Source organism: Nicotiana tabacum, chromosome 14, assembly GCF_000715075.1.
Source record: "Nicotiana tabacum cultivar K326 chromosome 14, ASM71507v2, whole genome shotgun sequence".
Classification (NCBI taxonomy): domain Eukaryota; kingdom Viridiplantae; phylum Streptophyta; class Magnoliopsida; order Solanales; family Solanaceae; genus Nicotiana; species Nicotiana tabacum.
In genome coordinates this window covers 85409268-85481356 of record NC_134093.1, presented here as the reverse complement: position 1 = coordinate 85481356, position 72089 = coordinate 85409268, and the positions used below count along the sequence as shown (strand labels likewise).

Sequence of the window (72089 nt, the reverse complement as noted above, 5' to 3'; positions counted from 1 at the left end):
AGCTCCCAATTGCTGTCATAATCACACCTGCGCTTGGTCAGCCGCAAGTGCGAGGTATGAGCCGCAGAAGCGAATGCGTGAGGGCACCCCAGCCACCGCAGGTGCGGAAATTTTGGCGCTTCTGCGTGACCGCAGGTGCGAGAGCAGTAGTCGCAGGAGAGGATGGGCTTGCAGAAGCGGCCACTTTTTGTCCGCAGATGCGGAGCTTGGCCAGGTAAGAGAAATGCGCAAGGCACCGCAACTTAAGGATAATGATGCGGCCAAGGCACCGCAGGTGCGAAAAATCGCTGGGCAGAATCGTTTTAAGAGCGGGATTTGGCTTTTCTTCTCTCATTTTTCACTTGGTTGGGGCGATTTTGGAGATCTACAAGGAGGGATTTTCATCATCTATGTCAAGGTAAGTGATTCCCGCATATTGTGAGTTAAATACAAGATTTATACATGGAATGAAGCATGAAAATTTGTAGAAATTTGGGGTTTCGAAGAAAAACCTAGAAATTTGTATTCTTGGATTTTGATCACGAATTTTGGCATGAAATTGAGAATAAATTATATATTTGAGTTCGTGGGATTATGGGTAATGCTTATTTTTGAAAATCTTTAGAATCCGGGCACATGGGTCCGAGGGTTGCTTTATCAGCTTTTCGAGCGGAGTTAGAAATTGTTGTAAATTGAATTATAATGAGTATTAGAGTATATATTTATGGATTTGCACATTTATTGAATAGTTTCGGAGCGTTGGGCATCGAATTGAGTCGTTTGAAAGGCTTGGGAGCCGGCTATGGAACTTTAGAGCCAGGTAAGTCCCCTTTCTAACCTTGTAAGAGGAAATTAACCCCATAGGTAAATCAAATCATTATGTGCTTCTATTTGTGGGGGCTACGTATGCACGAGGTGACGAGAGTCCGTGCGTAGCTACTATTAGCACTTGCATAAGCAAAAGGATCTAAATTCGAGGCAGCGGAGGTGGTTAGATCTATTAAAAGACTATAATATTATCATTTTGTACCATCTCGGGAAGGCCAATATGGTGGTTGATGCCTTGAGTAGCTGTGAGTATGGGTAGCCTTGCGTATATTCCAGTTGGTGAGAGATCGCTAGCATCAGATGTTCAGGCCTTGGCCAATCAGTTCACGAGGGTAGATATTTCGGAGCCTAGTCGGGTTCTTGCTTGCACGGTATCTCGGTCTTCTTTGTATGAGAGCATCAGTATGACGACCCCCATGGCTTGTCCTTATGGAAACGGTACAACACATTGATTCCAAAGAGTTTTCAATTGGAGACGATGGGGTGTTGCGGATGTAGGGTCAGATTTGTGTGCCCAATGTGGATGGGCTGCGTGAGTTGAGTCTTGAGGAGGCCTACAGTTCATGGTACTCCATTCATCCGGGTGCCGGCAAGATGTATCAGGATTTGAGTCAACATTATTAGTGGAGAAGAATGAAGAAAGAGATAGTAGAGTATGTGGCTTGGTGTTTGAACTGTCAGCAGAAGAAGTATTGTAGGTAAACCACAATATCGGCAGAAAATAAGGCAGATTCATACATAACAGGGTGAATAATGACGAAATAATTCTAAAAATCAAACCTTGAACCATTTTTGGTTCGAATCAAAAGAGAATCTAAAACCCTAACCTTAGGGAATCAGCAAGATACGAGCGAATAGGGCTCATACGGTACAAAATAACACGTTTGGACTTAAGGTCGTCCAGATTCAAGAGGTAAAAATCATTTAGGACAGAATCAAAGCGGGGTACTTGCCATGTTTAGGCAAGTACTTAAGTTACTCCGTAACATAGCACCAAATAAGGGGAAAACATCGAAATAGTAAGTGAATGGGGAAAGAATCCCATTAGGAACGGGATAGGGGGATTTTAGTGAGGCGGCGAGATTAGGGTTCATCAGAGGAGGGAAATAGAGGCGGCGGGTTTTGAAAAATGGGGTTTAGGGTTTGGGGGGTAGAGATATAAGAAAAGGGAGGGGTTGTATGTGAGCCGTTGATCATTTGTGATCAACGGCTTGGATCTAGGCAGGGGTTGGGTCGATTTATTAAGTGGGTAAGGGTATGGGCTTAGGTATTGGGCTTGGGTGAATTGGGTTGGTTTGGGTAGTATTGGGTCCGAAATCAATTAAAATTGGGGCCAGATTTTAAATACCCAAATTTAACCAATCAAATAATTTGTAAAAATAATAGATAAATAATAAAAATATCATTTGTGCATAAAAATGATTGAAAAAAAATATTCAACATTATAAAAATATAAAAAGGTTATGTTTGCATAAATAAAGTAATTATAAGTACATATAAGCTATTATTGCAAAAATATGCAATTTTAGCCTTTAAAATGCAAATGTAATTATACAAAATGTACTAAAAATATTTAAAACCTAATATGGGTGTAAATGATGAGTTTAGATGATAAAAGCATCATAACAATTATTTGTAAGGTAATTAATGGGTATTTATATAATAAAAACACGGAAATAAATTGATTTGAAACCTTTAAAAATTATAAAAAATTATGAAAATGCTTGTATATGCTTGTAAATCAAATGATGATGCATATGCACTATTTTGAAAGTATATATATATATATATATATATATATATATGTATACGTATTTAAAAATATATGAGGGAAACATTGGGTATCAACAGCTGCCCCTCTTTATCCGGAAAGGATGAAAGAGTTGTCGGGTAAAGAAATGATAACCAATTTTGACCAAATGAGGTGTTTTGAAAACTATAGGTTGCACCCTGGTCTCTGAGCTGCCTACACATCCCTGGTTATACAGGAATCAGGCCATGTGTAGTTCTGGATCCGACGGTGGAATAAACCGATGGAATTGTTGTAAGAACGGACTGAATATTATGGATATGACATGTTGAGAATGGTTATGAATATTTGAGTGGGCATCAGGTGAGAATAAGTAACTGACGGTGGTCGGTTGCATTTGAAATAATTGAAGGATATGAACGTTGAATGGAAACTGTAGCGAAGATTGCTCCCGTTATGAGAACGGTTACTTCCCGGATTACTTGCAAACTCAAAATACAATGCATGCATACAGATTATCGCATAAATTTAAACATAATGCAAATTTCCTTTGGACCATGGAGATCATCCTTGGACTGTGAGGATGACGTCCTTAGACCATGATGTCCCAGGCCATGGATTGTGCGGTAAAGGATTTACAAGCTATGAAATGATATTCTCGGACAATGAAGATTGTGCCTCTGAACCATGATGCCTTTGAATAATGATGTGCAAGATTAAGAGATCCTCAGGCCATGGCATGGTGTCTCCCGGCTATGAGGATGATGCCTTCGGACTATGACGCCTTCGGACAAATTGGCTATGTATCAGCCCATGAGATGCAGAGATACGATGCTTGAGATAAAACAAGACAATCTTAGTCTTGTGTAGAATCGGGAGCAGAGCTTAGTCCCGAGAGAAGATAATAATGCAAGGTTTGGAGTAGAGCAACATTTGTCGTTATGCAAGGAGAGACCATGCTTAGTCTCATGCAATGAGAAGGCAATGCTTAGCCTTGTGCAGTTGAGGAGGCAAGGCTTAGCCTCATGCAAGATGGAGACAGTGCTTGGTTTCATGCAAGGGGAAGGCAATGCTTAGCCTTATGCAGTTGAGGAGGCAGGGCTTAGCCTTATGTAAGATGTGAGACAATGCTTAGTCTCATGCAATGGGAAAGCAGAGCTTAGCCTTGTGCAATTGAGGAGGCAGGGCTTAGCCTTATGCAAGATTTGAGACAATGCTTAATCTTATGCAAGGAAAGGCAGAGCTTAGCCTTATGCAACTAAGGAGGCAGGGCTTAGCCTCATGCAAGATTTGAGACAATGCTTAGTCTCATGCAATGGGAAGGCAGAGCTTAGCCTTATGCAATTGAGGAGGAAGGGTTTAGCCTCATGCAAGATTTGAGACAATACTTAGTCTCATGAAATGGGAAGGCAGAGCTTAGCCTTATGCAATTGAGGAGGCAGGGCTTAGCCTCATACAAGATTTGAGACAATGCTTAGTCTCGTGCAATGGGAAGGCAGAGCTTAGACTTATGCAATTGAGGAGGCATGGCTTAGCCTCATGCAAGATTTGAGACACTGCTTAGTCTCATGCAATGGGAAGGCAGAGCTTAGCCTTATGCAATTGAGGAGGCAGGGCTTAGCCTCATGCAAGATTTGAGACAACGCTTAGTCTCATGAAGTGAATAAATAATAAGTGATAGCGGAGTATTTCTTAGTTTTGGATGAGTTCGGTAGCTTTGTTGTTGTGAAGACAGTGATTCTAAGGTGCGCACGTACTGGCGACTATCTCTTGTTCCTGCATTCAAAGAAAAAACTTGAGTTTTGCGAGGGAGGTTGGTTCATGCCTTTGTCTGCTCCGCTCTGCGTTGGAATCCTGTTCGAGTTACCATGGGTAGCATCTGGCTAAAAATAAAGTTTTCGAAAAATATGCATACATAGTTATTCAAAACACAGTAATGTGCAATTTAAAAATTGATTAGATGGACCAGTAACTATGACACTATCAGAGACATTGCAACCTTCTTGCCATAGAATTTTGAGGGTCCTCCTCAAAATTCTGCCCCAGTTATCTAGACGAATTTTTGGTTATTCCGCATACGGTGTCGTTGGCTGAGCTTGCCCCAGAATTTTGAGGGTCCACCTCAAAATTCTTCCCCAGTTTCTGATTGTGGGGAAAATGAGAATTTTATTGAATTGTGATCGAACCCACAGGGCTGCCTACGTATCCTCTCTTAAACGGGAATTAGGTCAAGCGTAGTTCAGTTACATCATAAGAAGAAATGCTAACAGTTTAAACATAGTATCTTTTGACTACATCTAAGTTGATAGGCTTTGGCCAAATTTCTCCATCCATTTCTGCGAGTATGAGTGCTCCTCCTGTTAGTACCCTGTGAACCATATAAGGCCCTTCCCAGTTGGGTAAGAATTTTCCTTTGGCTTCATCCTGATGTAGAAAGATCCGTTTCAGCACCAGCTGCCCCGGTGCGAACTGTCTAGGTTTGACCCTTTTGTTCAAAGCTCTGGACATTCTGTTCTGATAAAGCTGACCATGACACACTGCATTCATTCTTTTCCCATCTATGAGGGCTAATTTCTCATAGCGGCTCCTTATCCATTCTGCGTCACTGAGTTCAGCTTCTTGTATAATTCTCAAAGAAGGAATTTCTACCTCGACGGGGATGACGGCTTCAGTACCGTAGACCAATAGGTAAGGAGTTACCCCGGTTGACGTGCGGATTGTGGTCCGGTACCCTAATAAGGCAAATGGTAACCTCTCATGCCATTGCTTATGGTTGTCTACCATCTTCCTCAGTATTTTCTTGATATTCTTGTTTGCGGCCTCCATGGCTCCATTCATTTGAGGCCTGTATGCTGTGGAATTCTTGTGCTTGATTTTGAAGGTCTCACATATAGCTTTCATTAGGTCACTGTTGATATTGGCGGCGTTGTCAGTGACGATGGATCTGGAACCCAAAATTAGCAAACAATACGATCTCTGATAAAATTTGCGATGACTTTCTTGGTTACAGCTTTGTAAGATGCAGCTTTGACCCACTTTGTGAAGTAGTCTATGGCCACTAAAATGAACATGTTCCCGTTTGAAGCGGCGGGCTCGATTGGTCCAATGACGTCCATTCCCCAAGCAGAAAAAGGCCAAGGTGCACTCGTTGCATTGAGTTCATTTGGAGGTACCCGTATCATATCTGCGTGTATCTAGCACTGATGACATTTCTGGACATACCTGATGCAGTCTGTTTCCATAGTCATCCAAAAATAACCTGCCCTCAGTATCTTCTTGGCTAAAACGAAACTATTCATGTGTGGTCCGCAAATTCCAGAGTGTATCTCTTCGAGCAGTTTGGAAGCTTCCTTGGCATCAACACACCGTAATAATCCTAAGTCTGAAGTCCTTATGTACATAATTCCTCCACTTTGGAAGAAATGGTTGGACAATCTTCGGAGCGTGCATTGTTTAGTATGATTTACATGCTCCGGGTACTCTCCTTTTGCCAAGTATTCCTTGATATCATGGAACCATGGATTCCCACCTGCTTCTTCTTCAACATGAGCGCAGTAAGCCGGCTTATTATGAATCATTACCGGAATGTGGTCGATAAAATTCTTGTTCGGATGCTGTATCAATGAGGACAAAGTGGCCAATGCGTCTGCGAACTCATTCTGGATTCTCGGGACATGTCTAAACTCTATCTTCGTGAACCTCTTCATCATCTCTTGCACATGATATAGATATGGTAATATCTTGGTATTCTTTGTAGCCCATTCTCCCTACACATGATGTACCAGCAGATTTGAATCGCCAATTACCAGTAATTCCTGGATATTCATGTCAACGGCCAAATTGAGCCCCAATATGCAAACCTCATATTCTGCCATATTATTGGTGCACAGAAATCTGAGTTTCATGGATACCGGATAATTTTGACTGTTTCTGACACCAAGACGGCTCCAATACCCACTCCTTTGAAGTTTGCAACTCCATCGAAAAACATTCTCCACTCGTCGTAGGCTTCGGCGATATCTTCTCCTACGAATGATACTTCTTCATCAGGAAAATATATTTTTAGTGGTTCGTATTCTCCTCCTACAGGATTTCCGCAAGATGATCCGCTAATGCTTTTCCTTTAACCGCCTTCTAAGTCACATAGACAATGTCGAATTCACTCGACAATATCTGCCATTTTGCCAGCTTCCCTATAGGCATGGGTTTCTGGAAGATGTAATTCAGAGGGTCCATCCTTGATATGAGATATGTGGTATAGGCACAGAAGTAGTGCCTCATTTTCTGGGCTATCCAGGTCAAAGCACAGCAGGTGCATTCCAGCAAAGAATACCGTGCTTCATAGGGTGTGAACTTCTTACTCAAATAGTATATGGCATGTTCTTTCCTTCCCTTCTGGTTGTGTTGTCCCAAGACACAACCGAAAGCCCCATCTAAAATGGAGAGATAGAGTAGCAGTGGTCTACCAGGTTCTGGCGGGACCAGGACTAGCGGTGAGGACAAATATTCTTTGATTCTGTCAAAAGCTTTCTGGCAGTCTTCAGTCCAATTGGTTGTGGCATCCTTCTTTAACATTTTGAAAATCGGCTCACAGATCACGGTTGATTGTGCTATGACGCGGCTGATGTAATGAAGACGTCCCAAGAAGCTCATCATGTCTTTCTTGTTCTTTGGAGGCGGCAAATCTTGGATAGTCTTGACCTTTGATGGGTCTAGCTCAATTCTTCAGCGGCTGATGATGAACCCTAATAACTTTCCTGCGGGGACCCCGAAGGCACATTTTGCAAGATTCAATTTCAAATTGTACCTCCGAAGCCGATCAAAACATTTCCTCAAGTCTGCTATATGATCTGTACTCTTCTAGAATTTGATGATGACATCATCCACATATACCTCTATCTCCTTGTGTATCATGTCGTGGAAAATAGTTATCATGGCCATCATATAAGTGGCCCCAATAATTCTTCAAACCGAACGACATCATTTTATAGCAGTACACCCCCCATAGTGTGATAAAAGTCATCTTTTTGGTAACCTCTTCATCCATCCAGATATGATGATATCCCGTGAAGCAATCAACAAAGGATTGGAGTTCATGCTCGGCGCAATTGTCGGTCAGTATGTGTATGTTGGGTAACGGGAAATCATCTTTGGGACTTGCTCTGTTTAGGTCCCGATAATCGACGCATACTCTGACTTTCCCATCCTTCTTTGGAACTAGCATGATGTTAGCCAACCAAGTCGGATATTCAACTACTCTGAGAACCTTAGCTTTGATCTGTTTGGTGACTTCTTCTTTGATTTTCAAGCTCATATCTGACTTGAACTTTCTAAGCTTCTGCTTTACTGGCAGACACATTAGGTTGGTAGTTTGTATATGAGCCACTATGGACGTGCTCAAACCGATCATATCATCATAGGATCATGCAAATATATCCTCATATTCCTTCAGGAAATGAGTGTATTCTTCTCTTCTCTGATGGTGACAGGTGAATGCTCACACGTGTTTCCTTGACTGTTTCGGAGTCTCCTAGATTAACTATTTCAGTCTCATCCAAATTGAACTTAGGCTTGTTTTCAAATTTTTTCACTTCTCTGACAATTTCCTCGGGCATTATATCCCCTTCCAAATCCTCCGAATCATTATCCTTAAGTTGTATTGTCTCATTACACGTCACAGTCGTAAGTTCATCGGGGCAGGTAATAATAATGCTGTAGAAAAATGTAAAGAATAATAATGAATACTAAAAACATCAATGCATTTAGATAAATCTTGAAAACCTCAAACAGGTGCGGCTCGATGACCCGAGCAATTATTTCAAAACAAAACATGCTTAAAACAAAATGCTAAAAACGTATTAAATGCTCATAAAAATTGCTTTTAAAAATAAATGATGCTAATTGCCAGGCTACCCAAGAACTCGATGGGCCCTTGATGGTGAAGCAGTCCAGTTCTTGAGAACAGCTCCTTTCTCCACGGTCTGAATAATGAGGCCTTCCTCCTCTTCCTCCTCAACTATCGCACTGCAATCCATGTCTCCATCATCCAGAAACAGATTCCTTATACCGGCTAGAACTTCATCTTCTTCGGACTCCCATATCATGTCATCTTGGTGAAATGACTAGCTCAAATATGGTACTGGTTTCTCTAGAGGGTAATAAGGACCACGCCATGGTGGCGACCAATGCTAATACTCGTGACAAGTGTATTCATACCCAAGCCCAAAGGTCGTGCCGTGACACTTTAGCTGTATTGGTTTGGTGATCCCCTGGAGATTATTGCCGAGACCTTTTCTACGCTCATACCCTATCCATGCCAATATGCCTTCTATCTTACTGCTCCACTATTTGTCCTTTTCAATTACGTTGACGCGCTCGATGCGATGGTATGTTTCTCCACCCAATTTCCTTATATTCTCGATGACCGTAACAGTTTGAATGGTGTAAATGGGATTACTTCTGTCCCCATGGATGATCACTTCCTGATGGTTCCACTCAAACTTCACGACCTGATGTAGAGTAGAAGCTACGGCCCCAGCGGCATGTATCCAAGGTCGTTCCAACAATAAGTTGTAGGTAGCAGATATGTCCAACACTTGAAACTCAACATCAAACCAGGTTGGGCCCATTTGTAGGCTGACTTTGGTTTCCCTAATTTTGGCCCTTTGAGACCCATCAAATGCTTTCATATTCATACTTCCTACTCGTATCTCGTGCAGGCCTTTACCCAGTCTTTTCAGAGTAGTTAGTGGACATATGTTAAGACTCGAACCCCCAGCTATCAGGACTCTGGCAATGAACTTATCCTCAAATTGCACTATGATATGTAGTGCCCTGTTGTGACTTAGTCCTTCTGGTGGTAGCTCGTCTTTATGAAAAGTGATCTTGTGGATTTCCAACACTTGTCCTACCATATTGGACATCTCTCCACTGGTAATGTTGTTGGGTACACAAGCCTCATTCAACACTTTCATCAACGCGTTCATGTGTGCCTCAGAATTCTGCAGTAGTGATAGAATGGATATTTGAGCAGGGGTTTTGTTCAAATGATCAACCACAGAATACTCCCTTGCTTGCACCTTTCTCCAAAGATCATCCGGTCCAGTTTCAATGATGGGCTGCTTGGAAGCGGCTTTTTTACTTGTTCCCCCCAAATGCTCGGGCGTGTAAACCCTACTAGTTTTGGTCATAACGTATGCTGCACCAGTTTCTTCCATTTTCCCCTTTCCTTTCCTTCTTGATTCTGCAACATAATACCATGATATAGCTTTAGACTTATAAGACGGTGTAGGTGCTACCATCACGGTGAAAGGTGTTGTTACTTCAACCTTAAACGGAGTTGGTGCAGCTATCTTAACTTCAATTGGTGCCTGGGTTTGTACCATGATAGGTGTGAGAGTGACTGAACATGTTTCAGGATTATCCCCTTCTCGAATGAGTCCAATTGACCCCTATGAGTCCCATTCTTCATCGGTCTCTATCATGTTTACCCTTCCGCCCCTGTGATCCGGGAGAGGATTGTTACGGACATTGGGTGCAGCCTCCTTTGCCTGTATGACTCTGGTGTCAATTAATATCTCAATCTTATCCTTCAAAGTACGACACTCATTAATAGTATGACCTTTCATGCCTGAGTGATAGGCACATGTCTTATTTGGATTGACCTATTGAGAGGAATTTTCCATGGCGACAGCAGGAATGGGAGTGATATAACCGGCAACCTTCAGTCTCTCGTACAATTGGTCTACAGGTTCAGCAATTGGGGTGTATTATCTGGGTGGTCTACGGTCAAAATTTAGTCTAGGTTTTTGGTAGTTTTGGCGGGCTGGTGGTGAGTGGTAGTATGCGGGTTGGGTGTTATAGGTATGGTAAGTGGTGGCAGGTTGTTGGTATCTAGGAGGTGAAGGCTGATATGTGGGTGGAGGCGTTTGTTATGTGAGAGGAGACTTCGGACCTTGGGCTACCATTACTGCACCTACTTCTTTCTTCTTAGAGATACCTCCTGACTGCAGGGCCTTATTTGTGGCTTGGAGTGCTTCAAAATTTGTCACCATTACGCTTTTGATCCCTTCTTCTATTCTCTCTCCCAACTTGATGATATCAGAAAATTTATGGTTTTCAATAACCATCAATCTTTCGTAGTATTGCGGATCCTGAGCTCTGACAAAGAACTTATTCATCTGTTCTTCTTCCAGCGCTGGCCTTACTTTTGCAGCTTCAGACCTCCACCGAGTAGCATACTCGCGGAAAGTTTCCGTTGGCTTCTTGTTGAGATTTTGAATATAGAAAATGTCTCGTGCGTTTTTTGTGTTAAACCTGAACCGATCCATAAAATCTAATGCCATGCCTACCCAATTAACCCATTTCTTTGGGTTCTGACTGATGTACCAAGATAGGGCATCTCCAGTGAGGCTTCTCATGAACAGCTTCATGCGGATTCTTTCATCCTTGCCAACTCCTACAAGCTTGTCACAATAAGTTCTCAAATGCACCTTTGGATCACCTGTTCCATCAAATATCTCGAACTTGGGAGGTTTGTAACCCTCCGGCAGTTCTATGTCTGACTGAATACACAGATCTTCATAGTTTAAATCCTCAATTCCTTTACTCCCTTCGACAACCTAGACTCGGCTTGTGAGCTTCTTAAGTTCCTCTGCCATATTCTTGATGAGCAGGTCCTTCTCGGCGGATTTTGGTGTGTATGGGGTTTGTTGAGTGGGGTGAGGTAGAGTTTCTACGTATATGGGGTTACTTTGGTGGATGCCGGGGATTTGGGTGTAGTGATGATCATTGGTTGAGTTCTGCGGATCGGGGGTAGGTTGTGATGTATTTTGAGGAGCATGGTCGGTAGTAGTTTGTGGATACTGAGTCGAAAGATGTTGGTGTTGAGGAGGAGTTGGCACTGGTGGAGGGTTAGGATTTTGAGGAGGTGTGGCGTATTGATGAGGTGCGGGAGGGTTTTGTGGATGTTGGTTTGGTGTGTTTTGAGGAGGTGCTGGGTTTTGGCCATTCTGTTGGTTAATATTCGGGACTTTTAAGGTGAGGAAGAGATTTGCCAAGTTGCGGACTTGCTCAAGTTCCCCTTGCAATTCCAGTATTTTCTGCTCCAACCGTAGAACCAAACCATTTTGTGCCAGAGTACTCCGATCATCTGAAGTTTCAACATTTTCCGCATGCGCAGCGTTATCTTTCCTGATACCACTCATGTCATCCATCTTAGCCATTCCCTTACTTTTAGGATCACTTGGAGGAAGAGGAGGTGGAGGGCCTCTGGATCTGGTATGATATGCTGATGATGCCAGTATGCAAGAATCAACCTTAGGGGATGGGAATAATCAATACAAAGAAAAGCAAAAAGGTAAACAAGCCAGTAGGGGATTTTGGAAGGATATATGCAGTATTTAAACATGTATTGCGGAATTATAAATTCGCGTCCTAATTTTGGGGACCTCATTGTGCCTGAGGTAGGCCTAGCGACACATAGATTTGGAGAAACTTGATGCCGAGTTCCATCAGACCCTGCTCTAAGTACTCCAACCTCTCTGTTGATTTTATAGCAACTTCCCTCCATTCATTGATTGATTCCATGTCTATCTTGTATTGTTCCAAATGTCTGACTTCAGACTCAAGGATTCTCTTGCGCAACCTCTTGTATTTTACTTGTGCTTTCAGCATCGTCTCTAACCCTGTTTCCTCGATCGATCCCTGACTCGACTTCTCCTGCTATGTCATCATCCAACCATGATAGGTAGAAATACACATGACCGGCGTGGTACCGATCTTGTTCGATGGTATCCTTTTCCACAATAATCTTCAGATGCCACATGTGTTGGGCCTCACACTTGAATGGAATGGTACCACCCTGAAAGTTTGCTTTTAGTGAACCATCTTAGAAACTCGCGGTATGACTTGTTTTCTCCCAGCCTGTCTCATGACCCTGATAGGAGCATAAGGATAGATACCCCTCAACCCGATCAGCACTAAGTGAGGAACATCCCTGGACCTGATAGTCAACTCGCTAGTAGGGAACCACTCGAACATCTAATGGACCTTATCATCAGTCAAATTGCTAAAGAAGTGTACCCAATCCACGGCGTTTTCCGATTGTGCAAACCTGTCTGGGATGAAAGTCATTCTTTTTGGATAGTGAAAGGATATATGGTCATTCCATGGTCGCCGCGGAAATTCCTGATGGTACTGTCTGCTTTGAAGATGCTCCAACAACCATATTTGCAGTAACAAATTACAACCCTCAAAATGTCTGAATCCCTTCTTACAATGGTCCAAAGCTCGGTATATCTCTGCCACGATCATTGGGACAATAGTGTAAGTCTGTCCCTCAATCCGTTCCATTAAGGTCTTGGTAACCATAGCCAAACGAGTGTGAATCCTGTCTCCTTGAATTGGAAATACTATCATACCCAGAAAACAGACGATGAATACAAAAACTCGATGATGAGTCCAGCCCAGGGAAGTGATGGCAAACTCATCATGATAGATATGGTAGGATGTGATGTGCCCATAATACTCGTAGAGGAAGTCGAAAGGTATGTAGGACTTCTTCAGGCAGACTAACTCGTCATTCTTTCTAAGACCCATCATTTTCAGAAATCCCCTAGAAGTACTATTTTTCGGTACCAGCAGACCAGGGCTATCCCAGGGTAGCCCGGTAAAACCTCTTATTTCCTCAAGAAGGGGAGTCATCTCTATGTTACCAGAATGGAAAACAACCCTCTTTTCATCCCAGAACATAGTAGCGGCCTCGATCAGTACATTGTTTGGCTGAATGTCCAGCAAAGAAGGTAAATTTCCAAGAATTATTTTCACCTGGTTCTTATCGCTTGGCGAGAGATTTTCTCACCAAAGCTTGAACCAGTTTTGGTTCGAATCAAAAGAGAATCTGAAACCCTAACTTTAGGGAATCAGCAAGATACGAGCGAATAGGGCTCATACGGTACAAAATAACATGATTGGACTTAAGGTCATCCAGATTCAAGAGGTAAAAATCGATTAGGACAGAATCTAAGTGGGGTACTTGCCATGTTTAGGCAAGTACTTAAGTTACTCTGTAACATAGCACCAAATAAGGGGAAAATATTGAAATGGTAAGTAAATGGGGAAAGAATCCCATTAGGAACGGGATTGGGGGGGATTTTAGCGAGGCGACGGGATTAGGGTTCATCAGAGGAGGGAAATAGAGTCGGAGGGTTTTGGAAAATGGGGTTTAGGGTTTGGGGGTGGAGATATAAGGAAAGTGAGCGGTTGTCTGTGAGTCGTTGATCATTTGTGATCAACGGCTGGGATCTAGGCAGGGGTTGGGTCGGTTTATTAAGTGGGTAAGGGTATTGGGCTTAGATATTGGGCTTGGGTGAATTGGGTTGCTTTGGGTAGTATTGGGTCCGAAATAAATTAAAATTGGGGCCAGATTTTAAATACCCAAATTTAACCAATCAAATAATTTTTAAAAATAATAGATAAATAATAAAAATATAATTTGTGCATAAAAATGATTAAAAACAAATATTCAACATTATAAAAATATAAAAAGGTTATTTTTGCATAAATAAAGTAATTATAAGTACATATAGGCTATTATTGCAAAAATATGCAATTTTAGCCTTTAAAATACAAATGTAATTATAAAAAATATACTAAATATATTTAAAACCTAATATGGGTGTAAATGATGAGTTTAGATGATAAAAGCATCATAAAAATTATTTTTAAGGTAATTAATGGGTATTTATATAATAAAAATACGGAAATAAATTGATTTAAAGTCTTTAAAAATTATGAAAAATTATGAAAATACTTGTATATGCTTGTAAATCAAATGATGATGCGTATGTACTATTTTGAAAGTATATATATATTTGAAAAATATGGAAGAAAAATTGGGTATCAACAGGCGCCAAATTATTTTCCCTCAAAATTGGATAACAATTAAACTTATAATGTGGATTTAAGGACACGTGATTTCACTTAATACCGATTGATAAATATGAAGATTAAAGATAGAATTATACAATAAAATAAATCAAACCAGTATTTGAGTAGCACTCAACCCTTGAGTTAAAGTATCCTCGAACTGATTGATGCAAGGACAATAAAAACACAATAAGCTGAAGAACAAGAGTGTGAGCGAGGAAGAAAATTATATTGCTTTGTTATCAGTCGTGGCTACAAATGGTTAGAACTCCCCTTTATATAGTAGAAGAATTCTATATATGTTATAATTCTAATAACATAAGTAAATCCCATGATTAACTAAACAACCGTTCTTGATTCGATCCATTCCGAGATTTTTGCCATGATCTTCGACCGGTCGCGGATATCTCGCTTTTCCGTTATTACGCAATCTTCGGTATTGCTCGATACATGTCTTGTTCGGTCTCGATTGTTGTCGGCCTCGATCTTGGCAGGTGCCTCGAATTCCGATCTCAGTACCTTGTCTTCGTGCCTCGATCCGATCTACTTCAGAGTCGTCCTTCGATGCAAACTCCCCTTTGTCGTGAAACTGTAGAACTATTTTCAGAAAGTGATCAATAAAGTCGTTAATCTCAAGATCAATGAACTGTCTTTTGGTGTGGCATTTTGCTTTTATTTTGATTTTATATATATATATATATATATATATATATATATATATATATATATATATATATATATATATATATATATATCAACCCAAGAGATATAATTTAATTTTCTATTCCAAATAGAAAACTTCAATTTGTTCACAATATTAATTATATCCTCTGTGCTAGTAAAGAATATAATAATATTTCATTTGGACTAAAACTTTATTTATTTATTTGATTAATTAAATTTCCCAATTTAATTATCAAATGATAAAATAATTAATCTTGTAGAAAAGATCAGAACACTCGTTAGTGTGCGACCCCATAGGTTCATTACTAAGCCGGTAGTAAATTGATCAAATCAATATACTAATCAAGGGTGGCGTCTAGCAACACTCCTTAACGGCTGGATAGCATGAAGTATACAATTTACTCTCAAGAACCTGTAGAAGAATAATGTAGTAATTTCTTCTGTCCTTATAGCTCTGGATCACCCTAGGATATGGTTCAACTGTCAAATCCTAATAGGCGACCAACTATGTGTTCATGTCAAATATAATCGACCATTGAATGACCTAAGAAACTCTTTTCTTCTTTCATTCAATTGCCCTGGCCAAGGTCTTAATTTGGTCGTTTATAATTCATGACAACATGGAGCTTAAACTCATTACCAAGAGTTGACAGATTCCATCTTGATCAATCACTAATTCTACAAGTATTTAATCGTACCCAATATCCTTTCAACTATCGCCCTAGGGCCATAGGTGTCTAGTATCAAAGCACAATAAATAACTTGTCAATTACTATGACGATCTCAGGTCAAAGGAAACTCTTACATCACATTCTTCAAGAGAATATCCTATTGATAGTTTATGGTAATTCTAACCATTAGGAATTATCTAAAGAGTCGGTTCATTGATCATATCTCTATATGCATCATTTATCTATGTGTTTTAGTTAATGAGATCAACTAATCTTTATCCAATAAAGACGATCACATAAATATTGATCTAACCGGATTACTAATGTCCAAATTAATAATCCTATGATCAAGAACAAATTTTGATTAAATTATAAGAAACTTCACTCTCATTATCATGATCTCCATCATAATGTCAAGTCTCAAAATTTAATCAAGGACCTTATTAAATTAATCAAGCAATTAATAATAATATTATAAAAGAATATCAAATGCCATATATATTTTATATCAAATAACGTTCACAAAAATATGTTCAAATCATCAAATATGAGACTGGACCTAGGACATATCTACTATATCCCTAACACTAGTTTCATCCAGAAGACTTTTATGGGAAATACATCTAATATGGTTACATCTTGCTGCCAATTGCTCTTGGCTAATCCCACAGATTTTCTTTTTTTCCAATATCTGGTCCACCAAATCTTCTAAAAACATGTTGTCCTACAATGTTGGTTAAATGGTCTTGTCATTAACCTATGTGACTCGGATCGGATCGTCCAAAAGGATTTGACACGGGTGTAGTGGCATTTTGGGGATCCGAGCAAGCCGTTCACTTGGTGAATTTGATTCCCTTTTCTTCTAAAAACTGAATCTTAATATGCTTGTTTGCTATGTCTTTCATCTTTGGCTTATCATCTGTAACATCTTTATTATATGCAGAGATCATGGTGCTGCAGAGCAAATTTGAGCTGGACAAGAAAGTACACGAATACAGCAGTTGAGAGCTGCAAGAAAATTTCGACCTTACTAAGGAAAGATAATTTTTCCAGAACTTAGTTGTTATAGTCTAGAAAAGAGAGAAAAGCTTTAGGGAAAAGGGGTTTCTATGTTCTTTATTTATTTAATGTTCTTTATTTATTTTCTTAAAGCGGTGGTCTCAGGTTAGCTTCCGTACATCTCAATTATTTCACCATGTACCCCTTCCATCAACACATGTATCGAGTAACTTTGCCTACCAAAATTTAAGCATGTGAAGAAATACAAATGAATGTCATAGAGGCGAGTTGGAACTAACTAATGTGATATAGACGGGAAATGTTATTCTATCTAGTTGCCATTTTTGCTTGGGTTGGAAATTTTTCTAGATGTATCTGAAGTGTATGCTTTATCTTGTTAATGGTCGAAGATGTTGCGTAAATAATTTTATATCTGTAATTACATGATACTGAGTTCAGCATAATCATTATAGATAGCAATATACCAGATAATGAAGACTTCCTTTCTGCGGTCTCTCGCCTTAGTTTATTATGTCTATGCCAAACTATGTTATTTTGCCATGATTAGGGATAAAAATGAGGAGGAATCTGTATTATTTAAATATGGTTAACTGAGAGTAATACAAAGATGTAAATACGTACTTTATGAAGTTACATGGAAACCTTGGTTACATGTTCGTAAAATTAAATTTATGGAAAATCTACACCCCATAACTAACTTATACACTATATTTATTTACTATAAATAAATACGTACAATTTAAAATAATTACAATCCCTAGCTACACTTTTGGGTTTATAGCAAATATGGGATTCCTAACCCTATCGTGGATACAACCCTCATCTCTCTTCCCAAAGATTTGACTCCTTCTCCAGCTTCTCAGTCCGTCCGTCAATGATGCCATTGCCAACACTGCCTACGATTCTCCCATATTTACTTCCTCTAAACAGCCGATCCATATCCCTAATCCATATCAATTCTCCAGTTTCTCTTATGAAGCTAATGGGACATCAGATTGACCAATTCTATCTCCCCTGGTGGCAGAGACGGACCCAGGATCTGAGCACGACGTCGGCATCATTATCAATATTTTGAAAACTTAATGATTATGATGACTTATCATCTAAGTATAAATAAAAAGAAGTTCTAAAGAAAAAGAAAGCACCGAACAGAAAGAGATTTCTTCGCAAAATCGGTGTTATTGGAAGAGAAGGTTTTGATTAAGCATCTTTCACACTTTAAAAATTCTCGTTTATTAATTTAAAAAAGGGGGTCAGTGATCAAAACCTTACTCATGAAATCAAGATTAAGGGTATGTTAATAATCAAAGAACTGAAGAAGAGTTTCAAACTCTTAATTGCCATTGTCGAGTTGGAGTCAAAGTAATTGTTAAAGAAAGTTGTGGCAAAAGAATTGACATTTTTTTATTTGTGAAGCGATAAATTATAATTTGAGGCTTTTAATTTAAGGGAGGGATTTGAAAAAGAAAAATTAATGAAGTTGACTGTTATGTGTTAGTGTTAAACAATAATTGAATTAAAAAAAAGATAAATATAAAAATAAAGCAATTTGCTATTAAGTATAAAATAGGAAGGAGAAGAAAAGGCGAGAACTAAAGTAGGAAGGAGGAGGAATGGCTTAACTAGGTTTCGAACCCACGACATTCAACAAAGAAGGAAATTTAGGCGCCCCAGCCAACCACTTCGCCAGTCAGCCCTTTTGTGTTTGGGGGCACGAGCAAATTATTTAAGGGTTCCATCTATATATGTACAGATATATATGACATATATATACAGAGTATTTGTCGAGGCTAACGGGGTCCCGTGACCCCTGAACCCGCAATGTAGGTCCGCCTCTGCCTGGTGGAGATACAATCAGAAATGAAACAGACGATGATAAAATCAATTTATGTTCAAGCAAATTCTTGATCTGAGTCGTCTTTTCCATTTGAGATTTGAGATTCTCTTGTTTTTACAGATCCGAGTCAATTCTATTTTGGGTACAACTTAAATTCTATTATACAAGTGAATACAGTGTTTACCCGAAAAATCAGATAACGTTAAATTTATGTATGGTTCTAAGGATACGTAATATCCTTTGATACAAAGATAACAATACAAGTATTTTGACTATGAGAATGGGAATGATGAACAGAAAGAATGAATAAGATGAAGTAAAACAAGCACAAAGAGATATCTTTGTATATGATAAAAGATCTTTTTTGTTCCAATCTATTCCGTGCCTCATAGCTTACAAGGATCCCCTTTTATAATAGAGGGTCTTTACTTTATCTATAACAAAACAATAAAATAAAGCATATAGTGGAGGACCCATGATGATTCGTCTCTTCCTCGATTCCCGCCAAGATTCTCTCTTCTGATGCGGTTATAACGGCTCTTGTGTGTGAGGTCGATACTAGCTCGAATTCTATACTGGCCCGGACTCGTCACTGGGTCGGCCCTTCGGTCTTGTCTTGAGTTCGACCTTCGGGACGGGCGTGGTGCATTTTCGACCTCGAAATAATACCTTGTGGATCGGTTTGGTCACGGGCTCGATAAGATTATCGAGCCGACTCCTCGAGAAGCCTTCGTATTCGAGGCTCGTTTGTACCGTCTTCGGAGCTTACTCCCAGAATCCTACTCCGGTTTCTTACCACTCTATCTCGATCGAACGTAGAAAAGCCGAAATCTATTTTGACCGTATACAGATAGTTCCCTCGATTCTCATGAAGGATGCGGTGAGAATCGATATGATTTTCGACGGTTCGATCGGGTAACAAGCTAACGTTTTAACAGGGATCGATTATGACGTATGTGATAGCTGTTCCATCGATTTAGTCTTTCAAGGTTTTTAATGCTTGTCAGACGGTGGTCGGCCACCTCTGATATTGAACCGCCATGATGCGAGCCTATAAATAACCCTTTCTTTTATCCTTTACTACTTTTACATCTTTCACATTCCAAATTTCCCAAATCCCTTTTCGTACTCTCCAACTTACCAATAATTCTGTGATTTCTTTCTGTAGAAGCCCCTCTTCAATTCTACCAAATCTTTGCCACTTTTCTCTATTCCTTACTTTTGAATTCAAAAATGGCGAAAATGTCATAGACCATCCCTCAGAAAGAGAAAGCTTCATCTTCACAGTGTGCCGCCGATGATACGCTGGTAGAACCACGGCCTGAGGAGTGTGTTCCCGGGGGGTGCGTCCTTACTTCTGATTTCAAGGTCGATAAAGGCTCATTGGTCCCAGGTTGATGTGAACCGGTATCGAGGTATATATGTTCGATAACCGAAAAGCACCTCTAACAGCTAAAGAAGGATTGCAATTGGGATAAAAAAGAAATAATAATTCCTTCTTCTGACGAAGATATCACTTCGCACGTGAGAGGGTTTTTGAATGTGTATTCTTACCCTTTCACATTGGGTCCCCTTGATTCCGTTATCATTGATTTATGTCGTCAATACCAAATTACCCTAGGCTAGGTCCACCCATCTTTTTGGCGGATCGTTATCCTGATCCGATATTTCGTGAGCAAAATCGAGGGGATATCGTTCACCCTCGACCATCTTATCCGATTATACCGTCCTCGACTTTTTCGAGGAGGGTTAATAAAACTTCAGCATCGGGCTTCCAAGGCTCTATTCTCGAGTATTGACGAGGACATGGACCGGGGGTTGGATGAGCAGGTTTGTTCGAGTAAGGACTTCGGACCTAATTCCGACGGAAAAGATGCCATTTCCCGAGGAGTGGAATATGAAACGTAAGTGTGATCCTGCTGTTACTTCTACTTTGTTCTTTCATTTCTTCTCTCATCGACACTCCTCTTTTTATGATGTAGCAGTTCCCTGGATGCCCGGAGCAGTTCCCGATCTCAAGAATTGGGTACGAGCTCTTGTTTCGACCTCCACATACGCCGAGCGCTCATGGCATAATTTGTCAAAGGGTCGGTGGGAGGCCAAAAATCATAGTAAGCCCATTTCTCACATTCTTCTAACGAGATGGTTTTCAAATATTTTATTAGATTTTCCATATGCAGGTTTGGGTAAGGATGCGGTTTTGAGGCCTTTGTCCAACGAGGAAGAAATCTTGGCCCCTATCCCAAAACCGGCGAAGGGAAACAAAAGGAAAAGAGCCCTCATTCTCGAAGACCCAAAACCGAAGAAGAGGATGGCTCGCAAGCCGAACAAGGATGCCATTCTTTTGACCTTGGAATCCGTACTGCATATAAGGGATGAAGATGAAGAAGAAGAAGAAAATAATGGGTCAGCGCTGGCAGCCCGAATGAAGAAAACCACCGATGCCCCATCGACAGCTGGATCGATGATGCTCCACGAGGCTCCGCCTCGAACTGAGGGTATACCGGAGAAAGATTTGGGTAGAGTCCCCGAATTATCGAAGATCGAAGACGCTGCTCATCGGAGCCAACGGGCAGGGGATATGATCTAAGGGGCCCTCGAATCCCTTCGAACCGAAGATAATGCTCCAGGTGATTCATTTGGGGCAGCAGCAGTTGAAGATCTGCCTACCTTTCCCACTTTTTCTACTGGGGTGATTCGGGTAGCCCAAGCTCTGGAGGCCCTCGATCTAGACAGGACTCACGATGGAGAGGATCCTTTTCGTGAGCTGTTTACCGATATCGAGGACGTTGCCAGTACTGGTGATGAATCGGACCTTTTTCACGGGGTGCGGCAGGCTTTGAATCAGGTAAGCTTTTAAATTTGTTTTGCTGGTACTACCTTTATGTTTTACTTTTCGTTAACTTCGTTTCTTGTTTCTTTGTAGGAAGCGGCAGTTTATCGAGAAGCATGTTCTCAGTCCTAAAACGAGTTGCGTCTATACGAAGTCGACCTTCAACGGGTTACTGATGAGAGGAACTCCCTAAGACTTCTCTTAGGGCAGAGGGACGAGGAAATAAAAGACCTCCGAGCTGAATTGGCCAAGGCTTACCGAGATCAGACCGATTTGTCTGAGCAGGTAATGATACTTTTGAAAGCCTATGGGCTCGATACTGGAATGATATCTAACTCTTCGGTCCCACAACTCCAGCAAAAAATTGAGATGATCGGGAAGCTTCGTGAGGAGGTTCACGTAATAAAAACAGAGTCTTTACGGTGGAAAGTAGGTATGGATTGCTTTGCTGCAGAAAAAGAAACTGCTCGAGCCCAGTTATCATCGGCCAAAATCCAACTTCAGAAAATAAAGGAAAAAGGCTCGGTTCAGGCAAGAAGGATAGAGGAGCTTGAGGCTCGGTTGGCCTCTATACTTGCCAAGGCCGAAACTGATGCCGAAAAGGCAAAGGTCGATGCGGATGCTCTCGTGGCCGTCTATCGGGTCGATGCTGAAGCTGCGAAGGTCCAAGAAAGAGAGGCAGTCGAGTCTACCGATATTTGAGCACATCGGGTAGCCGAACTAGCTAAGTGCCGATCCGGAAGGAAAACCCTCAAGGAGATCCATGCTGGTGGTTTCGACCTCGCCGAAGAAATAAAAAGTGCCAAAGAGCTCGAAGCCGATGCTGAAGCTTTGGTTTCCGATGACGATGATGATGACAATGATGATGATGATGATGATGATGATGGGAGCAAGAGCAGACCCGAGAACGGGGGGCAGTCTGATAAAGAAGAGACCGTTCTCGATGATCAAGAAATTTAGTCCTTAGTTTTTTTGTTGTAATCAACCATGTAGATAATTTTGTATATTGATAATTCTGCCGACCTGCTTCTGTTTCGTGAAGACTTTTATTTACACCTTTATGAATGTTTTCACAAGGATGTAAATAACTTTAGTCAAATTTGGACTTCGTAGTCTCTATAATGTGGCCTTTAGGCTTACTAGCTGAGTCAATGATTCGAACTCAAAGAAATATAGCGCGTAGGCGTAATGGTTGAGTGAGTGCACGCTCGAACTCAAAATAAAAGTAGCCCGTAGGATTATTAGTCGAGTGAATAATTCGAACTCAAAGTAATAAGCCCGTAGGCATAATGGTTGAGTGAGTGCTCGCTCGAACTCGAAATGAAAGTAGCCCATAGGCTTATTAGTCCAGTGAATGATTCGAACTCGAAGCAATAAGCCCGTAGGCATAATGGTTGAGTGAGTGCTTGCTCGAACTCGAAATAAAAGTAGCTCGTAGGCTTATTAGTCAAGTGAATGATTCGAACTCGAAGTAGTATAGCCCGTAGGCATAATGGCTGAGTGAGTGCTTCCTCGAACTTGAAATGAAAGTAGCCCGTAGGCTTATTAGTCGAGTGAATGATTCGAACTCAAAGTAATGAAGCCCGTAGGCATGATGGTCGAGTGAGTGCTTGCTTAAACTCGAAATGAAAGTAGCCCGTAGGCTTATTAGTCGAGTGAATGATTAGAACTCGAAGTAATGTAGCCCGTAGGCGTGATGATCGAGTAAGTTTTGCTCGCACTCGAAATAAAAGTAGCCTGTAGGCTCAGTAGTTGAGTAAAATGATTCGAACTCGAAATAAAAGTAGCCCGTAGGCTTAGTCGTCGAGTGGATGATCCGAACTCGAAGAAATATAGCCCGTAGGTGTAATGGTTGAGTGAGTGCTTGCTCGAACTCAAAATGAAAGTATCTCGTAGGCTTATTAGTCGAGTGAATGATTCGAACTCGAAGTAATGTAGCCCGTAGGCGTGATGGTCGAGTGAGTTTTGTTGGCACTCGAAATGAAAGTAGCATGTAGGCTTAGTAGTCGAGTGAAATGATTCGAACTCGAAATAAAAGTAGCCTGTAGGCTTAGTCGTCGAGTGGATGATCCGAACTCGAAGAAATATAGCCCGTAGGCGTAATGGTTGAGTGAGTGCTTGCTCGAACTCGAAATAAAAGTAGCCCGTAGGCTTATTAGTCGAGTGAATAATTTGAACTCAAAGTAATGTAGCCCGTAGGCATGATGGTCGAGTGAATTTTGTTGGCACTCGAAATAAAAGTAACCCGTAGGCTTAGTAGTCGAGTGAAATGATTCGAACTAGAAATAAAAGTAGCCCGTAGGTTTAGTCATCGAGTGGATGATCCGAACTCGAAGAAATATAGCCCGTAGGCGTAATGGTTGAGTGAGTGCTTGCTCGAACTCGAAATGAAAGTAGCCCGTACGCTTATTAGTCGAGTGAATGATTCGAACTCGAAGTAATGTAGCCCATAGGCGTGATGGTCGAGTGGGTTTTGTTGGCACTCGAAATGAAAGTAGCCTGCAGGCTTAGTGGTCGAATTTAACTCAATTCTGTTTGCGTAATAAATCTCCAAATAGAGGAATTTTCCTTGGATATGAGATGTCGGTAAAGAGGAGAACTTTCTTCGCAAGTCACTACACATGTGTTCATGTTTAGCGCCTGGGTTCGGGCCAATCTACTTGAGCATGGTTCGTTTCGACCATTTCGCTCTTACATTTTTTCCTATTGGAACCCTGTTGTTGTGAAATAACTTTCTTGCATCTGAACTCGATGTATTTGAGGGCCTAATCCTAATGCTCCACCAGTATTCGAGGTCGATTGTAAAGAGGCCTCGGATATTGTTGTAAGTGCAGCACGATCAATGGTTGCCTCATTAAAAACCTTGCCGAAAAACCCATTTGGGATAAAACTGGTCTAAGGGAAAAAGTGTGCAACGCGTGCTTTCAAGCAAAAGATCCATCTTAGCTCTTGTTCGGACTTCTGCAGGGGTCAGTTTTGAAATGTAGATGAATATGGATGGGTCATACCTTAGAAGTAGTACCGTTTTAGATGTGATACATTCCAGCTGTTTGATAGTTGTTTGCCGTTTAATATGCCGAGCCTATACGATCCCTTTCCGACGTTCTCGAGCACCTGATATGGTCCTTCCTAATTTGGTCCTATTTTTCCTTTGTTCGGATTTTGGGTATTTATGGTGACTTTTCTTAACACTAAGTCCCCGGGCTTGAAATGGCGGAGCTTGGTTCTTCGATTATAATATCTTTTGATTCGTTGCTTTTGGGCGGCCAATTGGACGAGAGCTGCTTCTCGTCTTTCGTTCGATAATTCAAGGCTGGTATTCATAGCCTTGTTATTAGATTCTTCCATCGTGAATCGAAATCTGGTACTAGGTTCACCGACTTCGATCGGTATCAATGTTTCGGACCCATATACTAAGGAGAATGGGGTTGCCCTCATACTGGATTTTGACGTTGTCCGATATGCCCAAACGACTTCGAGCAGGATTTCTCTCCATTTTCCTTTAGCGTCGTTCAACCTCTTCTTCAGGTTTTGAAGAATAGTTTTGTTCGTTGATTCGGCCTGTCCGTTCCCACTGGGGTGGTATGGTGTTGATAGTATCCTTCTTATTTTGTGATCTTCGAAGAATTTTGTTACTTTGCTGCCAACGAATTGCTTCCCATTGTCACATAGTATTTCGGCGGGTATCCCGAATCGGCATACGACATGATCCCAAATAAAGTCTATAAATTCTTTCTCTCTTACTTTCTCAAACGCCGGTGCTTCAACCCATTTAGAAAAATAGTCAGTCATAAATAAAATGAATTTGGCTTTACCCGGGGTCGATGGCAGAGGGTCGACGATATCCATTCCCCATTTCATGAATGGCCATGGGGATAGGACTGAGTGAAGTTGCTCTCCGGGTTGATAGATCATTGGCGCAAACCTTTGACATTTGTCACATTTACGAACACATTCCTTCGCATCTTTGCCCATATTGATCCAATAATACCCTGCTCTGATTATTTTTCGAACTAATGTATCGGCACCGGAGTGATTCTCGCAAGTGCCCTCGTGCACTTCCCGTAGGATGTAATCGGTATCTCCCGGACACAAGCATACTGCCAACGGTCCATCGAATGTCCTTCAGTATAGCGTCCCGTCCGAAGCCAACATGAATCGAGCAACTTTAGTCTATAGGGCCCTAGAATCTTTAGGGTCCGATGGGAGCTTTCCGCTCTTTAAGTATTCAATATACTTGTTTCTCCAATCCCAAGTTAAGCTTGTAGAATTTATCTCGACGTGACCTTCTTCGATTACCAATCTCGAAAGTTGAACAACAGTCCCCGAGCTCAAGTCATCTACCTCGACCGACGATCCCAAATTCGCAAGCGCATCGGCCTCATTATTCTGTTCTCGTGGAACATGCCGTAAATTCCATTGTTTGAAATGGTGCAAAGTGACAAGAAATTTGTCTAAATACCTTTGCATTCTACTTTCTTGAACTTCGAAGGTTTTGTTTACTTGACTCACTACCAGCAAAGAGTCACAATTGGCTTCAATGACTTCTGCTCCCAAGTTTCTAGCTAGCTCGATACCTGCAATCATGGCTTCATTCTCGGCCTCGTTGTTAGTCAACCTGATAGTTTTAATAGATTGCCAAATAGTGTTACCCGTGGGTGGTTTCAAAACTATGCCTAGCTCGGACCCCTTCACGTTCGAAGCCCCGTCCGTAAAAAGGATCCATACCCCCGATGATGTACCCAATTTCAACAAGAGTTCTTTTTCGACTTCGGGTACGAGGGTTGGCATGAAATCGGCCATGAAGTCTGCTAAAATTTGAGACTTGATGGCCGTACGGGGTTGATATTCGATATCGTACCCACTGAGTTCGACAGCCCATTTGGCCAATCGACCTGATAGTTCGGGCTTGTGCAAACTATTATGAAGTGGGTAGGTGGTTAATACGCATATGGGGTGACATGCAAGTGCAAATTTTTCTAGGTGCGGATACCTAGTTTCCGCTTCTCCTAAGGTCCGACTTATATAATAAACGGGAAATTGCGTACCTTGCTCTTCTCGAACTAGGACACTGCTTACGGCGACCTTTCGATACTGCCAAGTACAAGAAAAGTTTTTCATCTGTTTATGGAGTGTGAAGTAGTAGTGGGCTCGATAGATATCGTTTTAGTTCATCTAATGCTTGTTGGCATTCCGGTGTCCAAGCGAAATCATTCTTCTTTTTGAGTAGAGAGAAAAAATAGTGACTTCAATCTGATGATCTCGAAATGAATCGGCCTAAGGCTGCAATCCGTCCCGTTAGCCTTTGTACAGCTTTCACGCTGTCCACGATGGCGATGTCTTTGATGGCCTTGATTTTGTCGGGGTTAATCTCGATTCCCCGATTTGACACCATGAAGCCGAGGAACTTGCCCGAACAGACCCCGAAAGCACATTTTTCGGGGTTGAGCTTCATGTTGTATTTCCTCAAAATCTCGAACGTTTTCTGCAGACTGGCCAATGGTCCTCTATGCATAGGGACTTAACTAGCATGTCATCAATATAAACTTTCATTGATTTACCTATTTGTTCTTCGAATATTTTATTTACTAGGCGTTGGTAAGTAGCCCCTGCACTTTTTAGCCCGAAGGGCATCACATTATAACAATATGTTCCATATTTGGTGACAAATGAATTCTTTTCCTGGTCCTCCGGGCTCATCTGGATTTGATTATACCCGGAATAGGCATCGAGAAAAGTGAGGATCTCATGGCCGGCTGTGGCATCGATCATGCGATCGATGTTGGGCAGCGGAAAGGAATCTTTGGGGCATGCTTTGTTCAAATCCTTATAGTCCACACACATTCTAAGTTTGTTCCCTTTTTTAGGTACTACAACCACATTGGCTAACCATTCAGGATATTTCACCTCCCGAATGGACCCTATCTTGAGAAGTTTGGTTACCTCGTCCTTTATGAATGCATGCTTTTCCTCGGACTGGGTCTTCTTTTTTGCTTCACCGGTATGAACCTAGGGTCCAAGCTTAGCCGATGCGTCGTTATGTCCGGTGGGATCCCTGTTATATCTTAATGGGACCAGGCAAAACAATCAATGTTATCGATAAGAAATCAAACAAGTTTCTTCCTAAGTTCAGGGCTCAACCCCGTTCCCAGGTATACCTTTCGTTCGGGCCAGTGCTCGATTAGTATGACTTGCTCCAGTTCCTCAATTGTTGATTTGGTGGCGTCGGAATCATCGAGGATAACGAAGGATCGAGGGATCCTCTGATCATCATCTTCTTCGATCTTCTGATTATCTGGTTGGGTCGAAGCTGACATCTGTGATTGCTATTTGGTGTTTCGTTCTCCTTCTGAGCCCGATCCCTTTATCGGCAAAGGCTAAGATATTGATTTTGCTTCCTCGACGACGAACATTTCCTTTGCGGCTAGTTGTTCTCTATACACTATTTTGACACCTCTCGATGTTGGGAATTTGAGGACCTGGTGTAGGGTCGAAGGTACAGCTCTCATGTTATGGATCCATGGCCTTCCGAAAAGGGCGTTGTATCTCATATTGCCTTCGATCACATGGAACTTTGTTTCCTGGATGGTTCCGGCCATGTTTATTGGTAGTACTATCTCGCCTTTGGTGGTTTCACATGCCATATTGAATCCATTTAGAACCAGAGTTGCGGGTACGATCTGGTCCTGCAGGCCAAACTGTTCTACGACCTTCAATCTGATGATGTTGGCCGAGCTACCTGGATTGATTAACATGCGCTTAATTTTAGTTTTATTCATAAGTACGGATATTACCAGTGCAACATTATGAGGTTGGATGACTCCTTCTGCATCTTCATCATCGAAGGACAAAGTCCCTATAGGTGCGTAATCTTGAGTCCGAGATCGCTTTTCCCTCACAATCGATGTTTTAGTACGTTTAAGCACCAGTCCCTGAGGAGTATCGACGCCGCCGATGATCATGTGAATGACGTGCTACGATTCTTCTTACTCGTTTTGCTTGTCGAAATCCCTGTTTTTAAAATGGTTCTTTGCTCTATCACTTAGAAATTCCCGAAGGTGCCCTTTGTTAAATAAGCGGGCTACTTCCTCTCTTAGTTGCCTGCAATCTTTCGTTCTGTGGCCATGGGTGCCATGATATTTGCACATTTGATTAGGATTCCTTTGGGCAGGATCGGTCTGCATGGGTCGAGGCCATTTAGTGTCTTTGATGTGTCCGATAGCCGACACGATAGCGGATGCACCAATGCTAAAGTTATATTCTGATAATCGAGGTGCTTCTATAGGATCGGCATATTTATCAAAGCCGCTCTTGCTCATAAGTCCCCGAGAATTTTTCCCTCGATCAATCCTTCAATTGTTCCGAACTGTATTGTGTGCTGAACCGTTGTTCATCCGATCTGTAACGTACGGTTGATATCGGTCTCTGTTCGACCTTTGTTCTCTTTCGATCTCCCTTTGGTTTTTAGTAGCTGTCATGTTCTGATGCACGGGTCTATACGGAGCTCCCAACTGATCATCCTCGACCCTAATTTTCTATTGATATCGGTTGTGTATATCTCCCCAAGTTATTGCTGGATACTCGATCAAATTTTATTTCAGCTGACGTGATGCTGTCGAACTTAGCTCGTTCAACCCTTGGGTGAAAGCTTGTACGGCCCAATCGTCTGTGACCGGTGGCAATTCCATGCGTTCCATTTGAAATCGGGATACAAATTCCCTCAGCATATCATTACCCCTTTGCTATACTTTGAAGAGGTCCGACTTCCTTGTTGAAACCTTTATGGCACCAGCATGTGCCTTTTACGAACGAATCTGCTAACATGGCAAAAGAATCGATGGAATTTGGTGGTAAATTGTGATACCAAATCATTGCTCCCTTCGAGAGGGTCTCCCCGAACTTTTTCAACAACACAGATTCGATCTCATCGTCCTCCAAATCATTACCTTTGATGGCACATGTGTAAGAGGTGACATGTTCGTTAGGATCAGTCGTACCATTATATTTGGGAATTTCGGGCATACGGAATTTTTTGGGGATTAGTTTTGGGGCCGCACTCGAGGGAAAAGGCTTTTGTATGAATGTTTTCGAATCAAGCCCTTTTATCATTGGTGGAGCCCCCGGAATTTGATCGACCCTGGCATTGTATGTTTCTACTCTCTTGTCGTTGGCTTCGACTCATTTTGTAAGTTCCTCAAGCAATTTATTAATTTCGGGAGTGGTCCCCGATTCTTGCTCGTTTGATATCACTATGGTGGGATCCGTTTTGGGGGTGATTTCTCGAAGCGGATTGGAATCCGGCCTGCTTTGTATATGAGTTTGGCTATGTAACTGAGCTATCGCTACTTGTTGGGCTTGTAGCATCTCGAAGATCATACGCAAGCTGGCCCCAATTTCCCCCGCATTATGGGTGTCTCGGGCTACGGATCGAGTACCGTCCTGAATGCTTCTTTCCGGTTTGGAACACTGATTCGCCTCCAGAGCTATTTGTGAATTGACATCCAATGGTACTTCGGCTTGAATTTTTGGTACTTCGATTCGAGCCTCAGTGCCATCGTCAAGTGGCCTTTCGGCTCCGGGTGCCAAGTTGTTGGTTTCATCTTGAAGGCCGGCTTCGTGGTTGATAGGTAAAGCCATTGCTGATTTGAAGTTGTAAGCTGGTGTGTACTGTAGATTTATACCAAACAATCACTGTTATCCTTAGCCCCACAGTGGGCGCCAAACTGTTTACCCAAAAAATTTGATAACGTTAAATTTATGTATGGTTCTAAGGATACGTAATATCCTTTGATACAAAGATAACAATACAAGTATTTTGACTATGAGAATGGGAATGATGAACAGAAAGAATGAATGAAGTAAAACAAGCACAAGGAGATATCTTTGTATATGAGAAAAGATCTTTTTTGTTCCAATCTATTATGTGCCCCATAGCTTACAAGGATCCCCCCTTTTATAATAGAGAGTCTTTACTTTATCTATAACAAAACAATAAAATATAGCATATAGTGGAGGACCCATGATGATTTGTCTCTTCCTCGATTCCCGTCATGATTCTCTCTCCTGGTGCGGTTGTAACGGCTCTTGTCTGTGAGCTCGATACTGGCTCGAATTCGATACTGGCCCGGACTCGTCACTGGGTCGGCCCTTCGGTCTTGTCTTGAGTTCGACCTTCGAGACGGGCATGGCGCATTTCCGACCTCGAAGTAATGCCTTGCGGATTGGTTTGGTCACAGGCTCGATAAGATTATCAAGCCGACTCCTCGAGCAGCCTTCGGATTCGAGGCTCGTTTGTACCGTCTTCAGAGCTTACTCCGAGAATCCTACTCCGGTTTCTTACCACTCGATCTCGATCGAACATAGGAAAGCTGAAATCTATTTTGACCGTATAAATACAGCTTGCATACAGTATATGTTTCATTGTTTGTATCCTTGTATAATTCTAGATTCTGGTGTTTGTGGCTTCTCTTCATGACTCGTTGACTTCGGACATGAAAAATTCTGTTTTGAATACAGTCTGATACAATGTACTTTCTGATGACTTTCTGGAAGTAATGACTTCACAATTCTATTTTTGATGTTTTTACATACGGTGTATGCTTTTGACTGTATTTTACTTTATTTATAGATGTTGGTACCTTTTGATACAATGTATGATTGAGCTATTTGATTATTTTATTTCACACATTGAATGTATTTTTCTAGTCAGTATCATAGGTTATATTGACTGTATGTAGTCTTTCATAGGTTGTATATATCCATCAATATATGGATCATATATGTATTCTGGTTTACATATGGAATGTATTTTTCATTGTTTGTATCTGTGTATACACCCCTGTATTTCGCATTTGATTGTATTCGTTCCGCGAACGAATACAGTTGATGCAGACTATATTCGTTCCACAAACAAATATGGTGAATACAGCCTTAAGTGCGCGCACAAATACAGAAAATGCAAACTACTAACAATACATGTTTTGCTATGAATAGTAAATATGAAAACAGTAGCTGCGTCGCGCAAATAGCCTCTAATCTATAGTGGTTTCTGAAATTCTCCCATATTTATTGGGTTGGTGTAAATATTCGATGTAGATAAATTCTTGTTCTCTAGAGTAAGCCCCCAGTAGTATTACATCCCAAATAAGGACAAAAGAGGCTAAATCATAAGGTGTTATATCTTGACATTCCACTAAGTACATCTGAACTCCTTTCTCCACTGATACATCCATTCACATAAAAGGAATAAGAGAAGTTAGAATGCATAAAATACCACCTGAACTTGTAACCAAATCCCTATTACACTCACTTGTTGATAACAAAAATATATTTACTCACCTAAACCTTTTAAAAGTGTCTGTTACACACCATTTTGATTACATGGAAAGAGCATGTTTTACACACAAAGTAGGCGAGTGAATAGAAAAAGAAATGTGTGAACTCTCATTTGGACGCCATATATGTCCATTTTTTTATTTTTTTTATTAAAAACACCATCTTCTTTGTCAAGAGCTTAAACAAACAACTAGCTCTCGCAATGATGGAGAAATTATTCCCTTTTCTTTTTCTCCAAAATCTCACCATAGAAAACTTCCCTCCCTCTCCCATTTCTTCTATATTTTCTCCTTTATTTCCTTCCATCATTTCTTCGAAAAAATCCATTTATTAAAAAAATCTCAAGAAAATCAGAGAGATTTTGGCCCCAAAAATCCCAGACATTCAGTATCTTTCAATGTTTATTCTGATTACATGAGGCAGTAGGGCTGTTCATTGGACTTTGTTCTATGATGAAGCAAGGACTGTGTGAAAATATGGTTTAATTGGAGGAGGTGGATGTGGGTTCAAGGATAGATGATGCAAAATGAATACAGGTGAAGGAATATTGTGCTAATAGTGTCATAGACTACGGGAAGGTACCAATGAAGAAATATTTTCTTCAAAAGAATATGGTGGTGTCGAGCGGCGCCTATGGCTGATTGATGGCAGAGCAGTGGTAGATTGAAACATTTATGGACGTGGGCGATTGGATGGTTGGAGAGGCGACTGGGGTTCTTGACATGGGTGGTAATGGAGTCTTTGTTTAGGATGGTAGTGGAGTCTCTGTAATAGAGTGGTAATGGTAATGGAGTTTTTGACCGAGGTATTTGTTGCGATTGAGCATCGCCATGGTCAGAGTTGAATTATCGGTTTAATTGTCTAGAAAGAAGGCCTTAATAAGCGCCATTTTAGTTTTCATTTGGAGTCTTATTATTTGATGTTTAGTCCTTTACTATTAGTATTAGGTCCCTAAAGGTGGATAGTCTAGCTAGGCGCCACATGTCCATTCTGTTATTTGCATGTCTTGGATTCTTTTATAATTCTGTGTACTGTTCATTTCCAGTATGTTGAATGAAAATTGAGTCTTTTGTTTTCTCTATATTTTCTTTCTTTCTTTTTTAGTTCTTGTTTTACTTTCTCATGACGATTCCAACGTGGGAATCGTTACAATTGGTATCAGAGCCGACGATTCTCGGTTGAACAGTAGACTGCATCATGTTAGAGAGGGAGCAGTGAGTTTCCAATCACTCATACGCATGTCATCAATATTCTAGTGTAAATTCAAGTTTTTATCAAGACTCCTATGATGATTTTACTGGTGGATTCGCTAATTCGATGAATGAAGGATGGAATTACCTCAATCCACCAATAAATGCTCACTCACAGGTTCCACATGCTCATCATTTTGATGGTAACTATCATGGTTCATATTTTATTCAATTGGGTGATGGTTTTGTGGTGTTAGTGAGTGATACTATAACTTCTCCTATACATAGGAATCAACCAACAATGTCAACAAGATTTAAGAAGTATAAGAAGAAGAGAGGATACCCCGGTGCCTGCTGTGATCGTATCAGAAAGCACAAGAAACATCATGGCGGTAGAGGAAATGCCAGCGAAATGAAGTAGCACAGAATTCACTTTGATAAATATCATCTTGGTTACTTGGGGAAAGTGCGTATGCGGTATCTTCGTAAAGGCAGGAAATTATCTAAGCGAGAAAGGGCAGGAACATCATCTATCCAGAACGACATCGCAGAGGAAGTAATACTGGAGGATGAAGAAGAAGATTCTATTGTCTTTGATGACTGTCCATTTACAGAAATTAAAGATAAGGAGGAAGGAAACGATGGAGACCAACTGTTTGATAAAAGTCCCGACATAAATGAGACAATGAAAATTTACTCTGATGAGATCACCAACATTCGGTTTCAATTGTGTGCAACTTCAATAACTCTAAATTATGTACGTAAAATTAACTCTAAACTGATCTCTGGGGACAATGGGTTTACCTTGATCTAAGATTATGGAGAAGGTGAGGTACTAAACTGTGAGATTCAAGAAAATTCGGAATGTGACTTAGATAGTGTTGGTTCAATTTTTAGTGATGGTCCTAGTGACTATGGGACTCTTTTGGTCCACATCAATGGTGATAGTGAAGTACTAGCCCAAGAAGATGAAGGAAATTTTAAAAGTAGTAGAAGTGTCTCTGTTGACTTTGCTGGCATCTGTGAAATAGGAGATAATCCTAGAGCCATTTCTTTGGAATCAGTTAAAGTTTCCTCTATTTTTTATGAAATTGAGGATAATGGTTCTAATTTTGGAGATAATGAGGTTGTAGTGGAAAAGGATGAAAAAGATGTCGAATTAAAAGGACTATATTTAGAAATATTGAAGAGGGTGTTGTCTCTATTGCAGAGTAATGGTATTGATGACGAATCTAGACAGTCTAGTCTTAAGGAAACTGGGTTATTTTTTATTGAAGAGTACTGAAATAAGTCTGTAGCAGTTAAACTTTTGCCGCATGTTGTATATGGACGAATCAATGAGTTTGAGCAGAACCAAGTAGAACATGTTGACCCCAATCTTTTGGTTCAATCAATCGGTCGACAACAAGGTGTTAAAGGCAGGATACTCGACATTGAACATGAGCTATTCCAATTTGGAATGATTGGTCAAATTAATGGTAGCTTAGAAGCCAAAAAATAGTCACTCGTGTCGTTTTGCATGCTAGCTCAAAATAGTAAGCTAATATTTCTCAGTCCCAATGATGTACACCTTCCTGCCACTAGGTGTCTAATTCTTAATAATGTGAAAAAATTTCGGGTTGATTGTTATCCACTAGAAGTGATTGTTAAGAGTGACACAACTCACCAATACCTTACATGTGCTCATGCTTTGGGTGAGTTGGTTCTTCTTATTGCTTTTCCATCTTCAGTTGTGTCTGGAATATTACTTTCTCCAAAGGTTGTTGCATGTGTATCTGATGGCCTTGGGGCAACTTGTCTTAATACAACTAGATTGGAGAGAATGAAGGAAATGTTAGCATTACATTTCTTTGTTTACCTTTTTACCAACCAGAAATATGGGGCGACTATAAATGAAAATGTTGTCCTTTTGAAAAATGCTATGGACGAGTTGTTGCACCATGTATCTTCATTAAAGGGTACTGGGATGGATTTGCTTATTGAAATTAATAATATTGCTTCTTGGGATGATGATGCATATGGCAAGTCATCATGTAAACCAAGTGGGGCTGCTGGGAATGGAATTGCTCCACAAGTGGAGTATCTCCCTTAATCTCTCTTCTTCAGATAAATATATAGATATTGGAGGTACCCTGTACCACTCCCAAGGTTTCTTGGGTATGTCAAGTGATATAGATTTCTTATTTCCTCTGGTTGTATTAGGATATACATAGGTAAATATCAAATCTAGAAATGAGCAATACAAGGTAAAAGTCAAGCAGATTCTGTGATAACTTAAAATGTCATCTTTATATTTAATAATTAATTATATATTCTAAGACCTCAAAAAGTACTATTTATCACTTCTCGACTTGCGTGCGTAGTCCGTAAACTTTTTCAAAAATATTTATGTGAAAATTAGATTAAAATATGAAATAGAGCTTTAAAACTCACCTGAGTTGACTTTGGTCAATATTTTGAGAAAACGAACCCGGATCAGTATTTTGATAGTTTTGGTAGGTTCGTATCGTAATTTAGGACTTGGGCGTATACCCAAAATTTAATTTGGAGGTCCCTAACTCAAGTTATGACCATTTAACGGAAACTAGTAATTTAAAGGCTAAAGATTTTCATGTTTGACCACGGGGTTGACTTTTTGATATCGGGGTCAGAATCCGATTTTGGAAATTGAAATAGCTCTGTTATATCATTTATGACTTGTGTGCCAAATTTAAAGTTATTCCGGATTCATTTAACATGTTTTGGCACAAGATTTGTAAATGGAAAAGTTTGGAAACTCAAAAGATCGAATCGAGGTGTGAATTATAATTTTAGCTTCGTTTGACGTGATATGAGACCCCGAGTAAGTCTGTATAATATTTTAGGACTTGTTGGTATATTTGGTTGAGATCCCGAGGGCCTCGAGTGAATTTCGGATGGTCAACGGAATTTAATTTTGGCATTTCATGAACGTTCGACGTCGTTTATTCAAGAATAAGTGGTATCCCATTAAGCAAATGAATTCCAAATTCAGTTTTGATGAAAGCATTAGATCCGTATTAAAATTTTGGAATCATAGCAAAAAGAATCGTCAAATTCGAACATCGTATGAGAGAGTTATTCCCATTTTCGTGTCGGGAAAGATTTTTCGTAGCCGCCAGCGCCCAGGGTAGCGTGGGGCGCTAGCCCTGGCGCTGGGAATTATTGGTGTTCTAGAAAGTGCGCCACAGGCAGCGCCCCACGCTACCTGTGGCGCTCAAAAACGTCAGAAACCTCATAAAACGGGGAGTTTTGCCACTTTACTCATTTTTGAGTTTGGGGAGCTCGGTTTAGGCGATATTTGGGCGATTTTCACGGGAGAAAATTGGGGTAAGTGTTCCTTATCCTATATTGATTATATTTCATGATTCCATACTTATTTACATCATGAATCCATAAATTTATGGAAGAAAAATCAGATTTTTACAAAATCTTCCAAAAATGTAAAACGAAGATTTGAAGGTCAATCCGATGTCGGAATTCGATAATTTTTGTATGGTTAGACTCGTCTCGGAATGAGTGTTCGTATTTTATAAGTTTTTCCGAGATTTGAGACGTGGGTCCCACTGTCAATTTTTAAAGTGAATTTTGGATTTTTATCCGGAAAATTAGTAAATTCATATGGAATTAATTTCTACGATTTGTATTGAGTATATCAAATTATTTGTGAATAGATTTGAAACTTTTGGAGATAAATTTAAAAGGAAAAATTGTGGTCGAGTAATTGATTGAAATTTGCAAAGCGAGGTAAGTGTCGTGGTTAACTTTGACTTGAGGGAATAGAACCATTAAATTATTTGTTATGTGAATTGCATGTGAACGACGTATAGGCGAGGTGACGAGTGTCTATACGTCGTCAAATTAATTGCTTGCATAATTATTTTAAAATCCTAAATTTATTTTAATACACGAATTAATTGCTTCGTAGGGTGTGAACTTCTTACTCAGATAGTATATGACCTGTTCTTTCCTTCTCGTCTCATCGTGTTGTCCCAAGGCACAACCGAAAGCCCCATCTAATACAGAGAGATAGAGTAGCAGTGGTCTACCAGGTTCTGGCGGGACCAGGACTAGCGGTGTGGACAAATATTCTTTGATTCTGTCAAAAGCTTTCTGGTAGTCTTCAGTCCAACTGGTTGCGACATCCTTCTTTAACATTTTGAAAATCGGCTCACAGATCATGGTTGATTGTGCTATGAAGCGGCTGATGAAATTAAGACGTCCCAAGAAGCTCATCACGTCTTTCTTGTTCTTTAGAGGTGGCAAATCCTGGATTGCCTTGACCTTTGATAGGTCTAGCTCAATTCCTCAGTGGCTGACGATGAATCCTAATAACTTTCCTGCGGGGACCCCGAAGGAACGTTTTGCGGGATTCAATTTCAAATTGTACCTCCGAAGCCAATCAAAGAATTTCCTCAAGTCTGCTATGTGATCTGTACTTTTCTTGGATTTGATGATGACGTTATCCACATATACCTCTATCTCCTTATGTATCATATTGTGGAAAATAGTTGTCATGGCCCTCATATTAGTGGCCCCAGCATTCTTCAGACCAAACGGCATCATTTTATAGCAGTACACCCCCACAGTGTAATAAAAGCTATCTTTTCGGCATCCTCTTCATCCATCCAGATCTGATGATATCCTGCAAAGCAATCCACAAAGGATTGGAGTTCATGCTTGGCACAATTGTTGATCAGTATGTGTATGTTGGGTAACGGGAAATCATCTTTGGGACTTGCTTTGTTTAGGTCCCGATAATCGATGCATACTCTGACTTTCCCATCCTTCTTTGGAACTGGCACAATTTTAGCCAACCAATTTGGATATTCAACCACTTTGAGAACCTTAGCTTTGATCTACTTGGTGACTTCTTATTTGATTTTCAAACTCATATCTGGCTTGAACTTTCTGAGTTTCTGCTTTACCTGCGGACACATTGGGTTGGTAGGTAGTTTATGAGCCACTATGGACGTGCTCGAACAGGTCATATCATCATAGGACCATGAAAATATATCCTCATACTGCTTCAAGAACCGAGCGTACTCTGCCTTCTCTTATGGTGATAGGTGGATGCTTACACGTGTTTCCTTGACTGTTTTGGAGTCTACTAGATTAACTGTTTCAGTCTCATCCAAATTGGACTTAGGCTTGTTTTCGAAGTTTTCCACTTCTCTGACAATTTCCTTGGGTATTATATCCTCTTCCAGATCCTCTGAATCATTATCCTTATGTTGCTTTGTCTCCTTACATGTCACAGTCCTAAGTTCATCGGGATAGGTAATAATAATGATGTAGAGAAAATACGTAAAGAATAATAATAAATACTAAAAATAATAATGCATTAGATAAATCTTGAAAACGTCAAAAAGGTACGGCTCGATGACCCGAGCTATTATTTCAAAACAAAACATGCTTAAAATAAAATACTGAAAATGTCTTAAATGCTCATAAAAATTGCTTTTAAAATAAATGATGCTAATTGCCAGGCTATCCAGGAACTCGACGGGCCCTTGATAGTGCAGCGGTCTAGTTCTTGAGAAGAACTCCCTTCTCCACAATCTGAATAATGAGGCCTTCCTCCTCCTCCTCCTCAACTATTGCACTGCAATCCATGTCTTCATCATCTAGAAACACATTCCTTGTACCAGCTAGAACTTCATCTTCTTCGGACTCCCACATCATGTCAGCTTGATGAAATGACTGGTACTGGTTGCTCTAGAGGGTAATAAAGACCATGCTATGGTGGTGACCAATTCTGATACTCGTACTAGGTGTATTCATACCCAAACCCAAAAGTTATGCCGTGACGCTTTAGCTGTATTGGTTTGGTGATCCCCTGAAGATTCTTACCGAGACCTTTGCCAAGCTCATACCCTGTCCATGCCAATATGCCTTCGATCTTACTGCTCCACCATTTGTCCTTTTCAATTGCGTTGACGCGCTCGATGCGATGGTATGTTTCTCCACCCAACTTCCTTCTATTCTCAGAACAGTTTGACTGGTGTAAATGGAATTACTTCTGTCCCCATGGATGATCACTTCCTGATGGCTCCACTCAAACTTTATGACCTGATGTAGAGTAGAAGCTACGATCCTAGTGGCATGTATCCAAGGTCATCCCAACAATAAGTCGTAGGTAGCAGATATGTCCAACACTTGAAACTCAATATCATAACTAGGTTGGGCCCATCTGTAGGCTGAGGTTGGTTTCCCCAATTATGGCCCTTTGAGACCCATACAATGCTTTCACATTTATACTTCCTGCTCGTATCTCGTGCAGGCCTTTACCCAATCTTTTCAGAGTAGTTAGTGGACATATGTTAAGACTCGAACCCCCATCTATCAGGACTATGGCAATGGACTAATCCTCAAACTGCACTGTGATATGCAGTGCCCTGTTGTGACTTAGTCCTTCTGGTGGTAGCTCGTCTTCATGAAAAGTGATCTTGTGTCTTTCGAACACTTGTCCTACCATATTGGCCATCTCCCCACTTGTAATGTTATTGGGTACATAGGCTTCGTTCAACACCTTCATCAGGGCATCCCTACGTGCCTCAGCGTTTTGCAGTAGTGATAAAATTAATATTTGAGCAGGGTTTTGTTCAGATGATCAACCACAGAATATTCTCTTGCCTGTACCTTTCTCCAAAGATTATCTGGGCCAGTCTCACTGACATGCAGTTTAGAGGCCGCTTCTTTGCTCGTTCTTTCCAAATGCTCAGATGTATAAAGTCTACCAGTTCTGGGCATGCCTTGTGCTGCACCTGTTTCTTCCATTTTTGCCTTTCCGTTCCTTCTTGCTTCCGCAACATAATCCCATGGTATAACATTAGACTTATAAGACAGTGTAGGTGCTACCATCACGGTGAAGGGTGTTGTTACTTCAACCTCAAATGGAGTTTGTGCAGCTACCTCAACTTCAATTGGTGCCAGAGTTTGTACCATGATAGGTGTGAGAGTGACTGGAGATGTTTCAGGATTATCCCCTTCACGAATGAGTCGAATTGACCCCTTTGAGTCCCATTCTTCATCGGTCTCTATCATGTTTACCCCTCCACCCCTCTAATCTGGAAGAGGATGGTTACGGACATTGGGTGCAGCCTCATTTGCCTGTATGACATTGGTGTCAATTAATGTCTGAATCGTATCCTTCAAAGTACGACACTCATCAATAGTATGACGTTTCATGCTTGAGTGATAGGCACATGCCTTATTTGGATTAATCCACTAGGAAGCATTTTCCATAGCAACAACGGGAATGGGAGTGATATAACAGCAACCTTTAGTCTCTCGTACAGTTAGTCTATAGGTTTAGCAATTAGGGTGTATTGTCTGGGTGGTCTGCGGTCGAAATTTTGTCTAGGTTTTTGGTAGTTTCGGTGGGTTGGTGGTTAGTGGTAGTACGCTGGTTGGGTGTTATAGGTATGGTAAGTGGTGGCAGGTTGTTGGTATCCTGTGAGGTGAAGGTTGATATGTAGGTGGAGGTGTTTGGTATGTGAGAGGAGACTTCGGACCTTGGGCTACCATTACTGCACCTACTTCTTTCTTCTTTGAGATACCTCCTAACTGTAGGGCCTTATTTATGGCTTGGAGTGCCTCAAAATTTGTCACCATTCTGCTTTTGATCCCTTCTTCTATTCTCCCTCCCAACTTGATGATATAAGAAAATTTATGATTTCAATAATCATCATTCTTTCGTAGTATTATGGATCCTGAGCTTTGACGAAGAACTTAGTCATATGTTCTTCTTCCAGCGCTGGCCTTACTTTGCAGCTTCAGACCTCCACCGAGTAGCATACTCGCGAAAAGTTTTCGTTGGCTTCTTCTTGAGATTTTGAATGTAGAAAACGTCTGGTGCGTTTTCTGTGTTAAACCTTAACCGATCCATGAAATTCGATACCATGCTTACCTAATTAACCTATTTCTTTGGATTCTGACTGATGTACCAAGACAGGGCATCTCCAGTGAGGCTTCTCATGAACAGCTTTATGCGGATTCTTTCATCCCTGCCAACTCTTACAAGCATGTCATAATATGTTCTCAAGTGCACCTTTGGATCACCAATTCCGTCGAATATTTCAAACTTAGGAGGTTTGTAACCCTCTGGCAGTTCTATATCTGGCTGAATACAAAAATCGTTATAAATCAAGCCTCCAATGCCTTTGCCCCCTTCGACACTTTGAACCCTGTCGGTAAGTTTCTTGAGTTTCTCTGCCATGTTCTTGATGAGCAGGTCCTTCTCGGCGGATTCGGGTATGCATAGGGGTCTGTTGTGGGGTGTGGGGTAAGGTTTCCACATATATGGGATTGGTTTGGTGGACTCCGGGAATCTGGGCATAATGGTGGTCATTGGTTGAGTTTTGCGGATTAGGAGTAGGCCGTGATGCATTTTGAGGAGTGTGGTAGGTGGTAGTTTGTGGGTACTGGGTCGAATGATGATGCTGTAGAGGATTAGGATTTTGGCGAGGCGTGGCATATTGGTGAGGTGCGGGAGGATTTTGCGGGTGCTGGTTTTGTGTGTTTTGAGGTGTTGGATTTTGGGCGTTTTGGTTGTTGATGTCGGGAACATTCAGGGTAAGGGAAAGATTTGCCAAGTTACGGACCTGCTCAAGTTCCCCTTGTAACTCCAATATCTTCTGTTCTAATCATAAAACTAAGTCATTCTGTGTCGGAGTACTCCGACCATCTGAAGTTTTGACATTCTCGGCATGCATAGTGTTGTCTTTCCTGATACCACTCATATCGTCCATCTTAGCTTTTCCTTTGTTCTTAGGATCACTTGGAGGAGGAGGAGGCGGAGGACCTCTAGATCTGGTATGATATGCTGATGATGCCAATGTGCATGAACCAACCTTAGGGGATGGGAATAAACAAAGAAAAGAAGAAAAACTGACGGTAAACAAATCAGTATGTAGTATTAAAAGGATATTTATGATATTTAAACACGTATTGCGGAATTATAAATTTGCGTCCTAATTTGGGGACCTCATCGTGCCAGAGGTAGGCCAAGCGACATATAGCTTTGGAGAAAAATCAATGCCGATAACCGCGCCATTTCATTAATATGATAATTAGACCAAATCTCTACTAAAACGGTAATAATTATAAAGAGTCACTAATTGCATTTGCCTTATTACAACCAAAGTCTAAAATGAGTCTAGAAAGCAAGTAAAACATCATTCCTAATCTATTTGGTCCCAGAGGGACCTTCTCCATGCTTGGCCTTCTTTGCTCCATCAATCAGATACCACAGGTCGCACACGTCCAACAATTAGATATGCCCTTGCTAGATGCCCTCCTTTGTTGTCCTTTGCTTTTTGACAGTTTGAGACCCTTTTCCTCATCTTCCCTTCAAGTTCCATCAAACGCTGCTCCAAATACTCCAACCTTTCTATTTATTTAGTAGTGATTCCCCTCCATTCATTGATTGCTTCCATGTCCACTTTATGTTGTTCCAAATGCCTAGCCTTAGATTCAAAGACCCTTTTGCGCAACCTCCTGTATTTGACTTGTGCTTCAAAAACTTAGTCTATGACCCTATTTCTCAAATCTACCCCTAGCTTGACCTCTCCTGCTATGTCATCGACCAACCATGATGGGGAGAAGTACACATAGCTGGCATGATATCTGTCTGGCTCGGTGGTATGTGTCTCCACAATAATCGTTTGATGCCACATTTGTTGTGCCTGTAACATGAATTGAATAACATTCCCTTAGAAGTATACTTCGTAATGAACCATTTTGGAAACTCGTGGTATAACCTGTTTTCTCACAACTTGCCTCATGACTCTGATAAGAGCATAAGGATAGAGTCCCCCCTTAATCCGATTAGCACTAGATGAGGAACATATCTTGACTTGATGATGAATTTACTACTAGGGAACCACTCGAACATCCAATGTACCTTGTCATCAGTCAAATTGCTAAAGAAATGTACCTAGTTCACAGCGTTTCCCGGTTGTGCAAATCTGTCCGGCATAAAAGTCATTCTCTTCTGATGGTGATAAGCTATGTGGTCATTCCATGGTCGTCGCCGAAATTCTTGACGGTATTTTCCTCTCTAAAGGTGTTCCAACAATCATATTTACAGCAATAGATTGCAACCCTCGAAATGCCTATATCCCTTTTTGCAACGGTCTAAGGCTCGGTATATCTCAGCCACGACCATTGGGACAATAGTGTAAGTTTGCCCCTCAATTCCTTCCATTAGGGTCTTAGTGACCATAGATAGGCGAGTGTGGATCCTGTCTCCTTGTATCAGGAATATCATCATCCCTAGAAAACAGACAATGAATACAAAAACCCAGCGGTAAGTCCAACCCAAAGAAGAGATAGAAAATTCAACATGGTAAAGACAATATGACTTGCTGTGACCATAACACTCGTAAAGGAAGTTGAATGGTATGTAAGATTTCTTCAGACACACTAACTCATCATTTTTCTTGAAACCCATCATTTTTAGGAAACCTCGAGAAGTACGATTTTGCCGGTCAGGGGTAGGCTGCGGTGCATTATGAGGAGTGTGGTAGGTGGTAGTTTGTGGGTATTGGGTTGGATGATGATGATGCTGTGGAGGAGTTGGTACTGGTGGAGGATTAGGATTTTGGGGAGATGTGGTGTATTGGTGAGGTGCGGGAGGATTTTGTGGGTGCTGGTTTTGTGTGTTTTGAGGAGGTATTGGATTTTGGGCGTTTTGTCGGTTGATGTCAGGAACATTCAGGGTAAGGGAAAGGTTTGCCAAGTTACAGACCTGCTCAAGTTCCCCTTGTAACTCCAATATCTTCTGTTCTAATCGTAAAACCAAGTCATTCTGCGCCGGAGTACTCCGACCATTCGAAGTTCTGACATTCTCGGCGTGCGTAGAGTTGTCTTTCCTGATACCACTCATATCATCCATCTTAGCTTTTCCTTTGTTCTTAGGATCATTTGGAGGAGGCGAATGACCTCTAGATCTGGCATGATATGCTGATGATGCTAGTGTGCACGAACCAACCTTAAGTGATGGGAATAAACAAGGAAAAGAAGAAAAACAGAAGGTAAACAAATCTGTAAGGATTATTAAAAGGATATTTACAATATTTAAACACGTATTACGGAATTATAAATTTGCGTCCTAATTTGGAGACCTCATCGTGCCCGAGGTAGGCCAGGCGATATATAGCTTTGGAGAAAACTCAATGTCGATAACTTCGTCATTTCATTAATATGATAAATAGACCAAATCTTTACTAAAATGACAATAATTATAAAGAGTCACTAGTGGCATTTGCGTTATTACAACCCAAGTCTAAAACGAATCTAGAAAGCATGTAAAACATCATTCCTAATCTATTTGGTCCCAGAGGGACCTTCTCCATGTTTGGCCTTCTTTGCTCCATCAATCAGATTGCTCAGGTCGCACACGTCCAACAATAGATATGCCTTTGCTAGATGCCCTCCTTCATTGCCCTCTGCATTCTGACAGTTTGAGAGCCTTTTCCTCATCTTCCCCTTAAGTTCCATCAAACCCTGATCTAAATACTCCAACCTTTCTGTTGATTTAGTAGCGATTCCCCTCCATTCATTGATTGCTTCCATGTCCACTTTATGTTGTTCTAAATGCCTGGCCTCAGATTCAAAGACCCTTTTGCGCAACCTCCTGTATTTGACTTGTGCTTCAGCAACGTCGTCTATGACCCTATTTCTCAAATCAACCCCTAGCTTGACCTCTCCTGCTATGTCATCGACCAACCATGATGGGTAGAAGTACACATGGCCGGCATGATACCTGTCTGGCTCGATGGCATCTTTCTCCACAATAATCTTTTGATTCCACATGTGTTGTGCCTCAAACATGAATGGAATGACATTCCCTTGGAAGTCTACTTCGTAATGAACTATTTTGGAAACTCGTGGTATAACCTGTTTTCTCCCAGCTTGCCTCATGACTCTGATATGAGCATAAGGATAGATTCCCCTTAATCCGATTAGCACTAGATGAGGAACATTTCTCGACCTTATGATGAATTTACTGCTAGGGAACCACTCGAACATCTTAGCTTTTCCTTTGTTCTTAGGATCACTTGGAGGAAGCGAAGGACCTCTAGATCAGGGTGCTGGGTCGAATGATGATGCTTTAGAGGATTAGGATTTTGGGGAGGCGTGGCATATTGGTGAGGTGAGGGAGGATTCTGCGGGTGCTGGTTTTGTGTGTTTTGAGGAGGTGTTGGATTTTGGGCGTTTTGGTTGTTGATGTCGGGAACATTCAGGGTAAGGGAAAGATTTGCCAAGTTACGGACCTGCTCAAGTTCCCCTTGTAACTCCAATATCTTCTGTTCTAATCGTAAAACTAAGTCATTCTATGTCGGAGTACTCCGACCATCTGAAGTTTTGACATTCTCGGCATGCATAGTGTTGTCTTTCCTGATACCACTCATATCGTCCATCTTAGCTTTTCCTTTGCTCTTAGGATCACTTGGAGGAGAAGGAGGCGGAGGACCTCTAGATCTGGCATGATATGCTGATGATGCCAGTATGCACGAACCAACCTTAGGGGATGGGAATAAACAATGAAGGGAAGAAAAACAGAAGGTAAACAAATCAGTAAGGAGTATTAAAAGGATACTTACGATATTTAAACACGTATTGTGGAATTATAAATTCGCGTCCTAATTTGGGGACCTCATCGTGACTGAGGTAGGCCAAGCGACACATAGCTTTGGAGAAAACTCAATGCCGATAACTGTGTCATTTCATTAATATGATAAATAGACCAAATCTCTACTAAAACGACAATAATTATAAAGAGTCACTAGTGGCATTTGCATTATTACAACCAAAGTCTAAAACTAATCTAGAAATCAAGTAAAACATCATTCCTAATATATTTGGTCCCAGAGGGACCTTCTCCATGCTTGGCCTTCTTTGCTCCATTAATCAGATTCCCCAGGTCGCACACGTCCAACAACAGATATGCCATTGCTAGATTCCCTCCTTCGTTGCCCTCTGCATTCTGACAGTCTGAGACCCTTTTCCTCGTCTTCCCCTCAAGTTCCATCAAACCCTGCTCCAAATACTTGAACATTTTTGTTGATTTATTAGCGATTCCCCTCCATTCACTGATTTCTTCCATGTCACTTTATGTTGTTCCAAATGCCTGGCCTCAAATTTAAAGACTCTTTTGCTCAACCTCTTGTATTTGACTTATGCTTCAGCAGAGTCGTCTATGACCCTATTTCTCAAATCAACCCCTAGCTAGACCTATCCTGCTATGTCATCTACCAACCATGATTGGTAGAAGTACATATGGCTGGCATGATACCTGTCTGGCTCGATGGTATCTTTCTTCACAAAAATCTTTTGATGCCACATGTGTTGTGCCTCGAACTTCAATGGAATGAAATTCCCTTGGAAGTCCGATTCGTAATGAACCATTTTTAAAACTTGTGGTATAACCTGTTTTCTCCCAGCTTGCCTCATGACTCTGATAGGAGCATAAGGATAGATTCCCCTTAATCCGATTACCACTAGATGAGTAACATCTCTCGACCTGATGATGAATTCACTGCTAGGGAACCACTCGAACATCCAATGTACCTTATCATCAGTCAAATTGCTAAAGAAATGTAATAAGCATTTTGCGGTTTTGCAAATCTGTCTGGGATAAAAGTCATTCTCTTCAGATGGTGATAAGCTATGTGGTCATTCCATGGTCATCGCGGAAATTCTTGACGGTATTGTCCTCTCTGAAGGTGTTCCAACAACCATATTTTCAGCAACAGATTGCAACCCTCTAAATGCCTATATCCCTTTTTACAACGGTCTAAGGCTCAGTACATCTCAGCCACGATCATTGGGACAATAGTGTAAGTTTGCCCCTCAATTCCTTCCATTAGGGTCTTAGTGACCATAGCTAGGAGAGTGTGGATCCTTTCTCCTTGTATCGAGAATATCAACATCCCCAGAAAAATAGACAATGAATACAAAAACCCGGCGGTGAGTCCAACCCAAAGAAGAGATGGCAAATTCATCATGGTAAAGATGATATGACTTGTTGTGACCATAACGCTCGTAATGGAAGTCTAATTGTATAAGATTTATTTAGAAAGACTAACTCATCATTTTTCCTGAAATCCATCATTTTTAGGAAACCTCGAGAAGTACGGTTTTCCGGTGCCAACAAGCCAAGATTATCCCATGGGAGCCCAGCTAATCCTCCTATTTCCTCTAGAAGGGGAGTCATTTCTATATCATCAAAATGGAAGACGACCCTCTTCTCATCCCAGAAATTGGTGGCAGCCTCAATTAACACATTGTTCGGCTGAATATCTAACAAAGAAGGTAAATTCCCGAGAACTCTTTTCACATGGTTTTTGTAACTTGGCGAGATATTTTCCCACTAATTTATCAACAAAGATGGGATACTTCAAACCATGCCGAACCTGGGGACTTCGTGCCTCATTTCTATAAAACAAATAAAGTTAGCCCTTTTCCCCCTCTAGATTCGACTATTTACACATTAATGATTAGCATATCAGCACACTTTCTCCAAATAATGCACATATCATGATTGTACCCATTGGGATTTAAGGAAATTCTCGCGGGCTTTGAACAAGGCTTGCCTTAGAGAGTTATTACATGGACAGCATTCTAACCCATACTAGGTTTAGACATGATGCATGCACAGTTAATATTAGAGTGGGGGTTTCTAGAAGAGTCGAAACAGGTATCCTCAAGTGGACAACTTGAGAGGGGAAAACACTGAACCGTCGATTGCACCGCTTATCGACTAGTTTTACCGTAAATAAGCCTTTCCATATTTAAAGGGTTATTTAGGAAGAGCGTGGACACTCATCAAGTTTCATTATGCTATTAATTACGCACGAGTGGAATACGATGTGGAGCATGCTTTATGTAAAGATAAAACAACACGTTGTCAAGTATTTTGCACGATGAAGACAATAAATGCAGTATTAAATTGAGCGTAAAGACATAAAAAGTAAGGAAAAAAAGGAAGAAGTTAGTTCGCGTAATATGAAAGAATTGTAATAAAACAAGCAAAGGGGGTAGGGGTAGGGAGAGACATGATGTAGCAAATTTAAAAATGATTCGGAGCAAGTGAACATGACTAGAAAATAAAGGAAAACGCACATTGTAACCAAATTAAGAAAATATTTGCATGTTAATACAAATTCAAAATAGAGGAAAATAAGGGAAAGGGTGTGCATGTAGCCATAAAAAAGGGAAAATGGAAGCAGGATGTTCATGTAACGATAAAGAACAAGGAAATACATTCATCAAAGAAGACTAATTCATATAGACAAAGTTCGCTATGGTAAGAGCCTAAAAATATCCCCAGCAGAGTCGCCATGCTGTCGCGCCCCTTCTTTCTCGTGAAATCGGGTTTCGACACGTGACAACTCTTTTAAAGGAAGGTGTTAAAAGAGAGAGTCGCCACCTAATGGGTTTGAGGTGCGTTAGGGCACCTATTTGCAAATAACTCTGGCTTAACCAGTTTGCGTCACCAAAGATCGGTAAGGGCTCAAATTACCTCGAGGAGAAGGTGTTAGGCATTCCTCGAGGTCCACAACTGTGGGTCCCGGCCGAACTCGAATTATATGAATTAGTCAAAAACAAGAGGGAAAGACAAGAAGCTTGGGCAATTATTATCAAAAGTTTACAATTAACCACGAATAATTGACTTTAAGACAAGATGGGGGGTCCTAAATATTTTAGCCTAAAGGATCACCCCGTGCAACATAAATAATAATGCGTAACTCCCTCGAGGTGGGATGTTACTCATATTATTTAGCGGGCACAGACTATCATCTTCTGCTACCCGATTACTATCTTTAAGTTTTTACCTAAAGCGCGCTAGTTGATTCTAAACCGTGCCTTATGCTTGCACTACCCGTCCCATGCCTATGGTCCAGGAGGCGTTTTGACCTCTATTTTGGGTGGTTCTAGACTTAACTTAGGTTGCTCAAAATGATAAAACTAGGAGACATACAAAACAAGTTGGACTTCATGTGAAGGAAATTAAGGGCTCAAGTTAGCCTCCACACTTAGACAACAAATGCACGCAAACAAATTAGGCGTTTGACAATTTAAGAATTGAGACAAGTTAAAGCCATTAAGCCCTATAGACATGGTTTCTATGTGACCTTGGGATTCAAGTGTGCAGGCAGTTTCAGAGCAAGATGCCATTTTAAAACGAATTCTAAGTGACTATGCAATTGCCTACTGATTATAGGTTATAATTGGTTAAACCTATATGCATGATATCTAGGTAATTTATGCAGTAATTAGCAATGATAATTGCAGGAGAATATTCATAAATGCTTAGTTGGATCCTATAGGCATGCTTTCTAATAGTGACAATGACACAATGTTGAAAGTTCAACATTAGCACTTAAAAGGAAACGAGCAAGAAAGTCAATAATTAAGACTGATTTTAGATCCTACAGGCATGATTTCTATAGTCACAATTAAGGCTGATTTTAGATCCTATAGACATGATTTTTATAATCAATAATTAAGACTAATTTTAGATCCTATAGGCATGATTTCTATAATAATTAATTAAGACCTATATGCAGGATTTTTAAATTGCAAATTAGGTAGCATGTAAATTAACAGAATCCTATAGCGCTTAATGAGTATGCTGTAATGCACATTGAGACATTGGTCATTTAATTTCCTATAGGCACGGTTTCTATCATGCAGAAGCAAAATATGTCAAACAAATTAAATACCTATAGGTAGGTTATCTAAATCACACAGTAGCAGAACATATTTGAGCAAAGGAAACACCTATAGGCGGATCATCTAACACACAGAATAGCAGAACATATTTGAAGAAAGTAAAACATCTATAAGCAGGATTTCTACCCATTTCAATGTAAGTATTAAGATAAACACCCTTTTCAATTTTACTAACAGCCCAATTGTTATTATAATATTACTACAGTCCTAATGAGTGAAATAAATTACAAAATTATAGAATAGCTATAGTGGGCCTACAGCAAGCCCAAAATATACCCAGCCTGGCCAGGCCTTCATTCTCATGTCCATACAGTTTCTCAACAACCCAGAACCAATATCCATTTTACATAGAACAGACCACATCCAGCAACCATAGTTTGAACAAAAATTCCAGAAGTATAACTGTTTACACAAATCAACTGGTTTAATCTAGTGGCTGTGAAAGAGGGGTGGAGTTTGAGCAATTAGGGAAAAGTGGCAGAGAAACCTAGAGCCTAGTGTGTCAGAGTTCCCAAGGGCTTCAAGAACCCAGGGTAGTGCTCACACTAGGGAGGTTGACAGAGGAGACTTAGGGAAGGGCTTTGACTTTCAGCCAGCCCCAGAGTTAAACAAGAAACAACCCATAAAAAATAGTAGTAGGGTAATAGGTTTTGAAAGCATTTGCTAGCTTGTAAGATAATCACATAATGAATTCCAAAGAAAAACAAATTAACACATTGGACAGGGTGACTTATGAAAAGGAACAAGGAGCCTGGGATGACAAGTTAGCATGCACTGGTATTAGGCTATTACAGCTGAATTAAGACTAAAGGGGTCAAATCATGCTAACATAGGTTTAAACACTATTACACAAACATGATCATGTATCATGGAGGGTACTAAATCAAAGGAGATTAGTTTCAAAAGATCACAAGTCATTAAGGGTATAAGTTGGACATAACAGAAGTTCATAGGGTGATAACCATAGTCATATGAGCATACAACATTCAGATTAAAGGTATATTAAACAAGTTAGGGCATACTAATAATACCAATTAGTCGTTAGAAGTTAAGAATTAGGCAGGGAACATGGCTCCAACCATATAGTCAAACATATCATTCCAGTCATCATGAATTAAACTAAGCATGCTTCATTGTGTCTTAATTAATTAGGCTAAGTGCAGAACATCATTAAGCTAGTAAGCAGGATTAGGCGGAAAAGAGTCAAAGAGATGCATTGGATTATGCAGTTTTAGAGAACATGCTTAACATAATAGAGTAAACATTGCAAAGGTTTAGAAACTAACCAGTGATTATTCGATAAACAAGAAAAGATTGCAGAAAGGACCCAGAATCCTGAAGGTGTCAAGTTCCAAGTGTTTCAAGAACCCAGGCAGTGCTCACAGTAGAGATGGTCAGAAAAGTAGAAATCCGGCGGCCTTGGCTTTCAGCCGACCAAGAGCCAAACAAAATAGAATAGTGAACAAATATAGAGTAGAAAGCTTTAGTTTTTAGTGAGAAAATAGTGATTTCCCAAAATTCCCCCCACAAAAGGGAAGAGGGGTCAGTTTATATAGCAGTAGAAGAAGAACATAAATAAGGAAATATAAACAATCAGACCATAAAAGGAAAGAAACACGTAAATTGATTAAAAATCAAATTAGGAGAGTAAACCGGTAAACCCTAATTTTAGGAAAAAAGACAAATATTAACAGAATATTCAAAAATGAAGTAGCGCAAGATGAATAGAGACACAAATAGTACTAAAATCAGAGAATCGAACTAATTTAAGAAAAATCTGTAAACCCTAATTTTAGGGTAAGACAAATATTGACAAAAATAAAAATATAACATAGGCCATAGTAGAATATCGGGTGAATATAGATATAATAATACCTAAAATCAGAGGATCGAACCTATCTTGGTTTGATTAAAAGTGATCTGAAAACCCTAATTTTTAGGGTAAGTAAGAATCAACAGAGATTCATACCCATAATAGAACAAGAATGAACATAGACAGAATAGCAGAAAGGTCAAGAAGTTGAACCGACTTTGGTTCGATTATGATGAGATCCGCTTTCCATGTGTTAGGCAAGGGGTATAGAGAAGGATCAGGTACCAGAGAAGAGTCGTATATGGCAAGAAATGGCCGTATAATCCCATGTCTGGTGGGATCTAGAGAGATTTTAGGAGAGGCTGCGCTAGGGTTCTTAGGAGGGAGAAAGGAGGTGGGATTTGAGGGCGGCGGATGGTAGGAAGTGATTAGGGTTAGGGGGTTTGGGTGGTAATTAAAAGGGAGGGTGTAATGTGGGCCGTTGATCTCAGAGATCAATGACCACGATTTAAAAGGGGTTTTGGGTCGGGTGGTTAAACGGGTCACGACCGGCTTTAGGGTGTTGGGTTACTTTTGTTTGGGCTGCGGTATTTGGGCCAGTGTATTAAGTAGTTTGGGCCATTGTTTGGTCCGAAAATAGGTAAGGTTTGGGCCAGATTTTAAATACCCACTATTTAATAAATAAATAATTTATAAAAGTAATTAATAAATATCAAAAATATCATTTATGCACTAAAGTGATTAAAAATAACTAATTAACATTATAAAAATATAAAAAGTCTTTTTCTGCATAAATAATGTAATTATATATGCATGTGGGCTACTATTGCAAAATATGCAATTTAGCCTTAAAAATGCAAATGTAGTTATAACAAATGCACTGAAAAATATTTAAAACCTCATGCTGGTTTAAATGATAAGTTTAGATGATTAAATCATCATAAAATAATTTGGAGGATAATTATTGGATATTTATTCAATAAAAATGCAGAAATAAATTAGTTTAAAGTCTTTAAAAATCATAGAAACCCATGAAAAATACTTATGTATGCTTATAAATCAAATGATGATATATATGCGCTATTTTAAAAGTGTATATATATATATATATATATATATATATATATAAAATATGAGAGAAAAATTGGGTATCAACAGCGTGATCGGACTTTGTGCTAACAAAGACGGTGGTATATCAGTGCTAATGATCTCCCAACCAAAAATTGAAAATGAAGTTCGTATTTTGAAAATTATTATGTTTTTAACTGGACATTTGGATATTGTGGATGGTGACTTGGTGTTTCTATGTGTTGCCTTTTCTTATATGGGTATTCTATTTTGGAAGAGGACTTTTAGCTATACACACTAGTGCTATTCGACGGTACTAACGTCCCTTTTGTCGGGGGCGCTGCATCTTTAATGGATGCAGGTGGTTCTACAGCAGGCGGCATTGATCAGTGATCGCAATACACTCTTTCAACTGATTTGGTGAGCCCCACTTCATTTCGGGGTCATGTATCTTTTGTTTCTCATGTACTCTGTTTTGAGGTACAACCGGGGCCTTATTGCCGACAACTCCATATTACTCTTTTGTTGTACTTAGAGGCTCTGTGGACAGGTTGTGGGTTGTGTTTGATGTTGGAGAATTGAACTAAAAATGTTGGTATTTGGAAATCATATTTTTTATTAATTCTATAAACTCGTAATATTTTGGAATTTATGAATGAAGCTGCTAATGGGAATGAAAAGAAAACTGTTAATAAAATCTTTTCAGTGTTTGATTAATGGAGTACATCTCCTCTTTATTCATGGATGAGTTTGGATAGAAGGAAATCTAATAGGCTTGCTCGGCCGGGTTCTCTCGGTTGAGCGCCGGTCGCGCTCCTCGAGTTTGGGGCGTGACACTGCACCACGATTCACACATCAACTAGGGCAACCCACTATCTACTAGTCTACGGTACAAAAGCCGCCATACCCGCCGCGGTGGAGATTCCCTCCCTCAGGATCTTACAGGAAGCCGAGCTCAGCGATGCGGAATGGATACAGAGCCGGTATGAGCAACTGGCTCTCATTGACGGTAAAAGTATGAATGTGGTGTTTCACGGTCAACTCTACCGTAATAGAATGGAGAGGGCTTTCAACAAGAAGGTTAGACCGAGGCAATTGGTGTTGAAGCGGACCTTCCTGCATCGGGATGAAGCAAAAGGAAAATTCTCACCTAACTAGAAAGGTCCTTACATGGTTCATTGTGTACAGAAAGGAGGAGCACTCATACTTACAGAGACGGACTGAGAGATATGGCCAAAACTTATCAATTCAGACGCCATTAACAGATATTATGTTTGAGAATGTATTTACACTTTCTTTTGATGTAACATAAACTATGCTTGACCTGATTCCTATTTAAGAGGGGATACGTAGGAAGCCATGTGAGTTCGATCACATCATAATAAAATCTTCATCCCCCTCTGTTACGAACCAAAATCCAAACCTTCATGATGACACCTAATCCAACTCGCTAGGTAAGCCAATTAAAAATAAAATACAATATAAGGATACTGATATGAGTAAAATATGGGATAACTGAATTTTATACAACTCCCTAAGGATTGGTATTACAAATCATGAGCTTCTCAGATTCAGGTCGTTACAAGATTGAGTTGAAATAATGATAACATCTATTTGAAATGTAACTGAATAAAATTCAAATCTAATGCTATCAAGGACAAGTGATAGCCATAACTAGAACGAAGGTACACCTTCAGATTCAGCTCCCAACGCACGCAACAACATCAACATCCAACATCTGCACGCGTGGTGCAGAAGTAAAGTATGAGTACAACCGACCACATGTACTCAATAAGTAACAAACCTAACCTTAGGTTGAAAGTAGTGACGAGTTGGGACAAGTGTTAGAGTGCAACTCCAATAACCAGCAACAATTCATAACAATATAATAAAGATGGTACAAGAAATAATTTAGCTCATTCACAGTTATGGAAAATATGCATGCTTTTCAAGTATGAAAGTAAATCCCAAATCTTTTACCGAAAACACCAAAAAAAACATATGAGCAAGTTTGAAAACTGTGATTTTCCCTAAAAGCTTTCAACAATAAATAAGATGTTTCATTTTTCAGATAGCATGAGAAAAGTACATCTTTATGCCTACATGTCAATATGCAGGTGAAATCATGAATGTCACCAAAACCGGGTAGCATGAAGAAATACATCTCTATGCATGTATCTCAAGTACGCATGTCAAATATAATGCATCTTAGTGATGAATTCATGTACTCACACTCTTAGAGTACCCAATCTCTTAGTCCCGTATTCTCACTCACTATGCTCGATACCCAGCACACTCAGTCACTTAGTACTGTACAGGGCAGATCCAGCCAAAACATAATAAATCCAGGTTAGATCCAGCCCAAATGAAAATAAACCAGGGTAGATCCAGCCCAAATGTAAATAATTGCTAGCAATTGCGCCCCTTGTGGATGTGCAGACTCCGGAAGGGTCAATCCAGCCCAAGCGCAATAATAAGCCAAATCTTGGCATGATTAAAAAAATCCTGTTGTGGTGTGCAACTCGATCCCATAAATATCACTCACAACAGACCCTCGGGCTCACTCAGTCATTAATCCCTCCAGTCTATCGGTTTCACAACACTTATGCTAAGGAGCCCAAATCAATCATCTGATATGTGACAATATACAATAACATATGCTGAGATATGATATGTAATGATGAATGCGACAAAGTACATAACTGCAATTAAGAAAATAACTCAACAAAGTACATAGCCTAAACATGTTTTTAGCATAACTCACAGCTCAAGTGCTCTAACACATAGAGTACAGTACAAGTATTTAGATAAGATAGCTACACAGTTCCATGAAATCAACTAAATCACCATTTCTACGGTGTACGCCCATACGCCCATCACCTAGCATGCGCGTCACCTAAAAATCAATCATATAACACGTAATTTGGGTTCTTATACCCTCAACACCATGTTTAGAAGTGTTACTTAGAACATGCCAAATCCAATACCGAGCAAGCCAAGCGATGCTCCATAAATGCCATCTCGTGCGTATCGACCTCCGAACGGCTCGAAACTAGCAAAAAACAAGTTAGGAACATAAAATAATGCTTAAGGAACAATTCCAAATGATAAAGAGCGAATCTTCATTCAAAAGCCCAAAATCGACCAAAAGGTCAAACCCGGGCCCGTGCCTCAAAACCCGACAAAACTTGTAAAATCCGACAACCCATCCAGTTATTATTCCAACCATACTAGTTTCACTTAAATCCGACTCCAAATCGATGTTCAAAACTCAAAATTTCGCTATATGAAACTTTAGACAAAACCCCCCAAATTTCTCTTTAAATTTCACAATCGAATTTGCAAAAATGAAGATAGATTCACGAAATATAATCAAAATCGAGTATAGAACACTTACCCCAATCTTTGTGATGAAATTTGCCACCAAAATTGCTTCACTTCGAGCCCCAAATCTCAAAATATGATAAAAGAACCAAAAACATCGATTTTATAGTTTCTCCCAAGCAACTCCGCATACGCGGTCACACTGTCGCATCTGCGACCCCCACTTCTACGGTACAATGCTTCGCTTCTGCAAAACCAGTTTGACCCAGCACACCTCGCACCTGCAGTAGCAAAACTCCACTTCTGTGAAAACCTTCACGCCTGTGCTCCAAGCTGTCTCATTTCTCCGAGTTCCTTCCGAATTACCCTCAAGGTGACATTTCTCCTTGCCAGAACACCACAATCCTTACCCAAACTCACCACAAGAGATCCTATCATAAAACCACATGCCCTAAAGCCCATAAGTCGATGATTCCCTCTTAATCACACCAAAAGTACCACAACCGAGACACCCACTCTAAAAAGACCTTTTGTAAATCTAAAGTCATTTCCTTCACCCTCCGTGCCTATTGAATATATGATGCACCTATCTTAGGGGCATCATGTGTCGACTTGTAAGCATGGCTTGGGTTCATCCATGCGAGCAAGGGTCTATTGGGCTTAACGTGCAGTTGTGGGGCGACACTGCACTAGACGAGATGGAAGTGTGTCGCGAGGGCTATGTATGGGCTTGGCTCGAAAGACGCACATGACAATGGCCAATGACTAAAGGTTGCCTTATTCTGGCAAGGCACAAGCTATGCACGAGGCGAGTGTCAAGCTTGATGATTGGGTTGTGCACGCGAGAGCGATGCTCAGTCTTAGGCGAAGGACAAGACATGTCCTTAGCCAGCCTCCAGGGCGTGCATGGATTATGATCCTAAGACGAGAAGTGCCATGACATGTCGAGGCAAAGAGCCTAGACATCTTACGTGCAGCACAATTGGAGCACGCCTTCTAGGCAGGCTTCACCATAGGCACAAGGATCATGCTTGGAATACTTGGGAAAGGAGATAGGCTGGCTTGCAACGAGGGGAACTGTAGGCGCCGCACAGGCAATTCAGTGCCGCTGACGAGCGTACGAAAGTGAGCCCGTGACACTAAGCACTGTATCCATTATTGCATAAGGCTAAATGCAGCCTTTCTTTGCATGAGACTGAGCACTGTCTCTATTACATTGCATGAGGCTAAGCATTGCCTCTATTATTGCATAGGGCTAAACTGTCACGACCCAAAACCATGTGACCGGCACCTGGCATACTACCTGACCCGAGTGAACCAAACTATGTGATGCACCCAAATCATATGCATGAAAACCAACTTAACTGCGGAAGATCCTTGAAAATCGTATATATTTTCATGTTAAATAATAAAATATTTTACAATTCAAAATCTTACATGACGCCTTTAATGATAATAACAATGAGACTAAGTAAAATAAATATGTTTTCATGTATGTCGTGTCCAACCCCATTACTACAACTTTTCACAACTATCTATGGAGCCTCTATATCAAAGGATAGAATTAAACACTTGGGCTAATACTCAACTAGCATAAATAAAGAAAACAACATAATAGCTACCACGAAATAGGAGGGGTGCCGCACCATATACCTCAGGAAGAGAGTCATCCTAGTCCTGAAAACATGCCACGTATCATACCTCATTCTGTAACATATAAAGTAAGCGGGACCCTATGGGGAAGGCCCTAAGGATTGAGTATACCACAGCGGTACTCAATAAGTGTCAAAGACTCCCTCTAACTTAAGTTCTTGGGTCAAACGTTATAAACATAATTCACCAATATTTGATGTGTATCATTTTAAATAAAAGACAAGTGATATATAATCCACAATATAAACTTTTAAAACATTTATATCAATCCAAGATTTTGAGTAAAAGCATATAAAATCATTCCATTTGCTTTAAGTCATTGAAATCACTTTCGGCTTCTTAGGCCTAAACATAAAAAAATCATCTTTACCTTTCACTAGAAGTACTATACCATCACAAACACAAGAAGGTCTACTAGGTTATGTACCTATCGGCAAGTATCATATACCCTACTTGCTTAGGTCGTCTCATCGTAGTGCCGTACAAATCGACTTAGCCATGCTAATAATAACACAAAATAGTACCCTCTTGAGGGAGAGCATTCTGCCATAGTCTATACCACAAAGTGGCCATCTACGCCTACAATATTACATGTAGTTTCATGACAACAAACACAATATATCCTAAGCTAATCTCCGTGAACACAAGTAACTCCCAAAACATTTGATACTCACAATATAGATTCATAGCATATTAGCCTCAGAGGATCTATTTTTTGTCAAATCAAAGCATTAATAGGAAAACCTAAACCATTTGAACCATAATTAAATAAGCAACATTTTACATGTTAAAGCATTTAGCAATTTAACATCAATCTTTCAAAAAATACCACAAGTGCTATTCTATTTATCAATTTTCAAAAGAAATACTTTCTACGAAAACTTATCATTAGCACTCAAATACGTATGCTCTTATCAATATGTAAGTTTTGATAAAAACTTATAACATTTACCTTAAATGTCATTTTTCCCAACAAGATTTAAATAAAATTTTATAAGACATCATGACAATGCAATATAATATTTTAGTACATGGAGACATCCGTACTTGTTTGTCCCCACAAGCACGAAATTACATTTGCAAGCAACTTAATCATTAACTAGAAACATGCTTTCAGAAAAGAAATCCCTCAAGAAGAGTAGGTTTTAATCAACTTACCTCGCTTTCGCTTTATTAACATTCACAAGCTTTCAATCCTCTTCCATCATTCCAATGTTGATTAAAATACTCAAACATCATCAACAAGTCCATATCTACAATTAGATATCCTAATTACATCAAAATATGACCTAAAATATTGATCAATATTCATTTATGGCTCAAAAGTTCTTGACCTCTTGAACCCTAACCCCAAAAGCTCAAAATACTCTCTCCTCGACTTTGCACTTATAGGCCCAAATTTCAGGGTTTCAGACGCTAACCCGGATGCTTCGTGTCCCCAGTTCACTTCTCCTCCAAGCTCTGATGCGGACCCAGATGCTATGGCAGTACTTCACTACCAGCCTTTGGTAATTTGATTATAAATTCTTGTAGAAATGTCCAAATGACAAACGATTTGAAGAGTTAGAAACTAGACTCAAAGATCTTTAATTTGATAAGATTTCCACCACATAACTCCTTGTATATATATATATATATATATGATCGTCCAAAGATAGGTGTTGTGCGTACTCATTTGGTACTTTAGTCTATCATGTAACTTCCAACTTGACTTGTACCAAGGGCTCTCCTTAGATCCCATATCACTTCAAATACACCTCGTACACTTGTTATTATATCCAACATACTAATAGTCCTCGTCTGCACCCAAAATAATGTAACTAGCACACATCAACTTTCTTAATAGCGCTTAAGCATTTAAAAATTTTCCAGGGTGCTACATAAATGCTGCCTTTCTTTGCATGAGACTAGGCACTGTCTCCATTACATTAAACGAGGCTAAGCACTGCCTCCATTATTGAATAAGCCTAAACACTGCCTTTCTTTGTATGAGACTAAACACTGTCTCCATTACATTGCATGAGGCCAAGCACTGCCTCCATTATTATATTAGGCTAAACGCTGCCTTTCTTTCCATGAGACTAAGCATTGTCTCCATTACATTGCATGAGGCTAAGCATTGCTTCCATTATTTCATAATGCTAAACTCTGCCTTTCTTTGCATCAGACTAAGCACTCCCTCAATTACTATGCATGAGGCTAAGCATTGCCTCCATTATTGCATAAGGCTAAACGCTGCCTTTCTTTGCATGAGACTAAGCACGTCTCTTTTACATTGCATGAGGCTATGCACAACATCCATTATTGCATAAGGTTAAATGCTTGCTTTCTTTGCATGAGACTAAACACTGTCTCCATTACATTGCATCAGGCTAAGCACTTTCTCCACCATTGCATTAGGCTTAACGCTGTCTTTCTTTGCATGAGACTAGGAACTGTCTCCATTACATTGCATGAGGCTAAGCACTACCTCTGTTATTGCATAATGTTAAACAGTGCCTTTCATTGCATGAGATTAAGCACTGTCTCCACTAAATTGCATGAGGCTAAGCACTGCCTCCATTATTGCATTAGGCTAAACGTTGCCTTTCTCTGCATAGGGGCTAAGCACTGCCCTCATTATTTTTCATGAGACTAAGCACAGTCTCTATTACACTGCATAGGGCTAAGCACTACCCTCATCTCATACAAGGCTAAGCGCTGACGTGTCTCATTCTTGCATATAACTAAACATTACTTGTTCCCTCTATCAAGTAATCAATATCAATGCATCCGTGCATTTCATAAGCTAAAAAATTGCCACGTTGTCCGAAGGCGTCATAGTCTGACGACATCATACTCATAGCCTGAAGACATCATTCCATGGCCTGAGGATCTCTCAAAATTGCATATCATTATTCAAAGGCGTCATAGTATAGAGGCACCATCCTCATGCCCCGAGGACACCATTTCATGGCCTGCGAATCTCTTATAATACGCTTCATGGCCTAGGACGTCATGGTCTAAGGACATCATCATCATCGTCCAAAACACGACTCTCATGGTCCAAAAGGAATTTGCATCATGTTTAAATTTCTCTAATAACTATATATAATCCTGAGAGGATCATTCATCATAGCGTATAACTCTTTTTTATAATACCTCCATCAGCTCCATTCACCGTTGGATCCAGAACTGCACACGGCCTGATTTCCGTAACATCAGGGATATGCAGGCAACTTAGGAACTTGCTTCTGCCTCTAGTTTTTCAAAACACCTCATTCGGATAAAATTGGTCATCATTTTCTTTACCTAACTACTCTTTCATCATTCCCAGGTAAAGAGGGGCACCTGTTGATACCCAATTTTGTCCTTATATTTTATAAGGTATTCCATATACATACAAAATATCATTTTTCACTATTATCCAATTTACCGAGGTTGTTTAAGCATTTTCTATAATTGTTAAAGCTTTAAAATTATTTTTTCTTGCATTTTAATTATTCAAATATTTATTAATTATCCCTTCAAATTGTTTTGGGGTGATTTAATCATTCAAATTTATTAATTGTACCCACATGAATATTTCATAATATTTTGATTTTTTTATATAATATTTGCATTCTTTATATCATTTGCATATCGTTTGCAATAACAACCAATATATTCAATAATTGTCTTTATTATGCTAATTTTAGGTTAAAATGATTTTTTATATTTATACAATTATATTCATTTATTTTCAAAGTATTAATTTCAAAAACAATATTTTATATTATTTTATACCCATTTTTATATTTTATTTTGTTAATTTTTGTTTTATTTTTATTTCAGCCCAAAATCGAACCAAAAGAGGTCCAAAATGCTAAAGCCTACCCCTGTTGACCCATCGAAAGCCCAAAAGCAAGCAACCCAATAACCTGTATCCATCTGCCACCCGTTATACCCGACCCTAGCACCCCCTAATCTCGGCCGTTGATCATGAGATCAAGGGCCCATAATAAACCCCCCACTCTCCTTATATTCCTCCCCACTAAACCATAGAGACATTTTCCTCAACCAGCCGCCTTTGCAGTCTCTGTATTTTCCTCCTCTTTTCACAAAACACTAGCCGCCTTATCCCCCAAATCCTCTATGAATCCTGCTATACTATGGATTCCTTCATGACTTGCTTGCCTTATTCCGCTACAACTCACGCGTTCATGGTGTTACTTAGTACTTCCCCAATTTTGGCAAGTACTACCTTTCAAAATCAAGCCTGATTGACTTCGATTTTTTGAATATTTGTGCGATGTTTCTCCTATATACACTCTATAATGAATGATCCTTGCATGCTTGGTCTGATTCATGGCCGTTGGACCCAACTAGGGTTTGAAATTTCTTTCATCTCTTTTACCGGCTCTATTTCCGATTGCATGTGATCTTTTCCTTTCTTATTTATGTTTATTTTATTATTTTCCATGTTTGTTTGTCCTAATATGTCACTATATAAACCCCTTCCCCAATTCCTCTAAACAGGCCTAACTACGATTATTCTCTCACTCTCACTCATTCTATACTTTTATAAAACTCTTAATTGTGGCCAGCTAAAAGCCAAGGCCACGAGAATCCGCTCTATCGACTTTCCTAGTATGAGCGCTGCTCGCGACTCGTTTGAACCTCCTGTGAACTCTGTCGCTCGCAATTTTGTTTGTCCCCTGTTAGTTTTCATGCTTCTGAACATCTGTGTTATAACTCTTTTAAACTAATATGGCACTGTGTCGACCTTGCTTTGAATTTCTTCTACAATCCTTCATCAGAACTTGTATAAGTTTACATAGTTTATTCAGTGTATCAATTTGGAAGATTTCTGGCTGTTATGCTTGTTTGAAACTGTCATGATATGCTTGAATTTTTATATTGCATGTTTAGTATTGAATCCTTTCTCATGTCATACCTTGAACTTTTTGTACTGAAATCTCTTAGGAAACTATGTTCATGCTCATAATTGCTTTAGTGAGTCTTTTCTTGTTGAATCCCTTTATGCATAATTTGCTATTTCTTTGCAAATTGACCCTTGACCATCACGTGTGACAGTACTATCTAGATGTTTAGCCTAATATTCTCCCTTTCCATTGCTAAACTATAATGTATGCCTATTGTATGTGTTCAACTTAAATGACTTCTGACCATTATTTTTATGTATAGCTGAGTATTTGTATTTGTTGCTTGTTATGAGAACATGCCTTAGATTCTTGTGAGAAACTAATTCATGCCCATAATTTGTTTGAATGAGTTACTTCCTGTTGAGTCCTTCATGTATAACATGCTACTTTCTTAGAGTCAATTCATGAGGAATCTACATGCCAATACTATCCCAATTAGGTATCTCTACTACTTGTAAACTCTAATGTTATGTTATCATTATGTGCTTGCTGGGATGAATTGCAATATATCTTTCATATGCTTCCTATATGGTCAACTAGAATATGTCATGATGCTTGTTTGACATGTTAGTCTGAAGTTGATATGTTTCACCTACAATGAGTCATTATACTTTCTCTAAGACTTTGAACCTTTGTGTTATGACTAATATCTGCCTGACACTAAATATGTAAGTTTCTCATGTTCAAACTAAGTGATTGCTTGTGATGGTAGGCTATAATCTCATGTTTTAGTCCATTATTACATTCCAATTTACTGCACTTTAATTGAATTTGAGCTTCAATTTCTAGTGTTTTGCACTAATTGTGTATTTTATGCTTTGCAGGAGTGATTCCAAGCTATGTAGATGTTATGGATTGAATGCAAGTGAGTTGGAGCTTTGAAGTCTGAGTAAAAGCCCAAGGGAATAATCTGGGATCGCGTTTGGGGGTTGAGAATCATGTCGGGATAGCTAAAAAGCAAGAAAAATCCATACTTAGAGAAAGTCCCACCGCCACGGCGCGTGGGGTGCCGCTGTAGGCCAATTTGCCTATAGTCTATCAAAATCAACTCTCTGAACTTCCCCACTAATGCCTCGCATGGCGCGTCGCCCCATGCGGCACGCCTGAACAATTTTTATAGAGTTATTTTCCTATTTCGCGTGAGAGAAGGTATTTTTGTCTGGGCCCGACCCTACTTAGTATAAATACATGTAAAAACGTTATTTTATGGACTTTTGACACATCTTAGAGCTATGTAAGTCAAGGAGGGGGTGGAGAAGTAAAAGCTCAAGGATTTCATTATTCAATCCCCAATCAAGACATGGGTTTCGATTGTTTTATGTTTTCTTTTAACTTAAACATTGTTATGATGAATTAGTCTATATCCATTGTCACAACCAAAAATCCAGTAAAGGTCGTGATGGCGCCGGACACCGCTATCGGGCAAGCCAAAAATAATTATTTAATTTGGTTCTTATTTTAATATTTTTGAAATCATATTTCCTTCGATTAAATAGTAAAATATGGAATTTTACAGAGTAAATAATAATATTTTTAACAATTTTAGTACGGGACAACCCACAATCACCCCAAAACCCGGTGTCACAAGTGCATGAGCATCACCTACGAATATAAAATAAAATACAGCATCTGTCCGGAATACAAATTTAGACAGGAGAAATAAAAATATTCTAAAGGAGACATTATCGGCTGAGGGTCGTAATATGGAATGCAGCTCACATAAGTCCCCGCATGCATACATGACTAGTCACATATGTACTTGCACAAAAATGTGCAGCAAGTGTAGTATGAGTACGTAAATCCACGTGTACCCAGCAAGTATCTAGCCTAACCCCTGAGAAGTAGTGACGAGGGGTTGACATCGACACTCACTAGTGGTCCAATAATATCAAGTACAGTAAGGAGGTGAGCAAATACGAGGAAAAGTAAATAAATGAAACAAACAAGTGTAAATATGTGGTACAATTATCCTTCTTACAATAAACTCAAGCTCTTAATTAGAAAATTCCTCCTTAACCGGAGCATATATATGTGTATACTGGATCTCACCAAGCAGGTTGTTATAATTCAAATCAGGGGGAAATTTACAGATACCCTGGTTTTATGCCAAATATTACGCACGATTCCATGAGGATATGATATAGGAAATACCGAGGCGTACGGCCCGATCCAACATAAATATTTAAATTGTGCATTGCCGAGGGTCGAATGGCACGAACCATAGATGTATCTATTAAACTGCCGAGGCGAATGGCCCCCTCCCATGAGAGTGTGGTATATAATTCCTGCCGAGGAGAATGGCCCGATCCCATAAGAGTGAAATACATAATCCTGCCGAGGCGAATGGCCCGATCCCATAAGAAAAAGAAGCTTTGACGGGTCCTTGACCACACTCACGAATAAATGTGTGAGTTGTAATTTCTTTAACAAAAACCTTTCAATGAAACAAATATGTATATATTCCGGAAACATGGCGTAAGAGGAGAAACATTATTCGGTGACTAATCATGAACTCTTGAAGTCTCTACAAAAGCAATTCTAGTCCCAAGTAGTAATGTAAAACAGAGGAATTAAATTAGCGAGAGACTGCTCAAATAGTACAGCTATAGCATGATGTGAACCTAAGTCTACCCGGACAATAACATGAATCTAACTACGTACAAACTCTCGTCACCTCGTGCGTACGTAGTGCCCACAACAAGTTGCACACATTAAATCCATCACCTATGGGTAGTTTTCCCCCTCACGGAGTTAGGCAGGAGACTTACCTCATCTCAAAGCTTACTTTCCGGTCCAAAATTATGCTTTAAATCCTCAACTCGGTGCCAAACGATCGAAGCTAGCCAAATAAGATGCAAACCAATCAAAATATACTCTAATACTCATAATTAATCAATTTATAATAATTTCCAACTCCGCTCGAAATATTGATAAAGCACCCCTCGGGCCCACGTGCCCGGATTCCGAAACATTTCGAAGATAAACATTAACCATAACATTATGAACTCAAATAAATGATTCATTCTCAATTCCATGCCCAAATTCGTGATCAAAATCCAAAAATACTAATTTCTAGGTTTTTCTTCAAAATCCCAAATTTTTACAAATTTTCATGCTTGAATCCATATAAAAATCATGTATTTAACTCAAAATGTGAAGAAATCACTTACCCTATTGTAGTTAATGAAGATGGCACTCCGAAAGTGCTCCAACATTGGCTCCCATGAATGAAATGAAGTGAAATTGAGCCAAACCCTCATTTTAAAGAATCACACTGCTCAACCCGACCTTCGCACCTGCGATTTAAATAGCCGCTTCTGCGGCTCCGTACCTGCGTAAATTCCATCACAAATGCGGCTACAACTGGGCCCAACAGTCCCTGCATCTGCGCCCCATGTAGCGCATCTGCGCGTCCACTTCTGTGGTCACCAAGCGCTTCTCGCTTGCGCACCTGCGCGTTTATGCCCGCTTCTACGGCCCAGACCTTTTGGCTAGCCTCCGCTTCTACGACCCTCATGGCCTCTTATGCGGATCCGCACCTGCGGTCCTAACCTCGCAGGTGCGGTTCCCCCAAACATAATTCGATCTGTTAACCGTTCGTAATCCACCCGAGGCCCCCGGAGCCCCAACCAAATGTACCAACAAGTCCTAAGACATCATACAAACTTAGTCGAGCCTTTAAATCACAGTAAACAATTCTTAAAACACGAATCACCGTCTAATTCAAACTTCAATTCTACAATCGATGCAGAAACCTATCAAATCACATCCGATTGACCTCAAATTTTGCACACAAGTCATGATTGACGTTATGGACTTATTCCTACTATCAAAATCGGAATCCGATCCCGATATCAAAAAGTTCACTCCCAGTCAAACTTTCCAAAAACCTTCAAATTTCCATTCTTCGCCAGAAGACCCCGAAAGGACTTACGGACCTCCAAATCCACTTCCGGACACGCCCCTAAGTGCAGAATCACCATACAGAACTATTCCCAGGCTCGGCATCCCAATCGGACATCGATGACATTGAAATGCTGTTCAACCCAAATTTATGAATTCCTTCCAAAATGCCAACTTTTCACAATAGGCACTTAAACGCTCCCGGTTCATCCAAAACACAATCCGGATATATGCCCAAGTCTAAAATCATCATACGAACCTGTTGGAACCTTTGAATCCCGATTCTGAGGCCGTTTACTCAAAAATCACACCTTAGTAAATTCTTACAACTTAAAGTTTCCGAAATGAGATATGTCTTTCTAAATCAACTTCGGATTTTTCTGAAATTAAATTCCGACCACACGTACAAGTAATAATACCTAAAGTGAAGCTACTCAAGGCCTCAAACCGCTGAACGATGCGCTAGGGCTCAAAACGACCGGTCGGGTCATTACATCCATGGAGTAGTTCTCTTTAGGGTTTGATGGATTTGGTGTATTGATACTTGTTTGTGGATAATTAACTCTAGCTTTATATATTGAAACCGTTTTTGATGTCTTAATTGTTGCATCTATATACACTTGTTAATGTAATCGAGAGAGGCATAACTTGTGATATTGTTGCATTATACTTTGTTGGTTGAAGTCATTAATTTTTCTTAGTAACCGGAAGAGGCTAGTTGAATTATTTATTAAACTTAGTTAGGAGGATAATCGAGAGAGGTTCTCCTAAAGATCAATCCAATACGAATTCTTGTATATCTTCACGTGCTTAAAATTGGTTCATCTCATAAGGTTGAGACTTAATCGAGAGAGGAGCTTCTACTAATCAATTGAACTAATAACCAAGTGAATTCGAGAGACTCACTTGAACATTAGAAGTGAATTATCTTGATTTAAATCTCAATCATTTATCTTGCACCTATCCTATCAACCCTATCTTCTGCCAATTGATAACTTTCTTTGCTTAATACTTGCAATTATTGTCACTAGTAAATAGTTTAGACTCTTAGTTAATCTTAGTTTAAATCATATAAACACTCAATTGTTAATCATCTTGGATAGCAATCAAGCTATAAACTATGAAAATACTATTTAACTCCAATCATTGTGGATACAATATTATATTATACTATATTCGACTGGCGAGCATATTTTAGTGTGTGTTAGGCGCTCGTCAAATTTTGAAGACATTGCTAGGGATTTGCAATCAATAGTGGTTGAAATAGTTTTTTTTTAATCTACTATACCACTCGGCAGCTCTTGCCTAGTGGCTAATATATAAATAAAATACCAAAATGGGTCCAAATCTTACAAGATGTCCAAACCAAAATAGAAGTTGCATGAAGCTACTAGCTATTAAAAAGATAGAAAATCTAAAATCTAATGAACTAGCTATTACAACATGATAAATTGGATACTTCATTCTCCTATTAGTGTATGTGAATCCAATTGTCATTGGCAAATACCGAGCAGCACCTATCAAGCTCTCACCAGGCGCCAGTGTATATTGTCCATAGGCTAAAATGAATTCCAAACATCTCCACCACAGGGTTGAAGCCCGAATAGTCTTCCAAGTGTAGCTATTATATGATATCCATATGCAGTGGATTGGTTTTTTTTCTAGTATTAATCATGTGCTCACTCATCAAAATTAATGTGTAGAAGAGGAGCCTGGCTTTAGGCAGGTTTTGCAAGGCAAAAGCCAGGCATGAGCTGGCTTTAGGCAGGCTTTGCAAGGTAAAGGCCAGGCATGAGCTGGCTTTAGGAATGATTTACAAGGCAAAGGCTAGGCTTGAGCTGGCTTTAGGCATGCTTTGCAGGGCAAAAGCCAGGCATGAGCTGGCTTTAGGCATGCTTTGCAGGGCAAAAGCCAGGCATGAGCTGGCTTTAGCCAGGCTTTACAAGGCAAAAGCCAGGCGTGAGCTGGCTTTAGCCAGGCTTTACATGGCAAAAGCCAGACATGATCTGGCCTTAGGCTGGCTTTACAATGCAAAAGCCAGGCATGAGCTGGCTTTAGGCTGGCTTTACAAGGCAAAAGCCAGGAATGAGCTGGCTTTAAGTAGGCTTTGCATGACAAAGGCCAGTCTTTGAAATTATGCCTCTTTGTATCTTGTAAGCACAGATCCTTTCCTACTAGAACCTTTAATGAAGACATCATTCTAAACATTGCTAGACCATCCTCAGATTGAGCATGAAAGCATGCTAATACCACTGAGAAATGATTCAAAAATCTCCAAAAATACCATATGATGGGTTCAGCATTTTCCTTAGCATTTGGACATATCAGTTTGTGCAGAGTCCAATCCTGTGAAGCTATAAGTCTGGGGTTCTTCTCTTTGCTATCCTAACTCTAAGGTTAGGTGATTGAGATTTGTCAAGATTGATCAACCTCCTCCCTGCACTAGGCAGTTCAGAGAATGAATGAAACTCAGACGTACCTACAAAAGAGAACATAATGTTAGCTATAAAATCTGCCACTAAGTTGCCTTCTCTGAACACATGTTGAAAGATCACATTGAAGTTGTCCTTCATCTCTCTAATTTTCTTCCCATCCTGTGCCATTACCCAAGGAGGATCCCATTCCCCTTTTATCGCCTTCTTTATCACCATTGAATCAGTCTCCAGTATGAGAGGGTGAAGATCATGCTCCACACAATATTCCAACCCTTGAAGAATAGCCTTAGCTTCAGCCACCACATTAGTTGTCACTCCCAGGTCTACTGCCATAGCATACACCACGTCACCTTCATCATCCCTCACACAAAAACCTAGGGAGCTAGGTCCAAGATTTCCCTTTGAAGGTCCATCAGTATTATATTTGTACCAAGCATGAAAGGGAAGCTGCCATGTTACTCTTGTAGTGATCAATATAGGTTTATATCCTTCAAAGTATTGGATCATGTCTGGCCATAACACTGGAATATTAGGGATCCAAAAATACCTCACCCTTGCCGTTGATGCAATGTCCTATTTATCTCATGAATCACCCTATTTATGGACACTGAACCACCATGTTTACCTGCATTTTTTCTCTTCCAAATCTCCCAAGTGATGATAGCTGGTACTGCTTGAAATAATGGCTTTAATTTTGGACAACACTGAGCATACCACCAATGCCTTATAATCTGCTTCAATTGAATCAATTGCACAGAAATTCTAGTAGCCCCCATGAACAAGTTCCATACCTTAGAGGCAATAGGACTTGTGACAAATATATGTTCAATGGATTCCTCTTGGGGCTGCTGACAACATCAACACCTAGACATCACCATTTGCTCTTGCCTCCTCCACATGTCATCGGTGGCTATTTTCTGCCTCCACAATCTCCACAAGAAGAAGGATATCTTGAATGGCAAACCTTTAATCCACATTAACTTGAATTCCTGATTAGGATCAGCCCTATGCCTTAATATTTGCCAAGCACTGCTAACACTAAACTTGCCTGAAGGGAGTTGGCATCCAGTATGGCCTATCCCAATATCCCTCACTGCCTTAATAATGTACATTTAGCCGTATATGTTCTGCAATTTCCTCATTGAAAGTTTGATCTAGCAGCTGATCATCCCATGCTTCCCCTTGCCGCAGTTCTGCCACCTCCTAAGACCTTCATTGATTGGAAAGTCTTCAGGTAAAACGTGATAAAGTGCACCCAATCCAGTCCAATTTTCATGCCAAATATTAGTTGTTCAACTATTCAATTCCCATACGATCTCATGTTCTACTTCTTCCCTAGCATTCAGCATTTGTCTCCAAACATGAGACCCTCCCCTAAAATGCACCACTGTTGGTAGCTCCGTCTTGCAATACTTATTCCACATGAAATTAGACCACAAAGATTTTGTGGTCCTAAACCTCCACCATAGTTTAGCAAACAGTGCCCTAGAGACATCATTTAAGGACCTAAAACCTAGCCCCCCTTCTTCTTTAGGAAGGCAAAGATTTTGCCATGAAGCCCAGTGTCTGCTTCTCCCTTCTTCCTTTATGCTCCAAATGAACCTAGAAAAAGTAGTATGTAGATGCCCCAGGATGCTGTTTGGTGGATCAAGGACTGATAACATGTGAACTGGCATACTTTGCAACACACTAGAGATGAGTGTTGCCTTTCTTCCAAATTATAGCAGCTTTCCTTTCCATGAATGCAATTTAGCATTCACCTTCTTGATAAGATCCTCATAATAGTCCTTCCTCCTTCTAGTGTTAAAAATAGGACACCCTAGATATGTGAAGGGGAATTTACCTCTTGCAAATCCTGTAATAGCTCCAATTGCCTGAAACAATCCATTAGCAACCTTTGAATGCATGTAGTATGAACTCTTATCTTTGTTGATCATCTGACCTGATATCTTATCATAGTTCCCCAACACTACCATAATCTTGCTAAAAAAGGTAGGATGAGCAGATGCAAAGATTATCGTATCATCAGCATATGCCAAGTGGTTTAAAGGATCATACCACTTAGGCATTCCAAATCCCACAAATGACTTGTCTTCAAAAAGCTTATTCAAAGACCTAGAAAGTACCTTAGCTGACAGAATGAACAATGCTGAAGATAGGGGATCCCCTTGTTTCACACCCCTAGTCGACTTAAAGAACCCTGAGGACTGCACATTCACCATTACTAAATACCAGTTATTTGACATCAAGTTCCATACCATGTTGATGAAGTGTTCAGAAAATCACATCTTCCTTAGCACATGCAATAAGTACTTCCATGAAACCCTATCATAGGCCTTATCCATATCTAGCTTGATCACCACATTAGATGGCTTTCCCCTTAACCTTATGTAAGTGACAATTTCTTGAGTTAATAAGATGTTTTCAAATATACTCCTACCCTTTACAAATCCGGATTGATTAGGAGCTATTAGAGATGGCAAAAAACTCTCCAATCTGTCATGTAACACCCTAGACAAGACCTTGTTAATGAAGTTGCTCAAATTAATAGGTCTTAAGTCAGAGAAGGTCTCAGCTCTTGGTTTCTTGGGCAACAACACTACATTGGTGTGAGTGATGGATTTAGGCAATGCAATTCCTCCATAGAAGTGTAGCACCATGTTGTGTATATCAGCACCAATAACATCCCAGCATGTTTGATAAAACAAGCCAGTGAATCCATCAGGACCACTAGCACTCTCCCCACTAAGCTCAAAAACTGTTGCTCTTACTTCTTCAATGGTTGGCAATCTGCTAAGTTCCAAATTCTGATCCATAGTGACCATTGAAGGTACATTATTGAGCAAGGAGAATTCAGAAGCATCACCTTCATTTGTGAACTGTTTTTGATAGAAGTCCACTGCAGCTGTAGCCAATTGCTCCTGGTCTTCAATCCATACCCCACTGCCACTTTTGATCCTCTTCAGTTGCAATTTCTTTCTTTTGCCATTGACATGATTGTGAAAGAAACTTGTATTCTTATCTCCTTCAACAAACCAAGTCATCCCAGCTTTTTGCTTCCAATACTGCTCCTCATTACTCAAGTATTTCTTCAATTCAGATTGAGCCTTTTGAAGCACAATCATATTCTCAGTTGTAGGCTCGTCTTCAAACAACATCTCTTTCACCGT

At 40.1% G+C, this 72089-nt stretch overlaps 1 protein-coding gene across 1 annotated transcript; it reads right to left on the bottom strand.

Moving 5' to 3' along the window:
- Positions 1-70637: 70637 nt before the first annotated feature.
- LOC142169027 (putative mitochondrial protein AtMg01250) lies at positions 70638-71141 on the bottom strand. The gene has a single exon (XM_075230214.1). The coding sequence runs from the start codon at positions 71139-71141 to the stop codon at positions 70638-70640; it is 504 nt and encodes a 167-aa protein (XP_075086315.1).
- Between the last annotated feature and the right edge of the window lie 948 nt (positions 71142-72089).

Bases quoted from the DNA above. Each gene is read 5' to 3' on its own strand.
- LOC142169027 (XM_075230214.1), bottom strand. From the start codon at position 71,141: ATGGTGAATGTGCAGTCCTCAGGGTTCTTTAAGTCGACTAGGGGTGTG.